Here is a 57,500-nt window from a genome sequence, read left to right as displayed (position 1 = left end):
AAGCCTGACAATGTCATTTCATCCCCCTACCAGCACATCTATTTATTTTCAGAACTGTATTTCCAACAATAATTTGTTCTCATGTGCGTAAGTGCAGGTATCCATTAAAACATGGTAGATGGGAATCTGTGATGTCACAAGATGTTTGCCTGCCCGTGTTCATGGGGTCTATATGAACGTGTTGTATCGGTGTAATGGGTCGACATGTCCACACACTGGATTTCATTCCAACGAAGCCTCCAGTCCGAAATGGAGAATGCTTCAGCAATAAAATGGCAGGGATCTGTTCTAACATGGTGCGGTGGAGCAATCACGTCCTTTGTTCTGACTAAATGGTAAAAATAGAATGCCTCTGAGTTGAACACCCCCCCCCCCCCCACTCTCTATTCTCTCTCTCTCTCTCTCTCATCCTCATACGCACATATTCAAGCAGGCGCTCTCGTTCCAGTCTCTCACCCATCTCCCTTTAGCCCCCCCCACCTCTTCCCTCCCATCCAATCTCTCTCTCCCTCTTTCTGTCTCTCTCTCTCTATCACTCCCACTTACTGCATCTCCCTCTCCATCCCCCCCCGGCTCACCATGCTGATTGCAGTAGCGGTAGTGGCGGTGACGTTACCTCATGCAGAAAGTCACATGGCTTCTGATTGGAGAAAAGTGACTTAAAGCAGAGGCAAGATGGCAGCCAACCAGCGCCGGGGCTGTTTTGATTACTGTTGCACAATAACAAGGCTGCCGTATAGCCTCTCGCTCTGAGTACTGCAGAGTATCGCTCGCACTCTCTCTCTCTCTCTCTCTCTCTCTCTCCCTCTCACTCTCTCTCTCTCCCTCTCTCTCTCTCTCTCTCTCTCTCTCTCTTTCTCCCCACATTCTCTTTATTTTCTTCTTCTTTCCTTTATTTTACCTTCCTCTTGCAGACCTTCCTCGTTTATTCAGTGATTGGTTTGCTAGATCAGATGAAAATGGCTTTTTTTGTAAAAAAAAAAAGAAAGCAAGAAGGAATGCGTGGGAGACAGGGTTGTCGTCGAGGGGGGGGTAGAGGGAAGGGAGAGAGTGCGGACGAGAGTGGGGGGCGGGTGGAAGAGTGTGTGTGTTGGGGGGGGTCAGGATGCAGTATAGAGCAGGGTTGTTTTTGTGATGTAATATCTGCTGCAGGGGAAGAAATCAGCCGTGGAAAGCCAGAAAAGATGGAAAAAACACTTTAATTGTGTCCTTTGGACATGAGTGAAATCTGACACCAGACTGATAGGCAGCATGTGTACCTAGCACAGGGAGAGAGAGAGAGAGAGAGAGAGAGAGAGAGAGAGAGAGAGAGAGAGAGAGAGAGAGGGAGAGAGAGAGAGAGAGAGAGAGAGAGAGAGAGAGAGTCTTGTAATAACAGGCAGAAAGATGTTTGCTTTTCAAGCTCCTTCCACCTGTATGAGTGCAACTAGTTTGGGTAGTGTGTGGATTTTTTCTTCTATGTGTTACCAAGCTTCAGCTCAGGGACTTTGACTGTTCCGGTGCACACTGGCCATGTCTACTGTACAGATACATACTTCTCTCTCACTCTCTCTCCCAGTCTAGCCTCCTCCCTCTCTCTTGTTATTCGTTGTTTTATCTTTTAAGGCACCTTGTCACGTCCACTTCCTCCTACAGTAACTCCCTCCTCCGTAGAGAGAGAGAGAGAGCGAGAGAGAGAGCGCGAGAGAGAGAGAGAGAGAGAGAGAGAGAGAGAGAGAGAGAGATAGAGAGAGAGAGAGAGAGAGAGAGAGAGAGAGAGAGAGAGAGAGAGAGCGGGAGGAGAGAGAGAGAGAGAGAGAGAGAGTGAGAGAGAGATAGAGTGAGAGAGAGAGAGCGCGAGAGAGAGAGAGAGAGAGAGAGAGAGAGAGAGAGAGAGAGAGAAGCTGCCTCTCAGTTTATTCTGTCTTCTTCCTTGTTGCCATCACGACCACTGAGTCTCCACTACAACACTCCACTTGTAGGAGCTTGCTGTTTCCTCAATGGCTGTATGACTTAGAAACTTAGGAACCAGGAATCTGAATCTGACACTTGCTATCCACTTGAATAGGCAGAATGTGCCAATAACAGGTTTGATTATCCTCCTACCCAGAGGAACACAGTCCTCCAACATAGCACTGCAATAACAACAGATGGATGAAAGATGGAGGTCCCCGCGAAGCTTTTTGTTGGGCTTGTTCAAACATGGCCTTGTTTGTTGAGTGTGAAACTGATCATTTATCATGTTTTCACTCACCCCATTCTTTAGAATGACAGAGAATACAAAGTTCAGGTTACTGGCTCCACAAAAAGTAGTGTTATTGAATTAAATAATATCTGTTCTCTGCATTGCACATATTTTAATCTGAGAAGCGTTTTTCTAAATCTTCATTCTGCGATAATTTGGGTGGGTAAACATGAGGTGAGATATCAAGACACTGCAGTCGTCATTATCATCTGTATCACTTGTTTTTATTAGCATTTTTTAGTCCATTTATTTTTCCCACATTGTCCATTTATTTAACTGACGTTTTACATTAGGTAAGGATTGTTATAATTCGATAGGCCAGACACTCCTCTGTGTCACAGTAGAGCCAATGCAGAACCAATCAACTCACCTGATTTCCACCAGAGGGAGATGCTGATCTAGAAAGGCTGTATTCCATCCATCCGACCCATCACATGCCTCACATGAGACCAGCAGGAGCAATCATAAGCAAGCATGGGCCAAATGTCAGGCTGTGTGCTTGACATTGTACTTGCAAAGTTTTCTTGAGCTTAAATGTTTCCCAAAATATAAAAAAAGAAATACAGCTTAACATCTATCTATCTGTCTTTCTATCTATTTAGCTATATTATCTATATATATTAGGATACATGGGTCAGGGTTATTAGAGACAATCTAAGCAGGCTAATTAATTAGAAAAGGCAAATATATGAAAATGTATTTGTAATCTTTCTTATGAAATAAATATTGAAAGCATATAACTGCATTAATGAAATGTAACAGTTGCCTCGACATTAGTCACATTAATTTCTGGGATGATTATAAATGAACCAGCTTCTTGAAACATTCTGTGGTCCTATTGCCTTTAAGTACGACATGATTATTGCACGATGATTTTAACGCTGCGTTCACGGCAAACGATCCTCCATTACTGCACGTTATGGTATTTGCCTAGTAGTGAGTCCGTTAAAATGACTGCAGTGGCGAAAGCCTTGCGATATTGGGTAGGCGGAGTGGTAATCTATGTTTTAGAGGGGGGGGGGGGGGGGGGGGGTGGGGGGGTAGCATCGGTCTGGGGTATGGAACAGGCATTGGGGGCGGGGCCATTGTTCGCTCCTCGGTTGGCAGGAACAAAGAGGTCTCGGTCTCTACATGTTTAGTAGTAGTTGTAGTAGTAGCAGATAGATAGATAGCATCACCCCCGAGAAGACAAATGATGCTCGAAACCCACTGGCTGCGACGGTGGTAACAAATATACCGACAGCGGGACCAAGTACCGTTAGTGATTTACTTCCCCCCCGTCCACATCTCTTTATAATTTGGGTCGAGGAATCGTAGTAGCCTCAAGGTTGAAGACAGATCGGCAGCTCCCCGGCTAGCAGGAGGGCTAGCTTGCTGCAGCACCGCGGTTCGGTGAACCTTTCTCTTCAGGTAACTTGACGTCCACACCTAGACGGCTTTAAGTATTTAAATCGCGTACAACAAATGCAAAGTGAAACTGCGATGTGTTCTCGGTAAGCTATGCACAAATGGCGGCGATATTTGAGTAACTAATGCAGCTTAGCAATGGCATCCGTTCTGCAAATGGGTAACTGTTAATAAATGCGGCCCTGCAATGTTTGGTAGGTGTCCTGTCAAAACGACTCCCTAGTCAAACGTTTGGGAGCTCAGTACTGCAAGCATAATCAATGAAAACAGCTAAGATGAAGAATGGAGCCCATCACGACTGCCAATATGTCAAGATATACTCGAATCGTGCAATTTTGATATTGCTTCAGGCCTAAAGAATAAATACACACACCGGGATTACGTTATGGTTCAACGCTTCTTGCATGTTAATACCGAGCTCTCATCTCACTGATACATCTTGACAAGATGATAGAGGACTACATCATCTTCCCCAAGATGCGACAGAATGTGTTGGACCTGCCGCCATTCGCTACAATGTATCGTCTTATTGCCCACACACCTGATTCATAAAAACCTTAATGTAATGTTATTGCCAAGCAAAACTCTTTATTTTTCAAAATTGAAGTTGAAGTTAATATTTAATCAGGTGGTTGATCACGTGTAGCTCGAAGCATATGCTAAGTGTGTGTGTGTGTGTGTGTGTGTGTGTGTGTGTGGAGAGGTGCTCAGAAATGAGACAAAAGACACGTAAACTGGTTTATAAAGAAGTGTCATGTGTCTTGTGCATTAATGACACCATTAGTCCCATCTCTAGTTTATTGTACCTGGCTGGCCGCTAATGAGGTCATCACAAAGTGCAGCGTAGTAGGGAGTGGTGCCTGGGAGATAAGTTTGTGTTTTTGTATAATGGACACCAAACTGAACAAAGGCTTATTGGACAGGTCTGACCGCTGTTTGGTGGTACTGGTGGTGTGTTTTAGGCGGGTGGGCCTTAAGGTCATAGTTGACACACAGAAGAGGGTCTTTGTGGGCCCCATTCAGCATGTTCAGCCCCTTAATAAGGTGGATAAGGATGACCCCAGAGGGCGGTTCAATGAGATGAGCAAGGGGAAAGGTTATATATAATATAGCTGTCAGAGAGATGTCCTCAAATGGAATAATTGTGAAGCGAAGCAACGACCACCGGACACTAGTCAGCCCTAGTCCTTCTGTCTCTCCCCTTGCCTCTTCCATTCGTTCCTATCATGCAGCCACTCTGACTGTCTCTCTCTCCATCTTTTATATTATTATTATTGACCTACCTCTGTCTCTACACAGCCCACAGAACAAATTAGAAGATTGTAGTCTTGTAATGTAAAACAACCACCGGCCTCAGACAAGCTCTCAATGTTCGGCTGTCATCCAGCAGGGATGATGGAGGTGGTTGTGATGGTGAAGTAGATATTTCCTTAAGCACTCCCTGCATGTTGCTGTATGAATGGCTTATCTAGGCAGACAAGAGTTAACAACAGCCGGGATAGAGAGTTGGGGGATGGGCGGGAGAGGCAGAGAGAAGGGGGGTGGGGGGGGCGAAACACACACACACACACAGAGGAGTGTGGTTAGGATCACATGAAATGGGGCTGTATGAGACCGAGGGAGAGAGGGAGAGAGAGGAGGGTTCCCTATAATGAGGACAATACCAGAACACAAAGAACAGGGCAGGCCTTGACTTAGCAAAGCTCCCTCGCGTTTCATAGTTATGATGATGGTTTTCAGATGTATGTCATTGTTAGGGCTATGATGATATTTTTTTGTGTTTTCCCCATGAGAGATTATGTTTGTTCTTCTGTGTGTGTGTGTGTGTGTGTGTGTGTGTGTGTGTGTGTGTGTGTGTGCGCGCTGCCACAGACATGCATTAGGTAATGAGGGGGAAAAAAGGAGCAGATGACTGTTTGGGGCCAATGTGCTTTAATTTGAACCAATCCACACACACATTAGATTGCTTAGAATATGCTGTGATTTAAAACGATCTTAATCTTTTAATAATCGTTATCCCTGCTAAATCTCTGCCCCCCCCCCCCCCCCCCCCCCCCCGTGCAGGCTGCTCGTCAAAGTCATTCAAACTGTACTCCCCCAAGGAGCCTCCCAACGGCACCACCTTCCCCCCTTTCCACCCGGGCGCCATGCTGGACAGAGACGTGGGGTATGTCAGCTCCCTCACTGGGGGGGGCAGGTCCTACACCCCCTCAGCGGAGAACAGGGACCCATGACACCAAGCCAGGACCGTCTTGTTGAGGGGGGGGGGGGGACTGTGGCAGAGCAGGATAAGTGATGATTGGCCTGGATTTAGTTATCAGTTCAGTGTAAAGAATGGATGTTTTTCAAAGGCTTCTATGTCCTTAGCTCTTGTTAAAAAATATATATGTGCAATAACACATTTGCAACACTTAACTTGGCTTTATGTTGTTTATTATCCCCCATGTTTCTTAATTTGCATCTTGTAATGGCCATTTAAGCATTGTTATAGAATTAATTCTGTAGCACTTAAATATTGGCAGAAGTTAAGAAGGCTCATTTCATGGATTGTGCTTGTTTGTACTTTTCTATGCACATTTTAAGTCGTGCTAATCTGCTCCCGTCAGAACTCTTTTACCACAACAGAAATAAACGGCAACTCTGACGAATCGTGTTTTGATTTGCGGTATTCCAGTGCCTCTGATCTTCAAAGTAATGGGTTTTCTAATGATGACTATTATTTTTTCCGTTTCCAGGCCTACACCCATGTATCCCCCGTCGTATATGGAACCTGGGATGGGGTAAGTTACTGTTGGCTGTTTGTTTCAATTATCACGCATTTCACTCACAAGGACAACATTGATGGCTGTGCTTGTGTCAATAAGAAGACTGTCAAGCGCAGTGTACAGTTCTGCTATATAGCTCATAGCGTCTGTTAGCGCTGCGGGTGGGTGACCGGCCACTGCACCCACAATGCACTGCAGGGTGTTGATGTTGTGTTCCCGTTTGGTTTCAGGAGACCCACGCCGTACGGGAACCAGACAGACTATCGGATATTTGAGCTGAACAAAAGGCTACAGAACTGGACAGAGGTGAGACAGCAGTCCTCTCCCTGGAGTATGAGTGTACCACTCGGCTGTGCTTCTGTCTGGATCCTGTTTGTTTCTTCACTGTTTTCCCCAACCGAATTGGGGTCGGAGAATAGTTTTGGATGAGTCAGTCGGGATGGTGGTCTTCCAGGGTCCGTAGTCCCTGTTAATTGGTTTCTGTGGCTCGCTTTTATGTTTTCACCGCCCCTTAGTTCCAGTGTTTGTAGCGTACAGTGCCTTTTAAAGGTTTTATGGCAAACAAAGCCTAAAATATGAGTTGTTTACATGGACGAGCATGCACTGGGAACTGGTTTTGTGGCTTCTTTATTTACTGTCAACCCTCCATGGCTCTTTATTCAATGTGATTTGGTGCTTTTGGACTTCCCGAGGAAGCCAACCTTGCACGCACTGAAGTAACAAAATGTTTGTGGGAAAATACTCAACCATGGTCTCAAAGAAAAGGGTCAAGTCAAACAAGGTTTACCTTGTTTTCATGTCTGAACATCTTGTGACTTTAAATTTATAAGTGGAAAACACAAATAGGCCAATTCTGATTTTAATGATTCTGAAAACAGCCTTTTAGTTTAGCCTGTGTTTCTTATTACGCATTTCCCAAGAAGATCTGAGTGGTTCCTGTGTCTTTGCTGCAGGACTGTGACAATCTCTGGTGGGATGCCTTTACTACAGAGTTCTTTGAGGATGACGCCATGCTTACCATCACATTCTGTCTGGAAGACGGCCCCAAACGATACAGTAAGACTCGAAAGCAGCCTCTAAAATATTCCCGCGACTGATCAGCAAGGATGGCGATTATACTCAAACCACATGTCCTTCTGCAGCCATCGGCAGGACGTTGATCCCGCGGTACTTCCGGAGTATCTTCGAAGGGGGCGCCACTGAGCTGTTCTACGTCCTGAAACATCCCAAGGAGTCGTTCCACAGCAACTTCGTGTCCCTGGACTGCGACCAGTGCACCATGGTCACGCAGAACGGCAAGCCCATGTTCACCCAGGTGATGGAAGGAGGATGGTGGAACCCTTTTCCTTTTTGGTTTACCTTCAGGGTTGTTAACACTACAATGGCAATCGTGGTTGCGTTCGAATGCAGTACAGTTACACGTGATTTCGACTACTGAGGGTAGAAAAGGCAGTGGAAGACTAGGCAGCTTTTAGAAGAATAAGAAAGTGGTTTTATTAGCCATGGGCTTATCTCTGTACAGAACAGCCTTTCTCCATTGAAAGTAATCATAGACTCTTGTGCAACACCGGATTCACCATTGTAGTGTGAACAGCTATTGAGTGTGTCTGTCCTGACTCCGGCATGTCTGGGTGTGTTCCTGGGCTCAAGGTGTGCGTGGAGGGACGGCTGTACCTGGAGTTCATGTTCGATGACATGATGAGGATCAAGACGTGGCACTTTAGCATCCGGCAGCACAGGGAGGTCCTCCCAAGGAGCATCCTCGCCATGCATGTGAGGCTCACACACACACACACACACACACACACACACACACACACACACACACACACACACACACACACACACACACACACACACACACAGATACAGGCACACACCTTCATGCATAACGTATGGTGTTCTTGTTGGTGATTTTAAAATGCTTTGCTTACAGTCCAATGGCATGCAGGATCCCCAGATGTTGGATCAACTGGCTAAGAACATCACGAGATGTGGCCTCTCCAACTCCACGTTGAACTACCTTCGGGTAAGCTGACACTCAGGAGACATTCATTTATTTATATTGTTGAATGTTCACAGAACCGTGTGATGGACTGGCACGTTCTTACTTTATTTCTCATTTGTGATCTTCATGTTGCGTTGGCTCGTTTGTCATGTGTGATCTTTATGTTGCGTTGGCTGTGTTCTGTACCTGCTCACGGTGTTGTGTGGTGTGGTTGCAGCTCTGTGTCATCCTGGAGCCCATGCAGGAGCTGATGTCCCGGCATAAAACCTACAGCCTCAGCCCTAGAGACTGCCTGAAGACATGCCTCTTCCAGAAGTGGCAGAGGATGGTGGCACCACCAGGTAATTTGCCATGATGTCAAACCAAAACCATCTCGGAATAACCATCACACATAATACTTTTACGCATTGGTATTTTATGATATCATTAATCGTCAAACATAGGTTAAACTGTGCCCTTATTGATGGTAAGGAATTGTTCTTTGTGTGGCGTTGTTCTAATCGCAGATGGGGCCACAATAGTCTGGGGTTAGGGTTGCTTCACTCCGTAGGTCTTTCATTTTAATCCCTGAATTGCAGACTGCAGACTTCCTTGAGCAACCCTTACCTGTGCTTTTTATAACATATTAAATAATAAAAATAGTCTCTAAAATGAATAAAAAGCGACGACTTAATTCAACAAAAACATCCCAAGGCTTTGTCTCATGTCACGACACCATAAACACCGAAAGAACATTGACTGAAACATATCCCAGCCTCGCCCATAAGAGGGGGGGGGGCAGACATCAATACCAACAATCTGTCAACTTGCCAGTTGACAGGCAATCAGTGCCTTACACCTTCCCCTTACATCCTATACCTGTGATAAGTCAACCATTTGAACATTTGATTATTGATTGTGTTGGCCCGCTACCTCGGTCAAGATCGGGTAGTCAGTATTTGTTGACTGTGATGTGTCAGGCCACCAGGTATCCGGCTGTTTATCCACTGCACACTATTTCTGCAAAGTCAGTGGTTAGAGCCCTTAGCAAGTTCATTTCTGTGTTTGGGATCCCCAAAGAAATCCAGAGCGATCAAGGCTCAAATTTCACATCTCGGTTGTTTGCCCAGGTCCTCCAGCAACTTCATATTAAACATAATAAAACGTCGGCATATCATCCTCAAAGTCAGGGTGACCGATGTGTCTCTCCCCCACGGATCTGTTGTCCCCTAGGAGGGGGACAGCCCTAGACCGATGTGTCTTATATCGTCTCTCCCTGCTGTCCCCTAGGGGACAGCCCTAGACCGATGTGTCTTATATCGTCTCGCCCTGTTGTCCCCTAGGAGACAGCCCTAGACTGATGTGTCTTATATCATCTCGCCCTGTTGTCCCCTAGGGACAACAGGGAGAGACGATATAAGACACATCGGGGACAACAGATCCCCTAGGGGACAACAGGCTGTCCCCTAGGAGACAGCCCTAGACCGATGTGTCTTATATCGTCTCTCCCTGTTGTCCTCTAGGAGACAGCCCTAGACCTATGTGTCTTATATCGTCTCTCCCTGCTGTCCCCTAGGGGACAGCCCTAGACCGATGTGTCTTATATCGTCTCGCCCTGTTGTCCCCTAGGGGACAGCCCTAGACTGATGTGTCTTATATCGTCTCTCCCTGTTGTCCCCTAGGGGACAACAGGGCGAGACGATATAAGACACATCGGTCTAGGGGACAGCCCTAGACCGATGTGTCTTATATCGTCTCGCCCTGTTGTCCCCTAGGGGACAGCCCTAGACTGATGTGTCTTATATCGTCTCTCCCTGTTGTCCCCTAGGGGACAGCCCTAGACCGATGTGTCTTATATCGTCTCGCCCTGTTGTCCCCTAGGGGACAGCCCTAGACCGATGTGTCTTATATCGTCTCTCCCTGCTGTCCCCTAGGAGACAGCCCTAGACCGATGTGTCTTATATCGTCTCTCCCTGTTGTCCCCTAGGAGACAGCCCTAGACCGATGTGTCTTATATCGTCTCTCCCTGTTGTCCCCTAGGAGACAGCCCTAGACCGATGTGTCTTATATCGTCTCTCCCTGCTGTCCCCTAGGGGACAGCCCTAGACCGATGTGTCTTATATCGTCTCGCCCTGTTGTCCCCTAGGAGACAGCCCTAGACTGATGTGTCTTATATCATCTCGCCCTGTTGTCCCCTAGGGACAACAGGGAGAGACGATATAAGACACATCGGGGACAACAGATCCCCTAGGGGACAACAGGCTGTCCCCTAGGAGACAGCCCTAGACCGATGTGTCTTATATCGTCTCTCCCTGTTGTCCCCTAGGAGACAGCCCTAGACCGATGTGTCTTATATCGTCTCTCCCTGCTGTCCCCTAGGGGACAGCCCTAGACCGATGTGTCTTATATCGTCTCGCCCTGTTGTCCCCTAGGGGACAACAGGGCGAGACGATATAAGACACATCGGTCTAGGGGACAGCCCTAGACCGATGTGTCTTATATCGTCTCGCCCTGTTGTCCCCTAGGGGACAGCCCTAGACTGATGTGTCTTATATCGTCTCTCCCTGTTGTCCCCTAGGGGACAGCCCTAGACCGATGTGTCTTATATCGTCTCGCCCTGTTGTCCCCTAGGGGACAGCCCTAGACCGATGTGTCTTATATCGTCTCTCCCTGCTGTCCCCTAGGAGACAGCCCTAGACCGATGTGTCTTATATCGTCTCTCCCTGTTGTCCCCTAGGAGACAGCCCTAGACCGATGTGTCTTATATCGTCTCTCCCTGTTGTCCCCTAGGAGACAGCCCTAGACCGATGTGTCTTATATCGTCTCTCCCTGCTGTCCCCTAGGGGACAGCCCTAGACCGATGTGTCTTATATCGTCTCTCCCTGCTGTCCCCTAGGGGACAGCCGTAGACCGATGTGTCTTATATCGTCTCTCCCTGCTGTCCCCTAGGGGACAGCCCTAGACCGATGTGTCTTATATCGTCTCTCCCTGCTGTCCCCTAGGGGACAGCCCTAGACCGATGTGTCTTATATCGTCTCGCCCTGTTGTCCCCTAGGAGACAGCCCTAGACCGATGTGTCTTATATCGTCTCGCCCTGTTGTCCCCTAGGGGACAGCCCTAGACCGATGTGTCTTATATCGTCTCTCCCTGCTGTCCCCTAGGGGACAGCCCTAGACCGATGTGTCTTATATCGTCTCTCCCTGCTGTCCCCTAGGGGACAGCCCTAGACCGATGTGTCTTATATCGTCTCTCCCTGTTGTCCCCTAGGAGACAGCCCTAGACCGATGTGTCTTATATCGTCTCTCCCTGCTGTCCCCTAGGAGACAGCCCTAGACCGATGTGTCTTATATCGTCTCTCCCTGCTGTCCCTTCCCCACATGTAGCTGAGCCGGCCAGACAGGCGCCCAACAAGCGGCGGAAGCGGAAGGTGTCCGGCGGCAGCACCATGAGCTCGGGCGGCGGAGGCGGCGGCGGCAACAAGAAGAAGAGCCCCGCCAACAGCTTCGCCCTCTCCAACCAGGTACCTGTACCCCCATCCTGTCCCTGACCTTTGACCCCCCCCCCCCCCCCTCCCCCTCCCATTCCCCCTCCCATTCCCCCCCCCCCAGGAGGCTAGGGGGGAGGAGGTGAGGTAGCAGGAAGAGAGGGGCTTTTTTGTCCTGTTTGGCCGGGAGGGGGGGGTTCTAAGAGGGCTGGGTAACAGGAGACCTAGGATTGTATCTTGGTTCAGACTAGAAGATGGAAAGGCTCTTGTGTGGCGAGGGCATGGTTGATTTCCCTGTAATAATGAGAGCCCTTCGGTAGCCACTGGAGCCCCCTGTTCTGAACCAGTGAGGGGCAGTCCCTGGTCCTCTGGGGCCACCGGCTAATGGTCATCTTTATACATGTATTTTTCATAGAGGAGGTTCTAAGAAAGCTCCATACACAGGCCTGGATGTTTCTGTGTCTGCCTAACCCTGGCAGTCTGTTTGACTTGGCTCTTTTCCTTGGCTGGTGGTCTGGAACACACTGCGCTCCAGTACCACAACATTGGGCAGCGAATTGATGTACAGGATAAAGTCTGAGAGAGCGGAGCACAGTGGCACCGCCCGCTGGCTCCCTATTGGTTACAGGAAGGAGACCCGAGGTGCGATGGAGGCCCCTGTTTGATTGCAGCGCTGAGATGATGGGAAAACAAGAATGAGAATCATGAACTGCTGCTGACTGGAGCTTGGGACCAGGGAGAGCCAACACTCCCCCCCACACCCCCTCAGTCCCTGAAGGAGGGATGTGTGAAAGGAGGGTAACGGCGCATCAGCTTTTGATGTGATGGCGATAAGGGATCCTTAGGATGGCGGAGAATCAAACCTCAGCTCCTTATGGCCCTGGTGTCAAAACGGGGGACAAAAGCATTATCATTTCACCATGATGATCATCACCAAAGAAATGCACATTAAAACATTTTAAAACGAATTTCAAAAGAAATCGTGTCACACCTAGTTTTTCTGCTCGAAACTTTATTATACTTATTATAATATTTCTTTTATCAAACAGCAATTTAAATTCCATCCGTGCAGTCAGTAATTCCGCGCACCCCCCTGTAATACAGGGATAATGTGTACCGGCCCTTGCTGTCCCCTTTAGGACGTGATGATGGTGGGAGAGCCCACTCTGATGGGAGGGGAGTTTGGTGACGAGGATGAGCGTCTGATCACGCGGCTGGAGAACACGCAGTTGGAGGGGGCGAGTGGCCTGGACGATGAGGACAGTTTCAACAGTTCCCCCGCGCTGGGCGCTCACTCGCCCTGGAGCGGCAAGGCGCCCTCTAGCCAGGAGAGCAAGAATGACAACTCCCAGTCGTCCCAGTAGAGAGCTATCGCCACTGCCCCCCGCCCACCTCATAGCCCCCATACCAGCTTAAAGAAAGAAAAAGAGCCGCTGGATGTAACTGAGCAACGCCCGCGGGAGGAGGGCTCTGCGGATAGTTAAATTGTGTCATTTACTTTGTGTGTGTGTTTGTAACCAGATGGGAGGGACGGCCGTGTAAACTGTCAATCAAAGGCCGTTTTGTCAGGGGGGGGTATCAAGGCAGTTCCAAGTGGCTCCGACGTCACTGTTCCCCGCCCAAGCGCCCTCCCGTCCCTGCACATGCTCAGTGGTGTGGTGCTCCGTCGTGGTGCCGGCCTCCTCAGCCCCGCCCGCCCGCGTCTCCATGTGCGTGGGCGGGCCTGGTACCGTTCCTCCGCTCACCGCTGTGTTTGAGCTAGAAGGAAGGGTTCACCATGGCGACCCGTATCGGCGGGTTCTTGTTCCAACCTCGGGTCCGTCCTTCTGCGTCTGCGTTGCCTTGACGACGCTGCCCCTCGTTTCTGTTGCTGTGCTCTTGTCAGAAGGGGAAGCAATGCTCAGCTTTTCATTTACTCCCCTCTCTCCCCCCCCCCACCCATTCCCCCTCTCCCAGTCTGTACAAAAACTAATGTGTGCACTCTCTTTGAGTACTAAAATTCAACGATTTATATTTTTAAACTCAAATTATTTGTTTTTGTAGGACCTGGTTGGAACAAAAACCTGTACAGGGCCGGAGCTTGAGGACCGGAGTTGAGAGCCACCACGCTAAATCTTAATCCCATCCACACAAATACTGACACACACACACAAACACACACGCAAGACACTGACTGACATGCACTCCAATGCAGCCGACACACACCCTTACACTCGGAGCATGATGGCAGCGGTACCGGAGGTGTTACGGACCGTGTCTGGACCAGAGCACCACATGCTACACAAGTGGGATTTCTCTCTTTTAGTTTGGTTTCTTTGTTTTTATTATTATGTTTTCAATTGGTTTGGATTTTTTTTTATTTTTGTAAACAATTTCTAAAAAAAAAACAAGAATAAAGTCAAGACTAGCAAACGTAATAAAAAAAAAAAAAGAAAAAAAAACTACAAAACACCCCAGAATATTCTTTGCACAGTTTTTTCCACAGTGACACCAATCTATTTTTCCTATGAATCGATGGTGTATTCTTGTTCTTTCTAATTGCTAATGTACCAACTGTATACCATCCTAAATCTGTTGAGGAGATCGCTCTGTGTTGCGTATATTGTAATATTACTGTTGAATCATTCTTACTGTGGTGACGACTGAACCGCAATGCAAATCCATGCTTAATGTCATCAGTGTCGGACATCAACTCGGTGGATTGAAATGTACTGATGTGTATTCCTAGCAGTGATGCTATGGCGTTGTATGGCTTAATGTTTTAGTACTGCAGACCAGTTTGTCTGAATTTCCCAAGGCATTACATTGGATAATGGTTTCCTTACTGGCTCCACCTGCTGTCAAATCAGTTGACGTGTCATTGCCAAGTTGTTTTTTTGCTTAGTCTATCTGGAGAGTGTTCACTTTTAGGAAAACTACACAGGAAGTTTGAAATTTGCTACTTTAAAAAAAAAGAAACAATTTTGACAGGATTGTAAAATAATAAAATACTTTTTGTATTGAGTTTCCCAAGAATGTTTTTCAATCACAAATGAGAAAGCTGCAAACCAAGGAGCTAAATGTAATTTAAGATAATGCTAATGCTATGCTATTTGTTTGTATAACATATTTTTGACCCTCCTGTTTCTGTGTATGTACTTGTATATTTTAGGTAATAGTTATTTGTAAGTTATTCTATGTACCCCCTCCCCCCACTTCTCATATACCTTGACAAAGCCTGTCTCATGTAAAGAGATAAAAGGCTCCTAGTTTTCTTTTTTTTACCCGACTACAAAAGGAACAATCACTGCTAAGATTCATTTGGGGTCATGTTAGCAAACCTATTTATTTTTCTAGATTCAGCCATTTTATTTAGGCCGACCTCAAGTGTGCAACATCTGTTATATTTGTCGTATTAAGTCTAGTGAGTGGCAGGGTTGGTAAATGAGAAAATGCTTGTGTTTTAAGTAAATGCATTTTTGACGTTTCTAACAATTTAGGCACCACCATGGTCATTTTATGCAGAGTTCTCACAAATACAGTAAATTCCACTTCTGCTACACAAATCATTGGAGAAATTGAAATGTCTGCATCTTCAATTTCTTGTAAGAGTCATAATAACTTTCTGCAATTAACTGGAGCAATTACCCTTTTTTTCAAACCATTGCTTTTTTGCAAGTTTCGGTGGGTTATCCATTTGATGTATCAACAGTTAAAGCCAATAACTGACGAAAATAAAATAGTGAGCAAATATTTTAGTACTTGCAAAATATGCTCTACCTCTTAATTACTGGTGTACAAATAGTTTTTGTCACAAAAGGAATTGTGATTCCGTGTACACCGAATTAATATATCCACATCACCGCCACTAGGGGTCTCCAATAACACAGACAACCCGATCACACTCACGAGTTGGGTTCCCACCTGGCAACAACCCGTGGGCGTTTTCTCTAACACTGGTTGTCGAGGGATTTGTGGACTATTGTGTTTTAAAACCTCTCATCGGCGTCTTAATCTCTGTAATCTACCCGTCGGTCCTAGCAGTGAAAGAAGAAAAACCCTATATATTACCCGAAAAAACTTCCCCGTGACCCTCCCAACACATGCTGAGAAAATTGTTCTATCACAGACCTGAAACAACAGCGCACCCATAGCTGGTTTCGGTAGTGCTCAGTCACAGGGGTGATTTGATACATATATATCTATATATTTTGCCTAGCATCTGTCATTGACGATTCATGTATGGTATCAATAAAATGAATTTTCACTGAAGGATCCGTATCAGGCTCTTTATTTACAAGATGCATGCAATAGGCCTACTTATTTAAATGCTTTTTTTTTTGTTCCCACACGAAACCAATAATTAATTTGAGATCGTGCTTCGCACCTGAGCTTTCTTTATTAAACTCCATTTGAACCTGATTTAGGCCTAAAGTGAATCATATCTTCCAAACTATAGGCCCTTTGTATACAATCAGACTGTGCCATAGATGCAAAGAAGACATACATATTATATCATGGCCTACCACTTTGTCAAGAGAGAAATGTCATGTTACACATTCTATAACATAACAGCTCAATACGTTTCTTCGCGCATAATAGCCATCATGGAAACCAAGGGGAGAGATTAATTTCCTAACTAACTTGCTTGGCGCCAGGAGGGACGATACGATCTGGGAGGATACGACAGTTTGCCTCAAAGTTCCAATTGTGCAATTGGATGACTTCACTACACTTGTATTTATCTCAGAGAAAGACACATTTTGTGAGCAGTTATTTATAAGCAGTGGTATTGAAAGCTTATTCAGTAAATAGCAGTAACTGCAATACAAAGCAGAGGTTAATTGTATTTGAGCATCATCTATAAACACAATTCATTTCCTAGGTGGATCCCAGTAATGGAGAAGTATGTTTCTGGTAGAAATAGTGCACTTTCTTAACTATGGTGAATCAATCTAACAACGATTATGTTGATATAATACACTTATTTATTAACGTGTGATACATTGAGCAATATAATATAGTGGCATGTAAACCCCATTCACCCATAAATATGCACGATGTGATTTTCCAAGTAATACGACGGCGTAGGGTTAGGGACCCCTCCGCGAGTCGGAGGGGTCTTGCTTCGCCCCGAAGGGGCTTATTTTCGATATTGACCGGCGTTCTATACATTGTCCCGTTTATTACACGGCTACTTGCCAGCGAAAAAATAACTTCACACAGTGTTTATTTTTACAATTTACTTGTTACCATTGGTAGTGTTGATCAGCAGTGAAATAGTTCGCCAAAAACGTTGACGTCGCTTAGCGACCGAATATACTGGGGTTGCTAAATTACCGGACTACTTGCGGAGTGATACGAAAGACGTGAGGAAAAAATCCCTTTCCTCGACCGCGGTCATTAAAGAACAATTCCATCAGATCAACGGGTCGGGCAAGTGAGTCTGAGTTAAGGTCTTGTTCTCTCCATATGATTCATTGGACATGGCGACATTAATCTAGACATTTCGAGAATAAAGTCGACATTATATTTCAACTTTATTCTCGAAATGTCGAGATTAATGTCGACATTTCGACATTAATCTCGTCCTGTTAAAAAAAAACCCATGAAAAACAGAAGATTTTTTAAATTTAGAAAACGTTTGAGACCACACACCTAACTAGGTTAAGATAAATGTAACTGTGTCAGTAAAGTTCATAGTTCATATATTAGTAACAATGTTGCTACAATATCAGGTGGGTTAACGCTAAGCATGTCTATCAACACAGTTGCGCAGCCTGTGGAGCAGTAGCTTGCTTTTGTAAATGAATCACTAGATTGTTATCTCTGAACATGGCTCGTCACTTGGTATCATGTTCAGTCATAGTTTGCATTTGCACAGGGGAAGTTTGCATCTGTACCATGCTAATGGTCTAACACATTGTTGATATATTTTGTCCCTTTCCTCGTAATATTATGTAAAATTAATTCTTAATTCTCGTAAAATTAGGACTTCATTCTCGAAATTATGATTTTATTCTTTGAAGATTTTTTTAAATCTCAAAATGTCAGATTCTTTGCTGAAAAACAAAATTTGTATTTATGTAGTTAGAACATGGATGAGTGTTCAGTGTAGAATTACTAGTGACCGGCCGCTGAGATCAGTGGACGTCCGATCTTTGGGAAATAAAGGACCACAAGCGCAAGGCCACAGTGGACCAACATTAATTTGCATTCTTATTATGGTAATTAAGAAAGGGAAATTATTAATACGTGGTTTCAACTTCCATGCAAATGCACTTTCCCTCGGCTAAAAAAAGCATACTGCGAGAGAGAAGTGAGATGGAAAAACGATAGAGCAGATCCATATTTTACTGGTTTGTGGAGTACCTGACTGTCATTCCATTTCAAATAATCCTAAAACTTGGTTAAATTGTAAAACTATTTAGTTAGCTACAGTAAACCTTTTGGTTTTTAAACTGGGATAGTAGCAATCAATCGAGTCACACATTAAATGTCTTAAGACCTGCAATACATGTTTTAACATGCTTTAGATAGATCCAAATCTACTTCCCACATATTTGAACCCCATCCCAACACACGCACACACACACACACACACACACACACACACACACACACACACACACACACACACACACACACACACACACACACACACACACAAACAAACGAACAAACGTTGAAGGAATAATTCACTTTTGTTTGGCCCCCCTCCCTTCCATTATTTACTCTGTTCCAACACCTCCTCATTCCCACGTCACTCTTTATCCTGATCCCTCTGCTCCTAGCCCTCAGACCCTCCCTTTTCATCTCCTGCCGCCTCCCTTCTTCCCTCCCTCTGCCCTCCACTAGCTTGTGTTTCTACTGCAGGCAGAGGCAGTCCTTCAGACTTCCACTCTATGGTGTGTGTAGTGTGTCTGTGTGTGGTGTATGTGTGTGTGTGTGGATAGGGATTAAGCCGTCATACACCTGTTTGGACCTAAAGCTCACCCACTTGAGGCTGGCCTTAAAGAGGCCACACCACTGGAGTCTGTTCTGGAGCCCTCAATCCCTCGGAGAGTTGTGCACCTGCTCGTGAGGAAGAAGGAAGAAAAAACAAATTCAATAGGTGAATAATCTGAACTTCTCACTGTATTCTGCATTTCCTGGTTCCTTTGTCCTAACTCTTTTACCTGTTATTGTTTCCTAATCTATTGGCCTACATGTTGCTATGTATTCATTCTTTCTCTGTGTATCCTCTTGTTTCCTTTCCTTGTCCTATTAACTGGATTTATATGGGGGTTGCTAGTGCCTGCTCTCCACTGTCCTTCACACACCCATATGTTGGTACAAGGAGTTAAAGCAGTGTTTATAGCAAATACTGTGTCACATGTTGGCTCTGTTCTTGACTCTTGTCAGTCAATGACAATGTATTTATTACAAATCAAATGTATTGTACTCTGACGTAGGTAGCTTGATGAGCATGTGAGGCACATTCACTCTTTTCCAAACAACAATAAGTATCAGTGTCTTAGTTTACCTGGCTAGTCTCTGTCTCTGTCTGGTTCAGCTCTTTTATTCTTTATTGTCTTCCTGCATCTATCCTGAACAAATGTCACTGAATGTTACACTAGCTTCCTTTTTGTTTCCGTTTATTTGTGTAGATTTCTCACAACCTGTTCAGTCCCGGTGTGTCATTATTTACAGAAAAACAGAGAGGAGGTATTTTTTTATTTTTTTTTACAAAAAGCCTTTTCTCTCTGCCGGAAAGGATAAAGGGCGAGGTTTACTTAGTCTCATATCAATGGCTCTGCAAGGTCTGATTTAATGACTTCCCTTATCTCCGTCACAGTGTGCTTGCGGCCACTTAGTGCACTGTTACCCTGCACTTCCTCCTTTTCGTTTTTGTTATTATTTTAGACTTCATTTGTAGAGCGTCGACCCTCTGATGCCATCGGCCCCGTACTACCAAACAAGTGTTCTCCGGCCCGCCCGTAGGCGCTGTCGTCATGGGACCCGGCGAGGGACCGCGGAGGGCCGTGGAGCGTGGAGCGTGGAGGGCCGCCGTGGTGCTGCTGCTGCTGAAGTCGGCCGCGGCCCAGACCCCCGCTCCCAGCGCCCCCTGTGGGAACGGGACGGCCCCCCAGACCTTAGGGCAGCCTGGGTACCTGGACAGCGTGGGGGCGGACCCCGGGGCCGGCTTCATGGCCCCCCTTGTGCAGTCCTTCCTTGGCACGGTCCAGCCCTCGCCCTTCCCCCGGGGTAGGTGACCCGCTCTGGACGCTCATGTCGGGAGGTAACGTCCAACCGGCTGTCTCTGTAGGAGTGCTGATGGGAGGTCAGGTGGTTGTACTAGGACAGAAGATTAACCGACTTATAACTAACTTATGACACTAGGCAGGCACACTGGAAACCACTTTAGGATGCTAGGAAGACACACTGGGAATCTCACATGAACTAAAACGCTGATTTAACTCCAAGGAAAATTCAGTTTTTAGTGATAATAGTAATATAATAATAGGGATAATAATAATTTTGATAATGCTAAATACATGATGCCTCTGGTAAAGTTAATCTTTAACCTATTCTCCAAGCGGGCTGACTCTTTTCCTTTTTACCCAATGTGTAAAAAGGAAAAGATAACAGTAAGTGCTCTGGTCATTTAGCCTAATAGCTTTTTATTTGCCTTTTGAGCTTTTTTTTAACACTAGGGAAACCATTGTTGGGTCCTGGGAATATCCACGCAATGGGTTGGATGAGCAAACAAGAGAGGGTGCACTTGTGTGACGTACACTCAAAAAACACAATTTATCTCTTTCCCTGTGTCTACCTCCCACACAATGTCTCTCTCTCTTTCTTCATATTTTCAATTTGTTTCATTCTCACATTCTCACCTGTGCCCTCTATTGCTCTTGCTTTTCCCTGTCGCGCCTTTCTCTATCTGTCTGTCTGTCGGTCTGTCTGTCTGTCTGTCTGTCTGTCTGTCTGTCTGTCTGTCTGTCTGTCTGTCTGTCTGTCTGTCTGTCTGTCTGTCTTTCTCTCTCTTTCTCTCACCTTCTCCCTCTAGCTCTCACCCTCTTTCTATTTTTATACATAATAATCAAAATGTAACCACGCTTCCCCCTCTCTCTCTTTCTTACCTTCTCTCCCTCTCTCTCTCTCTCTCTCTCTCTCTCTCACCTTCTCTCACTCTCTCTCTCTCTCACCTTCTCTCTCTTGCTCTCACCCTCTTTCTCTCCCCTAGCCTGCTCTAATTATAGCACTCCGTCTGTTGTAAAAGTCCAGGTACCTGCTTAGATATATGTGCTACAAGGCTAGTTTTTTGCTATGTTGCGACTGGACAAAGTACAAATAATAGTGTTGGTTATTCATACTTGATGACAACCTCACAAATATACTTGACAATGACAATGCTAGCGAGCTTAAACCATTACCGTAGGCTAAACAATTTGACATTTCGCCAATACTGTGTTGACATAACCTCTGGTTATAACAATAAGTGGTTATACCGGATCTGCATTTCATCTGACATTAACTTATACTTAAAGTATTTGAGAATTATGCCCTGTATTCAGCCATAATGAGATATCAGGCAGAACACTTGTAGAACAGACTGCCATACAAACACAGACAGACAGACAGACATCTGACAGACAGACTGACCTTCTCCATTCTGGCATACCTGGACACTGGCATAATGGTATAATGGCATATCCTCTTGGTTTTCCCTCTGAAGGCTTGAACCTTAAGCAAACAGGCTAAGGTCAACAACAATCGGCGAAAACGCTTTCTTAAAATCCGTCTCTGAATGGGCTTTTGTTTGCCTGGTTACGGCCTGGCCGTGGGATGTGGGTGTTGGGTTCCCAGCTGTACAATTAGAGAGGTTTAGAAAACGTTTGTATTGTACAGAAGATAAGTGTTCGTAATGCGTAGTGTTGTAGCTAGTCTATAGCCTGACAGTATTGTGAAAGTTAATACGAAATGTTCAAGTCCAAACGTTATGTTATCATACTATTATCTATTATGCTAACCTCCATGCCCCACCTCAGCTATGTATTACGTACATTTCATGCTGACACAAAATGTCCCATCTAATCAGGTAACCCTGTGTACTGCTAAAGCTCCCAACACTGCGTTTCTGACATTGAGAAGAGGTTACATTTACTCAAAGATTCAAACCGACTTGGGTTCTCCTACTTGCATTTCAGCTCTCTCACTCTCTCTCTCTTTCTCTTTCTCTGCCCTGTTTTTCTAATAGATTTGATTCTGTCGCTGACTAAAGACTTCAATAAACTCGTGTCTGATCCGGAAACCAGGACCGCAGTAAGACAAGTTACTTTTAACGGCTGACTCATGAACTCAATAGAAACTTCTAGCATTGGCCTAAAACAATATCCCCCACCAAGCTTTCTTTCTCTATGGAACAGAAAGTCTCTCTATGTACGTGATGTCAATGACTTTTGTGGTTTTGATGTCTTGATCTGGAAATGTCAAATAGAACATAACCATGTTCTATGTATACGTGTGTGTGTTCAGGCCTTACGGTATGAGACGGGCTTCTTGGTGTGTGTGGCCATCGGCATCCTGTACATTGTGCTGATGCCCCTGGTGGGTATCTTCCTGGTATGCTGCCGTTGCTGTGGCAACTGTGGCGGGGAGATGTACCAGAAGCAGACTTCCAGCATCAACTGTTGGAGGAGAAGCCTCTACTGGAGTCTGTTCGTCACCACGGTCGTCTTATTGTAAGCTGTAGAGAGAGGGAGAGTTTGTGTGTGTGTGTGAGGTACTTTGGGAACATTTTGGGAACACTTACAGGCTTCCAAGTCTGTGTGTAAGAACGTGCTATTCATGTATGTTATTTATGTGTTTGCGTGTACGTGTCATTTTTTGTGTGTATGTGCGTGTGTGTATAAATGTGTGTGTTCATAGTGCGGGGAACATCTGCATGTTCAAAAGCAACGAAGCCTTCAAGGTCAGTGTGGACCAAGGCCAGGGAGGGATCATCACAACGATAGACAACATCCAGACCTTCATCACCGATGTGCCCCAGGTAGGAGGTTCAAAGCATCCAGGCTTATCCCCTTCAACCCTTTGGATACAACGGTTGGCATGTTGTCATATGCAGAGAGTCAAGGTCTTTGACATTCGTTTCAGAAGTGTTTGCCGAGTGCCTGAATGGGCGATTACAATACTGATTGATGTGCTATTCCGTTAGTTTTCTCTTTTTCAAAAGACAAATGTAACTAAAATAGCTAATGGCTTAGTTTGTGGCGTCATTCAGAATGAGTCACATAGCGTTGCCCTTGTTGTGCTTTTAGCAGGCGGTTGTTGAATTTGCGTGCGTGTGTGTTTGTGTGCGTGTGTGTGTGTGTGTGTGTGTTTGCTTAAGTGTGTGTGTTTGTGTGCGTGTTTGTGTGCGTGCGGGTGTGTTGAACAAACCCCCTCGCCTCTTCAGTCCTCCAGCTGAGCCCCAGCGTTGTGCGATGCTTTCCTTTGTCAACACAAACAATGAGTCAAAAAGAGAATGGTGGCCTTTGAAGTGGGCCTGGGTCCATCCTTCACAGAGGCCTAGTTAGTTAACACCTAGTTTTATCTGTGGTGTATTTCATGGGTTTCATTCGTGCTGTCTTTGTTGCATGTCATCTGAAATAGTGTGTTTCTTTTCCCAATCCCAGCAATTAACCTATGTTGTGAACGCAAGCTACAAGACTGTCAATGAGGTGACGGAGAACCTGGGTGGTAAGTACCAGGACCTCCACTGTCATTCCTTCCTTCCTTTTTTAAATGAAACGGTTTCCATATTTAGATCCTCGTAGAAATGCGCAAACATTTCATATCACATGTCCTTTTCTTTTGGTGTGTGTCAGACATTGGCTCTCAGCTGGGTTCCCGTATTCAATGGAGCTTCAGGGGCCCTCTGAAGCCGGCCCTGGACTCTGTCGTCCTGCTGGAGCAAGGTACGTTACAGCCACGCTGGTTCAAGGTAGACTGGTTACTAAGGTACCTTACAGCCACGCTGGTTCAGGGTAGACTGGTTACTAAGGTACGTCACAGCCACGCTGGTTCAGGGTAGACTGGTTACTAAGGTACGTCACAGCCACGCTGGTTCAGGGTAGACTGGTTACTAAGGTACGTCACAGCCACGCTGGTTCAGGGTAGACTGGTTACTAAGGTACGTCACAGCCACGCTGGTTCAGGGTAGACTGGTTACTAAGGTACGTCACAGCCACGCTGGTTCAGGGTAGACTGGTTACTAAGGTACGTCACAGCCACGCTGGTTCAGGGTAGACTGGTTACTAAGGTACGTCACAGCCATGCTGGTTCAGGGTAGACTGGTTACTAAGGTACGTCACAGCCATGCTGGTTCAGGGTAGACTGGTTACTAAGGTACGTCACAGCCACGCTGGTTCATGTGTTTGACTCGTTACTTATGGAGCTATGTGGCTAAAGCAATGTACTCCCACACAACAGCCATTGTTGTGTTTAAATTCTACTGTAAAGAACTGCATTTTATTACTTTCTTGAACTTAGTTTGCAACTATATACTCAATAATTGTGTGTGTGCGTGCCTGCGTGCGTGGGTGCATGTGTGTGTGTGTGTGTGTGTCTGTGCGTGTGTGTGTGCGTGTGTGTGAACAGATGCCTTGAAGACCGACAATCTGCTGAATAAACTGAACGGCACCGTGGACCAGCTGCAGGGCAGCATCGATATCATCCAGGCCAACGTGAAGGCTGTCAGAGCCAAACTCACGCAGACCATTCGCAACCCAAATTGCAGCCGCTGCTCCCAGCTAGAGCCAGAACTGCAGAAACTAACAGTGGACACCACGCTAGTGGTAAGCAGCACTGAGGGGTAGTCCAGGTATAGCGGAGAGGTGAGGAGTCCTTATCCCCAAGTGACTCGGATACTTTTAGACAGAAACAAATATGGTATTAGATAAATGTAAGAGAAAGTACTAAGTGTAAGAGAAAGTACTAACTTATTGTTAAATCGCTTGGAATAAAAGCGTTTGCTAATTGCCCTAAATGTAAATGTTTATATAAATTACGATGTCATTGTAGTGTGGGGTAGGGATTTCTTTAAACAGCATCTATTTGAATCGAATCATACGTTATTTATATCAATCAAATCACTTTTTTAGTATCTGAGGGGCAAGTTGTGGAAACACAGAGAGTGAGTGAGTCAACTGAGATTGCACTAGATATTTCCCACCTAAGAAAAACTCCATGGCCAGAGCTGTGTTAAAGCTGTGTTGAATGTTGAGAGATGGAGACAGCTCAGAGCGCAGAAGAACTGCACGACAGATGCAACATGAGCTCATTAATAATCATTTACACGCAATAAATATATTGTAATCGTACACATCGTACACAGGAGATCAGCTTTAAGTGTCAGACTCATATATAATGTCAATATATAATGTTGTGCTCGGCTTGTCTTCTTATTTCGTTCCGTGTACTCAACCTGGGGAGAGGAGCGTGGACGGAGACCGCTCTCTCCAATGTTGTGAATCTGGACTGCAGTCCCCATTTTAAACACTGGGGGCCCTATTTTAACGGTCTGAAACGCAAGGGAGAAGCACCAAGCGCAAGTAGCTTTGTGGGCGGTTCTATGGCGATGTCGCTATTTTACCGGCGCAAAAAATGACTCTTGCGCCCGACGCAAATCTAAAAAGGGTTGGTCTGAAGTAGCCTAATTACCCGTAGGTGTGGTTTGGGCGTAACGTGCAATAAACCAATGAGAGTGCCAGCTCCCATCCCCTTTAAGAGCCATGAGCGCATTTGAATCTGACGAGTTGATATTTTGGCATCGCGTCTGCAGTCTCCGAAGAGACAGATGCACATGAATTTCAAACTTCAAATGGCTCAGTTTATGGCTAAATAATATGGCCTAATTCACACATGGAATAAGGTTTTCTTCCACAACTTTAGAAATACTGAGTCCTCAAATAAATTTCGGCAAAGAAAACTTATATGATATAACATATGATATGCAGTAACTGTGGTTCTATTTAATGATATACGCAATACATTATAGACATCGTTTCTTATCAGTATTGTGTGCATTATCGTTATCGACTTGTGTTCCTAATATGCATGTGTCCCCCCGTTAATATACATTGCCATGGACTGTATTATGCGTTACGTGTTTAGTTTGCGTGTGTTTAAACAGATGGACGCACACATGCGCGCCCGCATTCATTAATTCTTTTACACATACACACACGCGCGCCCGCATTCACTCATTCTTTTTAACACTCACTCGCGATAAAACAATGTTTTCTCATGATCAAATACTCATCAATCCTAAAAGTTATGGGCTTGTACACGATGTCTGTGTCAAGAAAATATGTGTTTGCTGTACGGTGGTTGCAGATGCATTGATTTTAAAGGACAACTTATTACCGCTGTATCAGCTGTTCTTTTCCAAATAATTTACCAAGAATGTGTGGCTAGGTAGATGAGAGAAGCAAAGTGTATGCGCGAGGTGCACAAGCAACATTATGCATGCCCCCTTAAAATAGCATCTGAACAACCTGCCACTGACTTTAAACCAGGTGTTTCCTGGTTTGTGGCACAAGTGGTTTCTGAAACTGCAAAATAGAACCAAGGAATGTTTGCGCCAGAACACGCCTCCTCCTCTCGCCGAACCGAGGGAAAAGAACGCTCTGCGCCAGTTGCAAACTAGCAACAACACATGCGCCAGTGATTAAGTCAGTTGCGCCGGATGCAAGATAGGGCCCTTAGTGTCAATGTTACATATTGTACACTGCATTTATGTTTCATGAGCAGAGCAATTGTAACAGAACAGAAGGGTAAATAAAGTAATCTGATTCATGTGATCTGGATTGGAATATCTACTCTATGCGGCCCTTCTTAGAAGGAATATACACTTTTTGCATCTAACTTCTCCCCCACCCCTCTCTCTCTATTTGTGTGCCTCGTTCACAGATTCCTAACCTGAGTGGAATTCAGACTGCTGTAGTTGAGGTCATCAATGCAAAACTTCAATCTGTAGTGAGTCATTTTGTTCCTGGAACAAGGAACTACTTGTGTGTGACAGACTTGAGATGAGAGATTAGGGAGAATGATGACAATTCTAGCATTCACATATGAGGTAACTCTATTCATATAAATTGTTGTACGGTTTATATTTTTAATTTGCATTTTTACTTAGGGCAGAGTTAAGAAAGTATAGATTTTCCGACCGGAGAGTGAAGAGAAACAAGAAAGCAAATGTAGAATATGACAATAGGTCGGAATCTAACCCAGGTTACTCCAGAGTTAGATCTTTTAATATATATACTGTACATCTAGTATTTATATTTTCCCTGTGGATTCTTGATACATTAACCCCGTTAATATCACATGGCCAGCCTTCGAACACAACTTTCACTATATTGGGTTACCTGCTGTAGTATGTTGGTCATGTTGAATAAGAAGCATATATATATTTTATGCCTGTTATATTCTGGATTATTTTTTACTAAAAAATGTATGTATGTATCATAGGCAGATGATTACTTAGACAGCATTCCCCAGAGAGTAACTAACGACACCAGGGCTGTTATTCTGAGTAAGTAAAAAAATCATCAATCTTCAGAAAAAGTTTCTTATTCAAAGGGGACATACATTCATATTTGAATGTATGTAAATATTTTGTACATATTAAGAAATGCATATTTCTATATGATCCTGATCTTGTGTGAATGTGTGCGGTATGTACTCCTGTGCGTGTGTGCGTGCGTGTGTGTGTGTGCGTGCGTGTGTGTGCGTGTGCGTGCGTGTGCGCATGTGTGTGTGTGTGTGCGTGTGTGCGCGCGTGTGTGTGTGTGCGTGCGTGTGCGTGTGTGTGTGTGTGTGTGTGCGTGCGTGCGTGCGTGCGTGTGTGTGTGCGTGCTACCCTGTCAGCCGCCAAGGAGCAGCTCCGGGGCATCGAGGCAGCCATCGCCCAGGGCTTGGAAGGCCTCCAGCTCTCTGGTCTGGAGGACCTGGGGACCTCCCTGGAGCAGGTGAAGCTGGAGATGGACCAGGTCAGCGGAGACATCCAGAAAGGAAACCATATCAAGTAATGCTTGTTATATTGTTATCTATATATACGCATAGATGTGTTTATCAGTTACACACATCTTAACACAGATGCACTACAAAAAGTAGACTCAATGTTAAAAAGTAATTTGAACACAATAACCACAATAAAGAATAACGTAAGATAATGTAAACAAATATCCAGACACACGCACACACACACACACACAGCTGCCATGTGCACTCTCATGAAGGACGCGTTGCTAACCAGTGTTCCCTGTCTCCTCCTTCCTGCTCCTCCCTCCCTCCTCCTCCTGGTGCTCCTCCTCCCTGCTCCTCCCTCCTCCTCCTCCCTCCTCCTCCCTGCTCCTCCCTCCTCCTCCCTGCTCCTCCTCCCTGGTCCTCTCTCCTCCTCCCTCCTCCTCCTCCCTCCTCCTCCCTGCTTCTCCCTGCTTCTCCCTCCTCCTCCCTCCTCCCTCCTCCTCCCTGCTCCTCCCTCCTCCTCCCTCCTCCTCCCTCCTCCCTGCTCCTCCCTGCTCCTCCCTCCTCCTCCCTGCTCCTCCAGGTGGGGCGTCGGGGTGGTGATCAGCGTTCTGGTTCTCCTGGTGGTTCTGTGTAACACCTTGGGTCTGCTCCTGGGCCCGGCCGGACTGCGTCCGGGGGCGGACCCCCGGGAGCGCTCCTGCACCGCCGCCAGTGGGGGCTCCTTCCTGCTGATGTGAGTCAGGGTGGAGGGGGAAGGGTGGAGGGGTCTCTCTGGCCTGGAGGGCTGGGTTACACACGGCGTTGAGACACGAGAACCCTTTGGGTTCACCGTAGTTGTCCTCCCGACCAGATAACCAACAATCTCACTGTTGGTTTTAAACATAGATAGTACATAAAATGGATGTAGCATCCGGGCAGGCCTCAGTTATTCCAACTGCATCCAATTCTCTTGGTTTATGCGCGTCACCATCTTAGTTTGACATGTCATAGTTTGACTCCGCCTCATTTCCTTTAACCAAAAAAGGGCATTGATCTCCCGCCCCCCATTAATGGGGGGCGGGAGATACGCCCATCTAGGTGACGTACAGAGTGAGAGTCAGCGGCTAGCTGTCACTGAAGAGGCCGCGTCCCTAATTATTCATACATTTTAACCTCCAATAAAATAAATACTAGCCTCCTAAAAAAAATTTCACCCCCTCAGTGTTGTCATGGAGATATGAAATAAACATACTGACTAGAATGTTTTTTTGGACCAGGCTGTAAATAGGTTTAATAAGACGGTGAAAACGGCCTGTTTAACATGTGAGTCAACAAAGAATTGCTCCCTTTTGTACCACCTCGTAGTGGCCACCCAGTGCTACTGCAATGTTGGTCACTTCTGCATTGGATGCTGGTATATCTCGCTGTGGTTGGGGCTTGGTTTTAAACCATGCCCGGTGATTCTCGGTTTACACATCGGTTTACACATTCTTGGTAAAAATAAAATAAAATAAATAAACCACAACGGCACAGTAGGAATGAGTAGGGGGATTGTTTCGTACCAAAGGGAAGTAATTTGTATTCAGCAAAAAATGTACAAAGTTGAAGCAGAACCAAAGAGAGGCCCCTTATTGTTACCAACTGCGTTTTTCAAATCATGGACGGGAAGAGATTACCCCTTGATATATCTGCCCACAGAGTTTGCTTTCAAGTGATCTGATCTGGCTGATTGGATCCCGAAATGATCCCAAACGAGCACTCAGTAGCTGCAGATTGCCCCCAGTAAATGGCCTAATGCAATGGTGAAATGCAACGGTGTCATTCATCCATCCATTCAAGTGTCAAGGGAAACATCTTGGATCAGCATGCTATCCCACGAATATGATAAATAATCTATTTCAGAACTAGAAAATAAATCAGCTAGTGAACATCATTTGGTTAAACCTCTAAAAAAGCTGAATTTGAATCATTTTTCAACCTGTTTGTATGGTATACATGTTGCTTTATACCATCCCAAAACCAGACTTTTGATTTCACTGAAGGATTTTAAAGTGCTCATTATGATCGTAACATCTGAGGGTTACCATTGCATTCTGTATTTATTTGTCTCACGTTTGTTATCAATTCATTTTTGAATTTGAATTTAATTCAACGTTATTGAACAATGTAAAGGTGACTCTGAATAAAGGGTTTGCAGGATGGACTGATACCTCTCCATTCTGTTTCAGGGGAGCAGGATTCAGCTTCCTGTACTCCTGGCTCTTCATGCTGCTGGTGCTGCTGCTCTTCCTGCTGGGAGGAAACCTCTACACGCTGGTCTGCAAGCCCTGGAACAATGGAGAGCTCCTGGAGGTAGTCCCCACACACACACACACACACGCACTCACACACACGCACTCACACACACGCACTCACACACACGCACACACACATGCACGCGCGCACTCACACATACGGACGCAAATACATGTATAAAGGCACGCACACACTCACAGACACATCACAAACCCACACACACACACTCACACTCACACTCAAACACACATACAATCAAACACAGACCCATACACCAAACAACGCACAGAATCTTAAGAAAACCATGAACACTCTAACACTTTATTTTTAGGTCTGGCTTCCATTTCCCCTCTCAGCTAGCACGTTTTCCGCAAAGGTTTTAGAAAGTTTCCCAACCCAACGAACCGATATGGCGGCTGAGTGACCGCGGGCTACAGCCCTACAGCGGGCTACAGCCCTACAGCCCTACAGTGGGCTACAGCCCTACAGACCTACAGCCCTACAGTGGGCTACAGCCCTACAGCGGGCTACAGCCCTACAGCCCTACAGTGGGCTACAGCCCTACAGCGGGCTACAGCCCTACAGCCCTACAGCCCTAAAGCCCTACAGCCCTACAGCCCTACAGCGGGCTACAGCCCTACAGCCCTACAGCCCTAAAGCCCTACAGTGGGCTACAGCCTCACAGCGGGCTACAGCCCTACAGCGCGCTACAGCCCTAAAGCCCTACAGTGGGCTACAGCCCTACAGCGGGCTACAGCCCTAAAGCCCTACAGTGGGCTACAGCCCTACAGCCCTACAGCGGGCTACAGCCCTACAGTGGGCTACAGCCCTACAGCCCTACAGCCCTACAGTGGGCTACAGCCCTACAGCGGGCTACAGCCCTACAGCCCTACAGTGGGCTACAGCCCTACAGCCCTACAGCGGGCTACAGCCCTACAGCCCTACAGCGGGCTAAAGCCCTACAGCCCTACAGCGGGCTACAGCCCTACAGCCCTACAGCCCTACAGTGGGCTACAGCCCTACAGCCCTACAGCGGGCTACAGCCCTACAGCCCTACAGCGGGCTACAGCCCTACAGCGGGCTACAGTGTGGTCTACAACCCTACAGCCCTACAGCGGGCTACAGCCCTACAGCCCTACAGCCCTACAGCGGGCTACAGTGTGGTCTGCAGCCCTACAGCCCTACAACGGGCTACAGCCCTACAGCCCTACAGCGGGCTACAGCCCTACAGCGGGCTACAGCCCTACAGCGGGCTACAGTGAGCTCATGTTCTCCATGCTCTTCCTGCTCCACAGTTCATCGACGCGTCCGGCCTGGTTCCCTCGCTGCCCAACAACGTCACATTTGGTGGAATCTACAGGTTTGTAGCCAACCGAGGCACACTCGATACTTGACACTTGACACACACACACAAACACACACACACACACACACACACACAAAAATGTACAGTCAAAACTTTGAACTGTAAATCTGCTTTTGATTTATCTTTATTTTATAATTTGAATTGTGAAAAACAACAACAATGGACTCAATTTACCATTACTATTTTCTTATTTCTACCTCTCTGTCCACCTGTCTGTCTTTCTGTCTGTGTCTACAGTGATTGTAGGAAGGACATGCCTATATGGTCCTCCCTCAACCTGTCCCAGAACATAAACCTGGAGGAGATGCTCAACGTGTCTAAAGTAAGTACTGCCTGCTCCCAGCCGCGACGCACCGTGACCCGTATATCTCTCTGCACAAGACCTCCTCACGTTCTCCTTCTGAGTCACTCATAACGCTTTGTTTCTCTCTCTGTCTCTCTCTCTCTCTGTTTATGTGTACATCTCTGTCTCCCTCTCTATCCTCTCTCCCGTCTGTATACTCTCCCGGTGGTTGACAGTATACAGCGGAAATCCTGGAGCAGTTTGAGAATTCCCAAATCGCCCTGTCGAGCATCACCCTTCTGAGCCCAGAGGTCCGCAAGCAGCTCGGCGACTTCCCGGACAAACTCAAACAGATCGACTTCGACTCAACCAGAGAGAAGGTAGTCTATTGGAGTGTTTGGCTCCCAGCTGAAAGGCTCCGGGTTCGAGCCCCGATGTCCACGGTCTACCTGGGTTCATCCTCGCGCCGGACCCGACCCTACATAACCCCCGCCTGTCCGTCGGTTTGGATAGAAATGTCTGCTGAATGACTAGAGCTCAGTCTGTGCTGTATGCAGACTGTACGCGGTTGTGTGTGTTTTCACGTGTGCGTGGTGTGCTACTAATGCAGCGTTTTCCACCTCACAGCTAACCAACATCACCGAATTGAATCTCAATACGTCTGCGGACAGTATCGATGTCATTGCAGAAAATCAAGTGAGTAAAACAAACCAAAGTTAAAAAGAAGTAAATCCTTCCATCTTAGAGCGTCTAGGTATTTGTCCTATTACATTTGATTCAACTTTATGTCTCTCCAGCCAAACCCGGAGATTAAAGCTCAGCTGAAAGAGGCCACCACAGATCTGAGAGCAATACAGAGAGACATGGAAACAGTCGTCTTCCCACAAATTGTGAGCTTTGAGCCTGATCTTCTCCCTCTCCGATGTTTACCCCTGTGTCCTCTTTGGTACACTGGTCACACTGCCCATCACAAACTCCAACTGTCAAACATAATGACAACTCTCTCTCCTCTCTCTCTCTCTCTCTCTCTCTCTCTCTTGCTAACATTCTCCCTAGCCCCTTGTTTAAGTAGGCAGATGTGTCTGAACCCAAACTGAATGAAGGCAGTCATTGATTATTATATTATTATTGTTTTGTTCTCTTGACTGCCCATTTGAATATACAAGTCTTCTCTAGAACCCAAAGAAATATTACATGATGCTTTTATGTTCCCATTTAGGAAAACCTCAAGTTGCTCATAAATGAACTTGAAGTCCAAGCTGTGAAAACGAACGTGAGTAAATATACAGCATAGCAAGGAGGGAAGAAAGGAAAAAAGTACAGCAGTGGTCAAAATATGTAAAGGAAAAACAGAAAACACCTTTTCTTTCTGTTAAAAATAGATAAATAAACATCCTTCTGTTTGCGGTCTTGTTCTTTCAGGGAACGGTGGCGACGGTTTCCAGTGAAGTTGGAAAAGCACAAGACTTCCTGAACACAAACACTACGCAGATCGTCAAGGCAGTGAGTAAAGCTCTGAGTCACATGACGGTCCCAGGCAAGGAGTGATACAGGGCGGCCGGCCTCTGGGGGTCCCCCACAGCCCAGAGGGGGACAGATCCGCTGGGGCAAGATGGGGGGAGGAATGTGTGTGTGTGTGTGATCATGCTGGTTGTCTTGACTGATCTGCATGTGTGTGTGATGATGAACCAGTCAATCCAAGAACATAAAGTTACATTTGACCAAATTGTTACTGGTAATTTACAAGTTGTATTGGTATCATCCGTATATTTTTCACTGCAGTCTTATTCAACTTTGAAAATACATTTTACAAGCATACTATTCAGTTGAATTCTAACTGTTAAACATAAAGAGAATTTAGCTCTGTGCTTAGCTGTGCGCTCTCTCCCTGTCTCTCTCTTACCCAGTGTGTTGTCTCCTTCTCTTATATTCTGTATATGTGTGTTTCCCATCTCTCTCTCTCCTAGGAGAGCCGAGCCTTCCTAAACTGCCAGATGACGTTATTTGATGCCTATGAGGCCTGGGCCATCTCGACCGTAAGCACTTTGCCACAAACGCATTCCCTTTGGCTAACGGCATACACACACGCACACACACGCGCACGCACGCACGCACACACACACACGCACGCACGCACGCACGCGCACACAGCCAGGTGGCTGAGGGGCCTCTGTTCTCCTCAGATCACAGAGCAGGTGGGCCGGTGTGGTCCGCTGTCCGGGGCCCTGGACGCGGCGGTGGTCATCGTCTGCTCCAACGTGGTCGAGTCTCTGGTGAGGAGGACCACCATTTTGTTGTGTTATCTTTTTATATTTTAAAAGTAGGTTTGCTGCCCGCCCAACGACATGAACTAACGTCTGGTGAAATAGTGAGGTCTTGGTTGTTGTCGTACTCCTGTGCATCTTGAGCTGTTATTGGGTGTCTTGGACCTGGGGTGTTGTCGCGCTGATTCTATTGGAGTCGAGCTCTAGTTCTAGGCTGGGAGGTAGAGATGCACACATTAAAGCAAGACCCAACGTATAAGTATTGAATTCCCCGGGGCATATCTCCATTGCACGTGGATTTGCACACAAATATGCGCGTGGTGAATCAATATGGTCAATGTTTGTTATCCTCAGTGAGTCTAATGCCTTTTTTGTATGCTTGCATAACATGGTTCTTTTCCCGCCTTCCCAGAATGCATTCTGGTTCAGCCTGGGCTGGTGCATGATCTTCTTCATCCCCAGCATCATCCTGTCTGTCAAACTGTCCAAGTACTACCGGAAGATGAAGCGAGCGGATGAATTTAAGTGAGAAGCACACGCACGCACAAAGACACACCACACACACACACACACACACACAAACATACACACACACACACAGACACACACACACCCACACACACACATAGACACACACAGACACACACACACCCACACACACACACACATACATTGACATAATTGTTTCACGATTATAGAATAATATACACACTTTATAAAAGCGTGATCTTTTGGTTTGCAGCAAAAACATTGTGATGAACCAGATCCCCAGAGCTACCATGCTGCAGTACTGAGGCCAGGAGGAAGACGGCCGACTCACAAAGGAACACAACACCTTCACAAACGGTGTTTCCTGCGGTCTGAGGTATCTCATTGTGTGTGCAGTAGGACACTAGTTATGACCTTTAACTAGCTATGATGAGACGCATGTTTCTGTGTGTGTGTGTGTGTGTGTGTGTGTGCTTCGAGCCTAAAACAAGACTTTTGGTCTGCAATCTGTATCATCAAGGTACAATAACTGAATGGGTGGCAGGCATCTCCGGGTCTGCATGAACCATATTTTTTAGTACTTGTTACTTCAAATTGTTTTGTTTTTTTAAATCAGGTCTGTTTTACTTTATATCGCATTTCCTATGGCTTTTATATTATATGTGTATTATATCACATATATTTTCTATTTTTATATTGTGGATAATATTGTCCCTACACTTCACATTTGTATTAACCTTTAAAAAAACCTTAATGATATGGTTTTACTTCTCAAGGGAATTCTCTTTAATTTATAAGTTGCTCTCTTATTATTTTTACTTGCACATATTATACTTAATTTGGCTGAAAAGTATGATTATTTTGCAAAGCCATGACAAGACACTGGAAAATAGGATTGAGGGTTTGACCAACACCAACTTCCTATAATTGTGCCAACCTGCATTTGCAGCTTTTTTTTGTCCTGGCCATGCCAATGAAAGAAGAACAAAAGTAATTGACTACATCGATGGCAATTAAACAGAACCTGTTACTATATAAATAAATAACTGATTAAATATATCTAGACAATCACGGGTTGGTTAACACTTTAGATGTCTTGAAACTGGAAGTTGTACAACATGGCTGAAGGCAAAATTAGCGTTCAGTTTGTAGTGATCTGATTTGGGGGCGTTTTTGTGCTCATTTTGTGCTCATTTTGATTAGATTAATCTTCTACTATTGTAATGAAAGCACTTTATATTGTATTTGTATCTGATTTGATTGAATGTGAAAACATCTGAATATGTGAAAGCTGATTAAAATGTGTTACAGATTCATATGTTCTGTTTTTGCATACTCATTACTCCCGGGTCTTAAGCTATTGTCTTATGATAAGATTACTGCTCTTTGCAATTCATCTTATAGCCATAGACACAGGGAGACATTTTCAGGAGTCTTCTATGTCCCACGCTCCAAGGCTACATTCTAAATTTACCCCATGTTGTTCTCCAAACATATAAGGCAATTGCATCCGAAATGTACCTGAAATGCTACATTAAACTCCAAGCCATAGGCTTAAACTGAATTCTAAACGTAATCATAGCCAGCCCGCTGAGACTAAGTGCAAAACGCGACATGTTTCAGAAGCACAAAATCAGCTGGTACTGCAGAGGAGCCCTGTTTAAATTCAGAGTAAGGTCTAAAGATGGAACAGGTGAATCAATAAAATTACAACACCAGCCTTTCTCAGGACCTTGTAACACGAGAAGACAAAGATCCTCTGGCTCAGCACTCTGGTGTGTGAACGGTGATGTCTGATAGGGGAACAACGCATGGGCGGGCCTAGTGTGAACGGTGATGTCTGATAGGGGAACAGAACGCATGGGCGGGCCTAGTGTGAACGGTGATGTCTGATAGGGGAACAGAACGCATGGGCGGGCCTAGTGCGAGTGACATTTAACCCTGATTAGGGTTTGTGCAGTGAGATGCACTTTCTGTTCTTTCATACTTCATCTCATCTTAAAACAATAAAAACCTCTAAGAACTGCTTCTAAATCCACTATTTAATTTTGTATATTGATATTAGAAATGACCATTGATATGAACCGATGCACGGTATAATAGAAATTCCATACTAGCCTGATTTTATATATTCCTATCCATAAATAATCTGGGTTTTGAGATTATTTTTCAGAGCGCCTGTGAGGGCCAAGCAAGGCAGAACATCCACAATGAGTTGAAACAACACCAACTAAGTTAAAGACCCCCGCCACACTGCTACCATTGAGATGAGCGACCGTATACGACACCCCAAAGACATGTTAAGTAAGCATCTTAAATTTAATAACAGTTAAGATATGTATACCGGTATATACACACACAAGATGTTGACTCTGACATTGATATGACACCTTTTGTCCTGTGAAAGAATGCGAGTGCTTTACCTCTGATTGTCAGTTGCGAGAAAAACAATTGTAATTTACAAATGACTGCAATGTTAGCAACATACCCCCCCCCCCAAAGTGGGCATTCAAAACTCGTGCAAATACACAGAACTGCACACATAAAAAAATCTAAATCAAAATGGCAGCAGTCAATTAAAATGGCCTTGTGATTACAACAGTGGTGGGAGAAAACACATAGTAAATAAGTCAAAGGCATACCCAACCCCCCCTCTCTCCCCACTCCAGCACACGAGTCACATGTGAGCGTGATGGAGGGGGGAGCAGAATGTGACCCTCGTGTGTGAAGAAGCTCCACTGCTGCCCACGGTCCCACTTTGTTCTGGGGCATTCCAGAGTCACGTGTTTGTTATAGTTGTCTGTGACCCATACCTGCTTACAGGCTCCTACATACAGTCCCCTCCACGTCAGCCAGCAGCTGGTCACCACAACCTTTCTTATTCTTCAAATAAATAACACTTTTTCCAAGACAGTTTTCTTATTATAAAACCAAGCTTCACATAAGGCAGTATTATTAGATTTAGTAAACCTTCAGCAAAAAAGTATGAAAAGAATGTAATAGAAATATAGCACAAAGGCATCAACATCGGAGGCACCAACAAGCATTCTGGTTTACAGTACTTAATGTACATATTACTTTATCATACACATGTATGTTGCATGTTTATCTCAGCAGCCATGGCACACAATACTTTGGTTAGGAGTTAATACTGGTTTGGACCAATTTGCGACGGCAAAGTACATAGTTTCAAACAAAAGGTCCAACATCTCTTAGAATATTAGCCTCAAGGCCTGAACTGGACCTGATACGCACCCTGTGTGTGTGTATGTGTATGCGTGTGTGTGTCATGAATCACAACGTGCGCTGCCCTTCCCCTTCTTAAAGAGACTAACAGAATTACTCTGGAAATGTGATTGTAAGGGCGGACTGTGAACATTCCACTGGAATGTCCCTTTGGGTGGCGGGACAAGATGGAGGCCCAAGAGAAGACGAGAAGCAGAGAATGGAGGAAATGATATTGGAGAGCTGAGCTTGGATTACTGAGGTGATGTGACAGTAAAAACAAAGGTCAGGTTCACAGCGACTCAGTTGGGTAATGTTTGAGCTGTTGGAAAGGGTTAGGCATTAGGAAAAATAAAACAACGTTACTCAATTAGGAGTAACAACTATTGGATAGCTATAAACCCTCCTTCACATTTAATGATTAAGCAAGGTTGATCCTGATGGCAATTGTCCAAATCTCAAAAAAACAAAGCCTGCTGCTCATTAATATTCATAAGTCTTTGAGGAACACACTTTGCACCCAGTGACTCACAACGAGGAACAAGGCAGTTCATTTCTTCCTCCACGCATCATTTTAATATATTACTATTTGTCTTTCGATAATGGCTATTCATTAACACCTTATGCATCTCTTTCCTCACTCTCGTTCATGCTTTAACCTCTAAAGTCTAAATAACATCACTCATATATTCACTCTGATTTAGAGTGAAATACCACGAGTATACAGAACACACTGAGCTTCAGTAGGCGTTCACTGGGCAATAGTAGTCATAACTGTTCTTAGTATTAGTGATAGTCTTCAGCAATGGCAAAGCAGGTGTTACTGTCAGTTCTTTCATCCATTTCTAAAAATAATATATATAAAAAAAACACCATTCAACCATAAATAGTCATCAAGGGAAGTGACTATTGTTCACTCTTTGACTTTGATTGTCGTATTCTTGTTACAGCAAAAGCCAATTGAGAATACCTTTAATTGTACGAAACAGATTTCCAGACTTGACTGTACACTGAACCAGCTGCCTGTCCCCCAGCCCAGCGGGGCACCCCTCTCACTCATCCCGCCGGCCTGGAGCCGTGCCGCTGTGCGGGCTCGCGGCCAGCGGGGGCCCCCCCTTGCATCCGAGTGGGTCGCGTTCCAGCGGTCGTGGTGTGGGGCCGGCCGCAGGGTCACTGCCCCGCTGGGGGGGGTCTGTGTGGGGGGCCGCCTGGGCCGTCGTCCTGGGCTGCTGCCCCCCGTTCTGCTGCCCTGAGGGCTGTCGGGGCGGGCGGGCCGGGGGGAACACGGGGGACTGGAGGATGTCGGCGTAGCGCCGGCTGGGCTTTGTCTCTCTCTGGAGGACCTTCCTGAGCAGGGGCTTCAGCAGGCCCACGGTCAGCTCCGTGGAGCGGGGCCGGGGGAACGGGGACGGGAGCACGGAGCAGGGGGGGGCGAGGGGGGAGGAGAGGGGAGGGCGGTTGGGCCCGGGGAGGTTCTTCAGCACCAGGTTGAGGATGCTGGTGACGGTGAGGTCCTCGGGGCACAGCGCCCAGAGCAGGTCCAGGTAGGGGTCCAGGTCCCGGTGCTGGGCCACCTCGCACAGCAGGGAGGCGAAGATCTCCTTGTTGAGCAGCGGGCTCTGCTGGCAGAACCTCTGGGCCACCTGCGTGGCCCGCGCCCACTGGCTGCGCCGCATCAGGTTCCTCAGGGCCTGCAGGACGGCGTTGGGGCGGCCGCTGACCAACAGCAGCTCCACCTCCAGGTCCTGGCTCTGTCGGGGGTCCGCGCCCGGCCCCTGGCTGTGCAGGACAGACAGGGCCCGTTTGTAGAGCGGCACGGCGCCCTCCCCGTTGTCCGCCCCGCCGCGGCCGGGGGCGTAGCTCCAGCAGGAGGAGGCCAGGCTGACGCTCAGCCCGCCCGCGCCCTGCTGCTGGTGGGCCAGCTCCAGGAGCCCCGGCAGCCAGCCGGCCTGGAAGCGGAGCACCGTGAGGCACAGGAGCTCGAACACGGGCAGGGGGGGCTCCGTGGCCTGGGGGCCGGGCGCGGCCTTGAGGTGGTGCCTGTTCTTGGGCTGGCTGCCGGGGAGAGAGGCGGGGTCTGCTGGGGGGCCGGGGAGGTGGGCGGGGCCCAGGACGGCCTTCCACACCTCGGCGGGGGCCCGGCTGGAGAGGGAGCCCGAGCCGTTGCACTGGAGCTGCAGGGCGGCCTGCAGGGCCCCCCAGGCCTGCGGGGGGAACCGGCTGAAGAGCGCGTTGAGGTAGAGCAGGGCCTCGCCGTCCAGCTCCGCCGCCGTCAGCAGCCGGCCCACCTCCTGATGGACCAGGCTCTCGCAGAGCGCCCCCACCTCCTCCTCCCCGGCCCGCACCAACCTCCCCTTCACCTCCTCCAGCGAGACCAGGGCCTTCAGCTCCGCCTCCAGGGAGCCCAGCAGCTTGTCCTGCCCGCCCGGGGGAGGACCCCCGTCGAACCGGCCCGGCCCCGCCTTGAGCCTCCCCCCGTCCCGTAGGTAGTCCTTGAGGATGGTCGCCAGGGAGATGGGTGCCTGGAACATGCCCGCCTTCTTCAGCTTGTCCACGGTGAGCTGGGTGCTGCTGAGGCTCCGCCTCTGGTAGTACTTACACGCCTCCTCGAACACCGACTCCACCAGGCTGTCGCCCTCCGCCGCCGCCACGGGAAACAGAGGCCCGTTGTCGGGGACGAAACCGCGGCCCTCCCCCCCCGCCTCCTCCGGCCCCCGCTCCACCACGTACAGCCCGGTCCCCAGCAGCAGGCGGGGGGCCCTTCTGTCCCCCCGCTGGACGTACAGCAGGCCGTCCTGCTTCAGGGGGATCTGCTGCAGCTCCCGGCCGCACCGCAGCGCCACCAGGTACAGCGTCCGGCCCGCCGCCAGCGCCAGCGTGTCCCCGTACGCCTGGAGGCTGCTGTGCAGCGCTGTGGGGGCGCAGGGGGGCGGGCCCCCCAGGCGGTAGATGGGCCTCAGGGCGCCGTCCCTCTGCAGGAGAGTCACCCAGCCGGTGCTGAGCAACAGCAGAAGCCCCCCGCAGGCGGCAGGGGAGAACCCGTGGATCTCGGGGGGGTGCAGAGACGATAGGTAACCTAAACAGTCCGTCACCAATCGTTTGAAGTCTGTTTCTTTAGGGGAAGAGGAGGAGTCTTTCTTCAACAGCAAAGCGCCTTTACACGTGGTGCACACCCTGAACGCGCCCCGCTGAGGCGACCACGAGAGCAGACACTGAGAGACGCTCAGCAGGGGCTTCTCCTGGGGCGCGGCGGGCAGCAGGTAAACATAGTCACCCGAGTTGATGACGGTGAAGCTGGGGTTGTTGTGCAGGGCGATCTTCACTCCTCCCAAAATCACGCCCTCCTCCTCCACCTCGTAGGCACGCTTGCAAATGCAGTATCTGAAGTTATTCCTGGTGGCGCTGACAGACGGAGAGCTTTCAGAGTGCGGTCTTTCCTCACACCAGATGATAAGGTTGGCGCAGGACGACACAGACACCACTCTGGCGCGGGGGCTGTTACACAAGTCCGACGTCTGGAGGAGCTGCCAGCCCGCTTTGCACTCCTGAAATTTCCAGAACTCCGCTTTGCCATTCTCGTACACAACGACGAGCGTGGCGATGTCAGCGTTCCTGTTGTTGTTGTGGTCCAAATAAATGATGTCCACTATCGATGAGGTGCGCGTCAAACGCAGGTCCAGACGCTTTTGATTCGGGATGATCTGTGGTGTTTCATATTTGTCGAATGTCAGCAGACCCACTTTGGGCTGGCGGAGAATGACATGAATGTGACGCCCATCTGGACTGAGGCGCACATCTGACAGATTGCTTGTGCCTCGGTTATCAGTGTTGGTCTGCTTTAAAAATTCGTGTAATTCGTTACCACACGTATAGTCGCCAAAGTCCGTCACTCGCTCCAGGGTCGGGCGTGTCATGACTCCGGGTTTACTTTGCAAGACAAGCATATGTGACTTATGGTGAGGTATTCAAACGAAACCTTTTACTAGCCAGCCAGCTAGCGTGAGGTAACCAATCTCAACTTTTGAATCCTGAACGGCTAACCGAATGGCATCCCGTTAGGTCCGACGAGAGACTTCCCATTACCGTCCATGCCGACGAATACATCCACCGACAGTACTTCCGCGTTTATGGTCCCATGTCGAAAGTTGCCAGCTATTCTAAATAGTAAAAAAAAAAAGATCAGCGACTGGACTGTTTTATTTCTTAAAGCAGAAAGCCACTCGCGTCATTCCGATGCTCTGCTAACACACAACCCCCTGACATCACGAGATCGTTAATTTCCGGATACCGGGGGCAATTTACATAAGGGGCAGGTCTTAGATATGACGTTTACATGTCAACTTTTTCTATACACAGCTATTTAAAGAGCTTCTTATTTCGCATTTAAGTATTTAAATATGTCTCAGAGTGTGTCATGTTAGTCATTTTTTCAGCGCGAATAACTTAAATGATTACATTTGTGGCAGCTTTTCAACTTACTAATGAGCGTGTTCTTGGACCCTTCTCTGACATCCAATGTGTTGTCTGTTGCCTGTAACCAATAAGAAGAAATCAATCCGATTTCCATCTGTTATGTTTCAATTCATCTTAATTAAAAATGTCAGCTTGCAATTTCGTTTTTGGCTCGCTCCTCCTCCTCGTCATCCTATCCCACCACCATCCCCGTAGCTATGGAAACCTGGTTTGGCGCTCTGTGGAAACCAAATGTGGGTGGGTCAGTTTGAAACTAGAAACCCTGGGTATTTCATTTACTTTCACCGATGAAGCAAAATACGTTATAAAATACGTATTTTTATTAAACTTTTTTATTTTGGCTGTTTACTTTTTTCACGTTAATAAATTCCAGTCTGTACTGCAAGTTTGCAAGTATGTTGGTCAGATGTCAACGACGATAACGCTTGTAGGTGGGGCCAGAGTGACAGAGATAACGTTATTATCTCTAATATTCTCTCTCCATGGCTCCGGGTGGGGCCTGTAAAGTACCCACGACACAGGGCATGTCAGCAACCCCTTGGGAAATACACGTATTGTTTGTCTGGGTAGTCCATGGTCCAGCTCCGTGGACAGAAGATACTGTATCACGTGTTTTCAGCAGTAGGCATGACATAATTTTATTTAATTTCTGCAAATTACATCTCATGCTCAATTTGGTTAGAATTGTATATATAAAAAAATGATGGTTATATATATAACCATCATTTTATATATATATATATATATATATATTTATTTACATTTCCACTTGGTATTAAACTTCCTCATTTTTAAAACATGCCAATTGCCTCAAATATAGGTCAAAATTAATCATCATTACTCATTATGAGTGAGAATGCAATCTTGTGATCCCATGATTTAATCACGTCAGTGGAAGCCAGCTGGTTCCCAAATGTCTTTCCAATAGGTAATTTCTTGTGAACATCAACATTAAACGAATATATATATACGATTTCCATCTGTTGTCAGAAACCCCTTCATTACATGCCTAGTATTTATAGAAAATACACATAGCTGTTTCTCTGGTAGTCCATGGTCCGGGCGTGTGGACAGAAGATATATCACGTGTTTTCAGTAGCAGACATAACATCAGTTTATTTAATTTTCGCAAATTAAATGTCATACTTAATTGGGTTATGTCTATCTATATATGGGCCTATATATGCTTTTTTCTTTTACATTTGCACATGGTATTCAACTTCCTATCATATATACGTTATGTAGTCCCCTCACATGTAGGTCTAAATTAGTTAATCATCATGACTCATGAGTAAGAAGGCAATCTTGTGATCCCATGATTTAATCACTTCAGTTGAAGCCTGCTGGTTCAACTGAAATGCTGCTCCCTAAATCCCTTAAAAATAGGTAATTTCTCGTGCACAACATTGGAAAACGTATTAAATCAACATTTGTCTTGTTGAAATCGATTATTAAGTGAGCGAATGAGAGCATATCATATTGAGGGGCGTTTTGATGTTAATACATTTCATAACCACTTGAGGTCAGTATTGAGCTTTCCTCAAGGCTTTTCTTTTAGTTTTGTAACAACCTCTGTTGAACGATGTTGCGTCGTCGTGCAGGCCTATGTGAAACATGAATCTACTTCTTGGGGACACTGATGAGAGAAAAGCTTGAGGGAGTAAACTACATTTCAGATAGCGAGAGAGAGAGAGAATGAAACGGGGCTGTACGAGAAGGAGAGAGAGATTGCGAGAGAGATATCTATAAAGTTGTAAGTAAACAGCATATGGTAGCCGTGGGTTTTCACGAATGTCCACCCTTTCCAGTCCCATAAGGAAGGAAATATTGCGTACCAATATTATTGGGGTTGGGTTTGGGTCACCTTTAAAATAGGATGTGTTTAACTTTCCCACAATCTGGCTCCCTCTAGTGTTTTGTTTTCTTGATAAAACGTTGCTATGAATGTGTTTTTAAATTTTACTCCCTCAGATTCTAGGTTCGTTTTGAAAGGTTTGCTTGGACGGCATAGAACCTTTAAACAGTGAGATTAGTCTGCTTCTCCTTGCCAGTGAAAGACTGATACAACTCTTATCTAGAGATAACTGGATTGGAGGAAGATAGGCTACAAAGAAGAGATAAAAATAACCCACACCAACACACACCCACACTCATTACCAATAGTTAGCATGGTATGATGGTAACACAGCTTGTGTTTATACAGTTGACATCTTTATCTACTAAATCAAGCATGCCAGCTGTGTCAAATGAAAGTTTAAATGCTGTCGTCCAGCTGTCCTCTAGATTCAGTTAGGGGACATTGAGGATTCAAACCCAAAGCCTTTTGGTCCGGAATTGGTTTGCGTCGATGGCTTGACGACCTTTGGTCACATGGCTTTGTGTTTGTTTGTTGATTTGCTTTTGGTCACAATCTCAGTGATTATCTCTGGGCTGTCTTTGTTTTGGTTTCCCGGTCGCTTGTGTGTGTGTGAGGGTTAATTGGTTAATTGGTTACAAGTTGTGTCGTGGTGTTGATTAAGTTGGCAGGTGGCAGCTAGAGGGAGGAAGGCCAGTGAGGGATGAATTGGGTTATTTTGTATTAGCAATAAATATGATTGGACCGTATATTTAGTGTGAATTGAAGCTCTTGGAGGTGGAAGCGGAGACCTTTATGGTGCGCCTGTAAGCCCCACCGGTCAAAACGCTAGCCACTAAGGTGTCCTACCCCATGGTTATTACCAAGTTTGGTAGCTATGCACTCTCTACTCTTATCACTCCATCTGTTTTCCATCTCTCTCTCTCTCTCTCTCTTAATGTCTCAAAGGTCATTGTTGTATTGTGTCTTCTGGCGATACCCATCCTGCTAAACCAGAGGAGGGCAACAACAACACAAGGCGAGGAGGAGGAAATATAAATCCTCTGTGTCTCAATAGAACAGGTAAGACTAGTGTGTGTGTGTGTGTGTGTGTGTGTGTGTGTGTGTGTGTGTGTGTGTGTGTGTGTGTGTGTGTGTGTGTGTGTGTGTGTGTGTGTGTGTAATGAAAAGGGTAAGAGGTGTGTGTGTGTTGGATCAGGTAAGGGTTGTGTGTGGGGAACAGGTAAGGGTTGAGTGTGGGGAACAGGTAAGGGTTGTGATGGGGGTGAGTTGCTCCTCCAATGGGAGGAATCCGTTGACTGTGCGCCTTTGCAGGGCATCATGCCATGACAAGCTGTTATTGTTATGTTATGGTTGTGTTTTTGGAAGCCTTCAAGATAAGAAAGGCTGAATATTAAGTGAAGCGAAATTTCTCCCAAAAAACCCCCAAAACAAGCAAAATATGAAAACAATGATACAGTGTTAATAGCATGAGTCAGTGTACCACGCAAAACAACTTGGGCATGTCTTCAATCCACAATTGTATTGAACTGGGCTTGTGTGTTTGTGTGAGCCAGCATGATCCAGACATGTGTCTCTTTGTCTTAAGACAAAGTCATCATGGTAAACTCGAAGGCAAACAGTTCCCAGTAGAAGTCGGATGACAACATTAGAGACGGAGCAGCAGCCTGAACGCCTGCTGATAGAGGTTTGGTTGTGGAGAGGGAAGAGGAAGAGAGTTTCTGGGCTCATTAGAGAAACAAACGGATTCAGAGGCCAATCTGCCCCACTCTCTTCCACAGAGAGACTGTGTGACAGCGGCAGACAATCTTCTTGTTTGGGATGTCAACGGCTTACAATAGAACTCCTGTGGGGGATTTTATGTAGAGATTACTTCAGGGAGGTGGTTGGCAAAAAGAACAGAAACGTTTGTTATCGGTTCGGCATTTTAAGAAACATTTTGGCATGTTCCCCCCCAGAACTCTGAAGGGGGACTTTTTCAGTTGTGTTATTCATGTAATTCATACATTGTGGATATGTTATCTAGCAACACATATCCAAATGCACAGATGGCTACAAGATGTACTGTTTTTACGATGGAACAAAGATGTTAAACAGAAAATGACTTCTGAAATCCATAAAACGAAATGATGCATAAGAATAGAGTATAGCAGTATTATTATTTTTTTGTATTACTGACATTTCCATTAAAGACGAATCTTTTCCCCTTCTTACTTTTAAGCTGTTGGTTTAGTAAATGCCAAACGGCCTACGTGCCTTTAACTTCTATTGTTACTAGACGTGTGAGTGTTTTAAATGTTAGCCAAAGAGACTATCTTAAGCAGGAGAAAAACATCTCTACATTTGGTGATGCCGTTAGCAGCCAGCAAATCACAATAACCTTGCTCTGCTCCTTAATGTCTTCCCTATCAATGGAAAGTTCCAAACCAGAGGCCACAGAGTGACCCATGTCATTTTCATTTCGACTGGTCCATTTTCAATAGGTGCCCTGCTTCATCTGAATTGCACTGATGTGAGCAGATCCTACACCATCGGCTTTCCCTCATTAAGCAGCGGCGCTTGTCTCAGTGACCCGTACCCTTAATCAGGACGGGAAGAGCATTAGCTCTCAAATCACACTATTAATGGGATTTATGGTCCTTGGCAGCTCATTTAGTTATTTTTGCCTCTCACTCTACCCTGAATGTGTTCTCTGATCATCTTTTGCCCTCCCATTTTTGTCTTCACGTTGTCTTCCTTCTTCTTCTGCAGTTCCGTGAGTCACCACAGACTGGCAGTGTGTCCATTGGTGAGCTTTACCGGTAGTACTCGATAGAGCACATGAGGCCACGTCAACTTTGACTTCGAGAATTGCCAAGGTTTACAAATGCTGTGGTTACCTTCAGGCAAGGTCCTGACTCCTTCTGCTGCTTTTCTTGCCACAAATCTGAAGCGGAAACTTGGTTTTGAGTACATGCAGTCAACACCATAACCCACATACCTACACTCCCACACACACAAACACACACTTCCACACACAGACAAACACACTCAACCACACACACACAAACACACTCAACCAAAGCCCCGGCAGACGACAGGAACATCTCTCCCCTGTGTTTTGGCAGATATGAGAAGGCGAGGTGAGTCACAATGCTTCAGGTGTTCACAAAACACCATGGCTCACCTGCGTCTCGCATCAAAGACGAGGATTTAGCCTCCTCATCCTCCTCCTCGTCTCCTAATGTGATTGCCTGTTCCCTTCACCTCACTGATTTTTTTTCATTAATCAGCCTGAAATTGTATGGACCTGCCTTATTATCCACTAGGAACTCTCTCTCTCTCCCTCCCTCTCTCTCTCTCTCTCCTGCTTACAATTCGCCCTCTCTTTTTAAATCTCTCAGCATCACCTTCAATCTCTCTCTCTCTCTCTCTCTCTCTCTCTCTCTCTCTCTTTACATCTCTCTCTCTACATCTCTCTCTCACTTGCTGTGTTCCATTTACCTAGGAAGTTGATGATGGGAATGAAGTCACACAGAGTTGACATTTAGAAATACAAATTCTACCAGGTAAGCCATTGTGAGCCACTGTTAGCAGTGCATGATATTTAACACCCTAGAAGCATGTCCAAAGATGGACACACATAAGACATGAGTGCTAATTAACAGGGTATTACTACAGCTTTCATTACTGCTGATGCGCAGAGCAGCCATCTTGGATCCTTAGATTGGGGTTGTGATGTTCTCTAAGGAAATCCAACTTCAGCGAAGCGGTCCTGTTTAAAATTCAGACTGGGAACTTAAAAATTCTGACTTCCAAGTTTAAACGGAACGTGTCATTCCTATTCTGCTCTCTCTCTCTCTCTCTCTCTCTCTCTCTCTCTCTCTCTCTCTCTCTCTCTCTCTCTCTCTCTCTCTCTCTCTCTCTCTCCCCATCTCGCCCCCTCTCTGTCCTCCCCTGGTATCTCTATTCCCGGGGACTCTGCCGGGCTCATGGTACATGCTATTCCAGGTGAACCCAGATCCGACAGAGACATGTCTCTTGCTTGGAGCCCTGAGCTCCTCTCTGCCGGGGCTTAACTCGCTGGCACGGTGGAACAGTGGAAGCCGGGAGAGGACGATCATCAGGTCTTTTGATCATGCGGTGCATCCTCTCCCCAGCCGTGGCCTAATTTAGCTCCTTCTCCAGTATCCATGGAACCTTGATGTTTCCTCTTTAAAGGCCTTGTGTTGGCTGGTGGCAGATTTGACAGGAGCTCGGTGTGTGTGAGTGTGTGTGTGTGTGTGTGGTAGGTGGTACTTTTGCTCTTGCGTCTGAGCCATATCCCACCTGTTCTAAATCTGCATTTGTACTATTTCATGAACATGTTTCTCCATCTGTAGCGCTCCGTCTGCCTTTATGGGGGATTTCTTTATAGGTCTCGGGCGGTTACAAGAAGAGCTGCATTAACGTAAACACCTGTTCTCTTCCGGTGCTTCCAATCTTTCTCTTCCCTCTCCATCAATTCAATTCACACGGCTTTACTGCCATGGGAAACATGGATACAGTACAAGTATATTCAGTGAAAGGTACTAACTTAGGATGTTACACAAATACAGGAAAGTGTAAACATACTATCAATCAAGGTTAATCATTCAAATACATTCTTTATGGAAACATTTTTTAGATAATACTAGAATAAGCTAGTATTATGCTATGTCGAGTAATGTACAGTTTAGAGTAATATAATGCACATTTATTTTATCTCTCGCTGTGAGACGTTTATCTCACACACACATTTACCCACACACAAACACAATCACACACTCCCCTCTTGGAATGGCAGCTTGTTCTGCGTACTGCACGGGGAAGCTTTTGTGCTGGGGTGTTGGGTCGGACCATGACAGCTCCCTGACAGCAGCCTTCTAACCTGCCAGAGTGCCACTGAGCAAGACAGGCAATAAGCTCTTACAACTCTCTTTCCCTCGACGGGGTTGACCTCACTGTGCTGAGGATGACAAACAAAAACAGAACATTTCTACTCTCAGCGTCAGACAAAAAGAGAGGTTCACTGATGTTGGGACAACTATTTAAAGCTATGACTGCATTCACCGGCCTTCATTGACCAGAGTAGAGTATAGTATTGGGAAGTATCGGGGTTCCATCCCCGACGTCCGCGGTCTAGGCATCCTTCAGTGTTGACGTGTGAATCGATATAATCCAAGTCCCTTCGGCTAAATGACTCAATGGTAAAACAGTGGAAATGTAGACAAGAGTTTAGATATAAGGCAGACGTTACGATCCAGTGATCCAGGGGGTCTGTGAGGTGAGGACGAGTTGGCTTTAAGTAGCAGCAGCCTTTTTGTGCACGCTTTAAAATATTTGCTTGTCTTTCCCTTTAACTTGAGAAATGTTATTAGTGCGTGTTTTGAAGAAGCGTTCAATATCTTCCTGTGAGGTTAGTTTGGTCAGGATAACCCACCACAGGGACTGTTGCAAATACAAATATCAACAGTAATGTGATATGTAATGTGCATCAATGACATTTTAATTGCATATGAATATTCATCCTTGTCCTGTCCTGTCTGATGTTATTTAAAATTCTGAAATCAAAATGATAGAGTTATAGTCTCCCGCTCCTCATTAAAAACTGGGGTATCACTAATTAAATTTACCTCTGGAAGTAAAAGAAGACCATGAATGAATTAAGGCGGGGGCTGCTTTAGCATTCAAGCTCATCACACGCACGCACGCACGCACACACGCACGCACACACACACACCTCAATCACGGATCAAACTCTACTCCACTGTGGTCTTATCAAATATTCACATCTTATTAAATAAAGATAAATCAGTGTTCTCCAACGCCAGGAGACCTTCTATCTTACATTAGCCTCCCGAGGGGATGCCTTCTTAATTCAACCCCCCCCCCCCCCCCTCCCCCCTCCAACCCCCCCCCCCCCCCCCCCCCCCCCCCCCCCCCCCCCCCCACACACACCCCCCCCACCCTACCTCCCCTCCTCCCCCCCTCCAGACAGGAGAGGGGATCCGGTGTGCTGAGGGCAGTGAGGCCGGCCCGCCCCAGCCCTCACTGGGTCCCTTAAGGTATAACCCCGTGGCCTCTGTGTGCTCAATGAGCTCCCCCTGGTGGCTGGTCGGCGCCGCGCATTCATGGAGAGCCAACCCCGTGGTCTATAGGCAGAGGAAAGGGCTTCAGCCCAACGCGCCCCAGGGTTCACTGTGGGGGGGCGCACGGCCAGCCGGTGGCTTTCACACCTGTGTTGGGATGCTGGCCTGCTGTCAAGGAGACTGTACAGCACCCCCCCCCCCCCTCTGGTGCCTGTAGACCAGTACACCCCCCCCCCCCATGGTGACTGTAGACCAGTACACCCCCCCCCCTCTGGTGACTGTAGACCAGTACACCCCCCCCCTCTGGTGACTGTAGACCAGTACACCCCCCCCCCCCCCATGGTGACTGTAGACCAGTACACCCCCCCCCCCTCTGGTGACTGTAGACCAGTACACCCCCCCCCCATGGTGACTGTAGACCAGTACACCCCCCCCCCCATGGTGACTGTAGACCAGTACACCCCCCCCCCATGGTGACTGTAGACCAGTACACCCCCCCCCCCCCCATGGTGACTGTAGACCAGTACACCCCCCCCCCCATGGTGACTGTAGACCAGTACACCCCCCCCCCTCTGGTGACTGTAGACCAGTACACCCCCCCCCCCCCCCCGTGCCCACGTCCATCGTCACCTTCGCAGCCCTCCACCTGTCAACACCCCCCCACCCCAAAAATGTAGTTCTACATAACACAAACGCAGAACACCCACACATGCACACGAACACACACGCACACACACACACACACACACACACACACAGAGCTGCCTCATCAGAGCCCACTGGAGTGACGGGAGATTCTCGGACTGGAGAGACGAGGGCCTGTTCTGATAGAGCTGTCATCCTTCCTCCCGCGGAGGAGACTTATAGCGTCTGACTGATCCAGGCTCCACCCAGAGCTGCACCACCAATCAGATGGCAGCGCCGATACTGATCCCGCTTTCATGGTCTTCACAGGACGGCAGCAGGGAGCGGGCTTAATGGAAAGAGGAAGCGGACGAGAGACTATGAGTGATGGTGTGTGTGTGTGCATGTGTGTGTGCATGTGTGTGTGTTTGGGATAGGAGGATCGGAATATAGCAGGAGCCTGTAGCTGTCCTGTGAGACTCATTTATGCAGCAGTTGTACTCTGAGATAAAGAATCCCCGGGACCTGAATCGATGTCCCTGGTCTCCCTCCTCTTCCTTCCCTCCCCTCCTCCCCCTCCTTCCTCTCTTCCTCCTGCCTCCCTCCTCCTCCTCACTCCCCCTCAGGGTACTTCTTGTCCCCAGCCAATGTTGGGAACTCTTGGAGGAACCGTAAAGAAGGGGAACTGGTTAGTGCTCTCGAGTAGAGCTCTTTCACGAAGGTTCTCTTAATTCCTTCCCTTCATTCTGCGTTTCTAATTCCTGCACCTCGCTCCATAAACCATCTCATCGCATCTCTTCACATCCCAGACACATACTACCCTTGAATGAGGGACTTTTTAATTAGTTTGCTCTCAGTGTGTTTCCTTTTTCACTTTTTCTCCCGTATCATCTCTGGTCCCCATACTTCAAGTCTATAATACCGTATTTTCCGCACTATAAGGCGCACTTAAAAGCCGGTAATTTTCTCAAAAAACGACAGTGCGCCTTATAATCCGGAGCGCCTTATATATGGATCAATTGGTTAATTGGTTGATCCATACTGGTTGGAAACGGCGCTCTGTCAAAATGTTTCAGTATGAAAAACCAATAAAAACAATTTAATAATAATAATAAAATGTTTCACTACGACTACGATAAAGCCACACCGCTTGCAGCATTACGGTCACTATACACATTACACTATACGATCACAGAGCCAGGAAATCGGGCGGAAGACTGGCCACACTACAAGATTCGAGGGTGCGATGCTCTACTTTGTATCATTCACGTTTGCAAGATATTTAAAAAATCTAAGGTTTGGAACTGCGTAATTGTGTTTTACTTTTTTGTCATAAAGGTTCCAGTTTTATATCTGCTAAATGCAGCAACTCGTCCTCACAGTTGCGTTGCGCGTGACGAGCTATACAATTAGCACAGCTCCATCTAGTGGATGCATAACGCATCCCCAGTCAAACGTTTGACTGCAGTATCTTTTATGCTTTGCGCCTTATAATCCGGTGCGCCCTATTTATGAAAAAAGTTCTAAAATAGGTCATTCATTGAAGGTGCACCTTATAATCCGGTGCGCGTTATAGTGCGGGAAATACGGTACTTATACTACTTATAATCCTACTACTACCCACCTTCCAACGACCCCCCTGCCTCATTACAAATCTCTCTCTCTCTCTCTCTCTCTCTCTCTCGCTCTCTCTCTCTCTCTCTCTCTCTCGCTCTCGCTCTCTCTCTCTCGCTCTCTCTTGCTTTCTCTCTCTCGCTCTCTCTCGCTCTCTCTCTCTCTCTCGCTCTCTCTCTCGCTCGCTCTCTCTCCCTCTCTCTCTCTCCCTCTCTCTCTCTCTCTCTCTCTCTCTGTCTCTCTTTCGGCCCCATCCTTCAACAGGCCAACAGCCCTGCCACTGGGGGCAGATAGGCTGGTAGAACATGGGGGAGAGGTAAAGAGGAGAAGGAGCTGATTCTCTTGTAGCGAGCCTTGATTTACCTTCAGTCAGCCCGCTGTGTGAGGCTGATGTCGGCGTTCACGTGGGAATTAGACTTGGCAAGAAGACGCAGGCACTCCGGCAGGCTTGATGCATAGCTTACACTGCTTCGGTTGGGTAGAACCAATATGACATATGGTAAGACACACACACACACACACACACACACACACACACACACACACACACACACACACACACACACACACACACACACACACACGCGCGTGCGCGCGCACACAAACTTGCATCTGTGCATCTGTTCTTGGCTGACGACTGTAGACAGGAGCATGAGAGGAGGCACAGGAATGAAAGTTTGCATCGTCAGATTTACCGAATCAAAGCTTAATAAAGGAACTTCAAAATACATCTCAACCTTTACAGATTTGGTCATGTATTTATGTGTTCAAAGTTATCTAGTCCCCTGACCAAAGTGGAGGGCAGTGCAAGCTCCCTGTCGGTGAGGCTTGAGCTCAGTGACGCTTTGGACACAATTAACCACAGCAAACTCTGTCATCGTCTCGGACACAGGTTTGGCATCAAAGGCTCGGATCCTCTCTGGTTTAGGTCTTATCTCACAAGCGCTAATTGTTCTTTGTGTAGCTTCAAAATCGAGACTGGAATCCAAGCTTTGGTCATCCCCAAGGGTCGGTCTTTTGTCCAATGCTCTTTGTAATCCACACACTTCCTTTTGGCAATATTGTTTGCGCCTATGGAATTAGCTAGCACACAGAAAACTGAGCTGAAATGATGGACCGAAGGAACAACAAACCCACAAAAAATCTGTGTGACCCTACACCCTATGCTTCTGTTGACTCTCACGTCAAATGTATTACTAGAAATGCATTCTTTCATCGTTCTTTTATTTGAAATCCTGCAGTTGCACCAACCTACCTGAAGGACCTTAATATTCCCTATTGAGCTTCTTGGTCTTCAGGCGCTGGCCTTCTTTCAAATCCAAAAGTTAAAAGGGAATCAGCAGGAAACAAAGTGTTCTCTTATCGAGCGGCCCATCGGTGGAACAGTCTGCCACTTTTGATCAGGTTTGGCTGAAAAACTGCAATCCAAACTTTAAAGCTTCCTCCACTCCCTCATTTGGATCCTAGGAGTGTCCATCCGCTCTCATTACAGCTAAATCAATGTTGGCCAGCACGAGTATACCCTGCTGCCAATAGCCACTAGGTACGAGGTGTAGCATGCTCCTTGTCCACCCTGTCCATCAATCTGCCATAATGCTGTTTCTTCCTCCGTGTGTCACTGATCATGACTGGACGACTGGCCGGCCCACCTGGCACTACCAGCTCGCTCATTGGCCAGCACCTCATCCCCAAAGGACATATTCATTTTCTATTTTCTTAATTGTACTTCAAATGTTTGCTTGTTTTATTAGATTGTACGTCAATTATGGCACCCGCTGCACTCCTTACCATCCCATCCCCCCCTCTGCGTTCCTTCTCATGATTTCTTTCTAGTTAATTAAGAGTTTGATATTTCCCTTTGGGGGGATAGGGGTAAGGTTTGTCATAGATATATTGCCTTTCAAGCTTTCCGATATTTCGACTAGATTAACGGCTATACAAATACAATTGACCTGAATCGACCTTCATTGCAAGACCTGCATTAATTAACAGTTGCATATTTTATGCATCTGAAACATATTTCTCAGATGATGGGGCGCTTTAGTTTCCTTTGGCTTTGGTTGTGTTCTACATCAGGTGTGGGATCTGGGTCATCGACCGTGTACAGAACGTCAATGTGAGCATTGATAACTCATTTATAGGACTCATCCCAGTTAAGAGGGCAACTAATATCTGTCGATAACTCACATCCTCGTGGTAATGTGAGATTACCAGACTGCCACCGTGTACCGCTGTGGTGCCAGAGTAGACTGGGAACACAGAGCTGAACTCCATGCGGCCAAACAACTCTGGGACTGACGGAGGGGTGCTTAAAGAGCTGTGAGTTTGATATCACCTGGAAATACACCAGGGTAGTTAGCTGGTGAAGGGCCTTTTAAGGAAGCACAGTGTTTCCACTGTCTTTTTCCACTTGACACTTTTATCAAAGAGATTTACCGTGAAAGGAGACGGTAGGAGTTGGGCCTCTGGCTCAAGGCTGCCTCCAGGTGGACTGTGGACATTGCGGTTTGAAGTCAGAACATTTCCACTGGGAGACGCTCAGGAAATGTGTAGCGAGTGCCCCGCCGTCCACCTCTGCTCCGGTTTGGTGCCGAATTCCTCCTTCTGCTGCTGCAGTGTGAGGTTATACGCCTAGTCCAGTCCAGAGAGTAGGAGGTCACTGCAGAGACAAGGTGCCTGTAAGGACAACGACAGCAGCCTTGCTTTAACACCACCACCACAACCACAGCTCCGGAGGAGCAGAGGGAGGAAGGGTTGGAGGAGAGAGGAGGAGAAGGGGGAGGAGGAGGAGGAGAAGGAGGGGAGAGGAGGGCCAGCCGAAGAGTTTTCTATCTTAGTCCGACTGAATGGGCGCGTCATTTGTGGACGCAATCTTCAACCGGGCTTCACCTAATTAAAATGGGTGGGATCGCATTGTTTTTATCCTTGGATGGAAAAGCAGTGTGAAGGTATATTAGGCTCACGGAGAACGCCCCGCGTTCCAGGGTGGTATTGAAATGGGAGATCTCATGATGATGAAACAATTGATAAATTTGCAGAACAGGGCCAAACGAAGAAAAGTCGAAGAAAGAGTGTTCTCCACGGTGATCAATGGTATTTATATTGGAGAGCGAAGACGGCGGCAGATGCTTTGATTAAACATATCAAAAGAAGAGAAAGAGACACACACACACACACACACACACACACACACATACCCACAAACACACACTCTATATTTGTTCAAACAGCGCTGTTCGCTGTGTGTGATGCACTATAACATGCTTACATTGGAGTAAAAAGAGCAGTGTATATGTTGTGTTTATTCTGACAGTTAACGAGGAAGCAACCAACAGCGTGCTTTACCATCTGCACCGGGATGTTTTGTGATTTCATCAAATGTGTTAAAACTTGAAGGGGAAATGAATTCTCAGTTGGTCCTCGTTGAACAGTTGAACCCCTCCAATTTTAATGAACTGTAAAACCATCCGTCATCAGACACGGGCCATCATTTGTGGTTTAATGTAACATTTATTTATTTATTCACGACTTGATGTTTTGGATTGCCGCTGATATCATCCTTTAACATAACTGCTGTCCAACTTCATCATCAGCCTCTCTGCCTCATATGTCAACAAAGAAACATAGGGCTAATACAACCTTTTAGTGTGTGTGTGTGTGTATTTAAATGATACTATATTTTTTTGTTATGCCTTTTGATAAGATGGAAGCAGTAATTGCTTGTCAATGGTGGTATGACTGGAGATTATATCGCGTTATCAAGTGACCATGTTTTCTCAAAAGTGCACTTGGCTTCTGAAGTGGCTGAATTTCATTACCATGTTAGTGTTGGGGCAACCGATAAATCAATGTTACAATGCTTACGCCCTGCTAAATATCTAGCTGCAGGTAATTCGTTTTTTCGATCAGGACTCTGTTACACTAACATTGTATCTTCAAATTAATTAGATATGGTCATTTCAATAAGGTGTACAAGCACCGCCTTCAGGATGCTACGTTTCTTGGTGTTTCAGAGGCCAGCCCTTTTTATTGGCAGCTATCTTCTCTGAATTAAAGGAGTATTGTGTCGATTTCTACCAGGGGATATTGATTGCTTGTGTAGCAACACAAAATAATTACGCTTATATTTCCCATATTCAGTTCAATATTTTTATTTCCGAAGATTAACGACTAAATTCATGAACAACTGGCTTGCAACATTTATTTCAACTTGATACAACGATCGGAATGGATATGTTGTTAAAACTAACTTTGAACGTCTGGCTGCACACATTCTAATTGTTATTTTGCAAAACGGTTGAATCAGTTCAGTGAGAAAGTACAATTAAATGACGATGAACACACACAGATGGCTCTAAAGAATGTAAACCTAACAGCGTGTGACAGACTGTCACAGACCAAGAGTCAGACTGCACTCTAGTGTCAAGGCCTTCTGGCTTTACCCCGTTAGGAGCAGAACCCCTCAGGGCTGCTCCTCCCTCCTCCTCCCTCCTCCTCCCTGCTCCTCCCTGCTCCTCCCTGCTCCTCCCTCCTCCTCCCTGCTCCTCCCTCCTCCTCCCTCCTCCTCCCTGCTCCTCCCTCCTCCTCCCTGCTCCTCCCTCCTCCTCCCTCCTCCTCCCTGCTCCTCCCTGCTCCTCCCTCCTCCTCCCTGCTCCTCCCTCCTCCTCACTCCTCCTCCCTGCTCCTCCCTCCTCCTCCCTGCTCCTCCCTGCTCCTCCCTCCTCCTCCCTGCTCCTCCCTGCTCCTCCCTCCTCCTCCCTCCTCCTCCCTCCCCCTCACTCATCCTCCCTCCTCCTCACTCCCCCTCACTCCTCCTCACTCCTCACTCCTCCTCACTCCTCCTCACTCCTCCCCCCTCCTCCCCCCTCCTCCTCACTCCTCCCCCCTCCTCCTCACTCCCCTCACTCCTCCCCCCTCCTCCTCACTCCTCCTTACTCCCCCTCACTCCCCCTCACTCCTCCCCCCTCCTCCTCACCCCTCCTCACTCCTCCTCACTCCTCCCCCCTCCTCCCCCCTCCTCCTCACTCCCCCTCACTCCTCCCCCCTCCTCCTCACTCCTCCTCACTCCTCCTCACTCCTCCCCCCTCCTCCTCACTCCT

General features: G+C 46.7%; 3 protein-coding genes across 6 annotated transcripts in view; 2 read left to right on the top strand and 1 right to left on the bottom strand.

Moving 5' to 3' along the window:
* LOC307071803 (LIM domain-binding protein 1-A-like) overlaps positions 1 to 14,871 on the top strand; it is a 16,813-nt gene extending 1,942 nt beyond the window's left edge. The window contains exons 1-11 of one of the 3 annotated variants that reach the window (XM_079730892.1): positions 3,351 to 3,634; positions 5,696 to 5,798; positions 6,367 to 6,411; positions 6,627 to 6,702; positions 7,350 to 7,452; positions 7,539 to 7,711; positions 8,047 to 8,169; positions 8,333 to 8,425; positions 8,622 to 8,745; positions 11,767 to 11,903; positions 13,911 to 14,871. In XM_079730892.1, the coding sequence (XP_079587018.1) occupies positions 5,779 to 5,798; positions 6,367 to 6,411; positions 6,627 to 6,702; positions 7,350 to 7,452; positions 7,539 to 7,711; positions 8,047 to 8,169; positions 8,333 to 8,425; positions 8,622 to 8,745; positions 11,767 to 11,903; positions 13,911 to 13,964 (948 nt within the window). In that variant the 5' untranslated portion in view covers positions 3,351 to 3,634; positions 5,696 to 5,778 and the 3' untranslated portion in view covers positions 13,965 to 14,871. The other 2 variants (XM_079730891.1, XM_079730893.1) reach the window with 2 other exon arrangements.
* A 3,803-nt stretch (positions 14,872 to 18,674) lies between these two features.
* prom2 (prominin 2) lies at positions 18,675 to 35,835 on the top strand. 2 transcript variants are annotated; one of them, XM_079730882.1, is made up of 24 exons: positions 18,675 to 18,960; positions 19,752 to 20,093; positions 22,090 to 22,154; positions 22,368 to 22,573; positions 22,761 to 22,881; positions 23,507 to 23,570; positions 23,699 to 23,788; positions 24,471 to 24,667; positions 26,784 to 26,849; positions 27,345 to 27,408; positions 27,744 to 27,900; positions 28,426 to 28,578; positions 30,053 to 30,176; positions 31,415 to 31,479; positions 31,723 to 31,807; positions 32,005 to 32,148; positions 32,396 to 32,464; positions 32,566 to 32,658; positions 32,988 to 33,041; positions 33,191 to 33,271; positions 33,736 to 33,804; positions 33,952 to 34,041; positions 34,445 to 34,557; positions 34,775 to 35,835. In XM_079730882.1, exons 2-24 carry the CDS (start codon positions 19,841 to 19,843, stop codon positions 34,824 to 34,826), a joined length of 2,475 nt encoding a protein of 824 aa, XP_079587008.1. In that variant the 5' UTR covers positions 18,675 to 18,960; positions 19,752 to 19,840; the 3' UTR covers positions 34,827 to 35,835. The 2 variants fall into 2 exon arrangements, with proteins under 2 accessions (XP_079587008.1, XP_079587007.1); XM_079730881.1 differs by having other exon boundaries at positions 18,676 to 18,960; positions 19,830 to 20,093.
* Positions 35,836 to 36,839: 1,004 nt separating this feature from the next.
* Positions 36,840 to 41,987, bottom strand: hps6 (HPS6 biogenesis of lysosomal organelles complex 2 subunit 3). Its single transcript, XM_079730879.1, has one exon. The coding sequence runs from the start codon at positions 41,688 to 41,690 to the stop codon at positions 38,799 to 38,801; it is 2,892 nt and encodes a 963-aa protein (XP_079587005.1). The 5' UTR covers positions 41,691 to 41,987; the 3' UTR covers positions 36,840 to 38,798.
* Positions 41,988 to 57,500: the final 15,513 nt, after the last annotated feature.

Source organism: Pollachius pollachius, assembly GCF_949987615.1.
Source record: "Pollachius pollachius genome assembly, chromosome: 2".
Lineage (NCBI taxonomy): Eukaryota > Metazoa > Chordata > Actinopteri > Gadiformes > Gadidae > Pollachius > Pollachius pollachius.
Note: the sequence above shows the minus strand (reverse complement) of the source record. Positions and strands in the feature narration are given on the sequence as shown.

Bases quoted from the DNA above. Each gene is read 5' to 3' on its own strand.
- hps6 (XM_079730879.1), bottom strand. From the start codon at position 41,690: ATGCTTGTCTTGCAAAGTAAACCCGGAGTCATGACACGCCCGACCCTG.
- prom2 (XM_079730882.1), top strand. From the start codon at position 19,841: ATGGGACCCGGCGAGGGACCGCGGAGGGCCGTGGAGCGTGGAGCGTGG. The intron at 20,094-22,089 runs GTAGGTGACCCG...TTTTTCTAATAG, and splicing joins GCCCTCGCCCTTCCCCCGGG to ATTTGATTCTGTCGCTGACT. The intron at 34,042-34,444 runs GTGAGGAGGACC...CCGCCTTCCCAG, and splicing joins CCAACGTGGTCGAGTCTCTG to AATGCATTCTGGTTCAGCCT.